Below are 71,469 nucleotides of genomic sequence, written 5' to 3' on the forward strand. Positions count from 1 at the left end.
AGAAAGTATGCAAATGCCTGAAAACCAGTAAGAGCTCAAAATGCTTTGTAGTCTAAAAACAGTCGAGGAGCCCATGCATGCTTTCTCTTACACAGGCACATATGCAAGCCACCTAATCAGCTCTGCAAGAATTGTTAAGACAAATATCCCTTGGTTGCGTTTTCAGTTCTAAACGAACAATTTCATTATTTGCATAATCTGAATTCTCCATTGCTTTAGCAGAAATGTGACTGCTACCATGTGAGGTTAGTGTGAATTGCTGAGGATCTGCCACATTGCATTATGCAGGTTTTTTTGTTGTTTTAATGAATAAATTCCAGAGAAGGCTATTATTAATTAAGCTGCAATATGGCATAGTCAGCTAGCAGTGAGGAGATGCTAACTTGATCTGAAGGACCCATCTGTAGAACTTTCTCTTTCAGAACCACAGCCCAGTTGCCACCATACACTGGAGGGAATTATTGGCAGCATTTCAGTGCGTTACTATGCCAAAAAGATGCCTTTGGAAGACAGAAATAAATTGGAAGAGTGGGGATTCATTGTGATATGCCTGCCACAGGTAGGTAGCACAGGGACAAGAAGCCGTTCAATATATTAGAGTCTTGGGTTTGAATAGATAAAAAAAATTCCAAGCATATGCTAAACTATTCTCCACATGAATAACAGTTTCTAATTTGCTCGACACATCTCTAATAATCCTGGCAGCTTCTCTCTTCATAATTAACATCTTCATTTTGTTGCTTTCTAAAGGTGTAATGTGTATTCCAGCTCAGAGGAATTCAGCCTCTTGGTTTCAGCCGTAGGAAGCAGGGGCGTGCTCTGGAGGTGGGAGGATGCTCCGGGGGACCAAGAGAGCACCCTGCCAGCGGGGTGAGCCGAGCCAGCGGGCAAGCTCAGAGCCTCTGGGGCACTCGCGCTGGGGCGGATAACATCTATGACCTGCTGTGTGCAGGGTGTATGCTTTCACATGTAGTCAGCAATAGAGGGGTAGAATAAATTACGTTTGTTAACTAATATGAAAAATGAAGCTCTGTTTATAAAATGTGTAGATAAATAGAGACTATGCCTTTTATATGTGTGTATTACTGCTTGGGTATATATTAGTTACTGGTTGATGTAGCTTATGAAACTACTCCATCTTCTCACCGCAGCACCACTACCACAAATAGCAGTATTTGGGCTGTTATGGTGAGGTGGGTGAGGGACCAGATATTGTAGCATCTTTGACAGTGAGCAATCCTTCCTTGAGAGAGACATTTGTATGTACAGACCACCTATACATGGTCAGCTTTATGGGGGGGGGGGGGGGGGGCATATGAATGCAAACACATATTTTGTAAAAGCATTTGTAAGTATATCATGATTATCCTGATAAACTAAAATACATGTATTCAGAATTGTTTCTGGGTAATGTATTTTAAATCTCAATTTCAGAAAGCAAAGTGTTCTGAGGTGTCTGTTGTTTGTCCCTGGCAGCTCCGCCAGCCGAGAGGTGAAACCCCGGATTCACGCACTGGTGTGACTGGCCATGTCTGTGGGCAATGAGCAGGTGAGTCCTGCTGGGCTGGACCTGCAGCACTGGCCCAGCGCCCTGGGATGCCAGCCTGGGCCCAGCCCTCCCAGCCTCCCTCGGGCAGCGCACTCTGATGGCCAGGGACCTTCCCCAGCTTTGAGGGTAGTCACACACAATTTCACACACACACCTGTCATGGATGATCTGGAGGCCAATTAGCATACAAATAGTTCAGCAATTAGGAAAGCAACTTGCCTTAGGTGCTCAGGTACCCTGTACTCCACTGGGTAGCAGAGCAATACTTAGGTTTAGGCTGCAGAGCACATCTGCCCCACAGCTCCTCCCAATCGCCTGCCGTTGGAAGCCCGATGGAGCAGACAAGTGGCGCATCCCATGGGAACGTGAGCAGGAGGTGATGCCCTGGTTGGAGCTCCTCTGGCAGCGATTGCTTCCCAATGGGCACAGCCCTGACCCACCTTGTTGGAGACTGTGGCCACCAAGGGCAGAACTAGAGTGATGTGTGGAGGGTGGATGCAGTGCAGGGGGTATTTCTGGGTGGGAGCTGCTCCTCTGAGAGCTGTTGCCTTTGGTGCACAGCAGCCAAGACCCAGGCAGCTGTAGCCAGTGCCTGCTGGCAGCACCTCCCGCAGACGGAGGAACCTTTATGCTCACAGTGTCCCAGCCCCATACTACCTCCCAGCAGAGAAACTGGCTGCATGAATTATCCCTAGAATACAAAAGTTATTTTCCTCCCACGGCTTTTCCTATCTCCGTGACCTAGTTACTGACTCGGAGTACATGCAGAAAGCCATGGGAGTGAAAAACAGGTATCTATTTGAATAAGAAAAGTTGATTGCTATTTTAAGCCCCTTATCATGTAGAAACATTTCAAGCTCAAACACCCTCCTCATCTATAACAGTGAGATAACTATAAAGGCTTCTCCCTCCCTGTCCTACAGTTTGACAGTACTGGAGTTTCAGGCAATTAAAATCCCTTCTCATGTCTATAGCGTACCTGTTGTAGTCGCTGTATTCTCAGGCAAACATGATTCAGACTTGAAACAGCAAATTATCTTGTTTGGAGGAGGTTTTATAGGTTGTTTTACCTAATAGGTGCAAGGTTAATGTTTCAGACGGATTAATTTAATGAAATGACACCTGAGTTACCATATTGCTTTAGGACAGAGGCAAGGAAAAGCCCCTGTGCCAGTAACTGATGCAGATAAAATGCTTGCTCTCTTTTGTGTCCTTTAGGAGAAAGCTGCAACCTTTCCCCCGAACGTTCCCTGAGCAGGTTAAGAATGTGCTGGAGATGCCAGTCCTCAGCTTTGGAGGTTCAGGACGTGCATCTCTTGAACGCTTGGACTCAGGGCGGGTGTGCAGCACTGCTGTGGCCCCGCTGGGATCCCGGTGCTGCCAGGGAGGACGTGGGGGCCCAGCTGCCCACTCTCTGAGGCTGGGCAGCAGCTTTTAGGCTGCTCTGAGGAGTGCAGGGAACAAGCTGAGATATGAGGGCTGGGGTCCTTTAGGACCAACGGACTGAAGTTTTCAGGTCTTGGTTAGGCAGAACTCCTAAACCTGCCCCAATTCTAGCCCTTCTCTGAAAAGCACACAAATTGAGGTTGGGCTTCAATTAAAAGTGAGTACAAAGTTCTTCCTCCCCTGGGACTTCAGCACGTATGTAAAATGTGAGCAATGCTTCAACTCTTCAACTCTTGACTAAAAGGAGTATATTTTATATTTAAGTTCTCTCAGATAGCAATGCCTTTACTGAGCTACATATGTGCTCATGTTTGAGTAAAACTTCAGACCCAGATGTAAGCCTGAGCTTTGTGGTCACCTGTGCAGTACAAACCAATGCCACCAGCTCTGGGGACCTCTGAGAGCAACTCTGATGCTGAGCAGCCCAGGCCTCTCTCCACTGTTACATTAGCATTGTCTTTGAGTGGCATATCAGACCTAGAAGGGAGAAAAGTGCACTTTGTTAAGTTAGATTTTGTTTTTTTTCCTCCCCCCGAGTACTTAATAAAAGGTCCTTGGGCAATGGCTGTATTGCCATGGGACAAACGGAGCGTGTGGTCACTTGGCTCAAAGTTGGTCTCCTCTGAAAGGCAGGTGAGACCGTGCATGCTTGCAGGCTTCAGCTGAGCTCAGCATCCTCCCGAAACGCAGCCCCTCCACGGCACCCCGAGCAGACAGCTGCCAGACACTTGGCAGCAGAGCTGCAGAGCCATGAATCCTGAGTGAGTGGCTCATTCCTTTGGAGAGGCGATGTCACTGCAAGGATGATGGATCTGGCAGCAGCTCGGTGCCCCAGAGATGCTATCTCAAAAAGACAGACTGCAGCCTGTGATTGATAACGCAGGAAACCCAAAAGACAGGCATGATGCAATTTGAAAAAGAGAACCTGTGCAAAGAAAACGGGTGGAAAAAGCCCCTCAGTCCTGTAATGCTACGCTTCTTCAGTTGCCTTCCATTTTTGCCAGAGAAGCAAAGTGATTTTCAGTTGTTCTTGCTTTCCCCAGGGTGCTGCTGGGGATATTTATGACTGAATAAACGTATTCTTCCGTGCAACCTCTATTTGCGTTTTCTTCTATCCAGCAACTGCACATCTGTTTCTGATTGAGCAATCACTTGAGTGGGAAGCAGAAAGCAGTGGAGTGACTTCACTGTGTCCAGCCAAAGCGAGAGATGGGAAGAGCCGGACTCTGGAAATACAAGAAGGTAGACCATGTTTTTTGGCATAGGGATGGCTTGGGAACAAGAACACAATTTACAAAATATGCCAAGGTATGAAATGTTTTTGTTCTTTTTACAGTGTTCCCCACCCCTTTAATCTGGGTGAAATCCCTCCAAACCTCCCCTCCATAAAATGATAGAGGGGGCAACCCTCTTAGCCCTGTCAGCACTCCCCACAGAGGGCTCACTTTTGGGAGCAGGACACGGCAGGAATCTCTGTGGCAGAGCTGAACACGAGGCTCTCCTGTCCTGGACAGCTGGAGTTAAAATCACCTGGTATCTGCCCCATGGACAGCTCATCCTGTGTACGGAGCCGCGCAGCTAGAATCGCAAATCCACCATCTAACACACACAAGCCTGGCGTAACGTGCTGCTGGCATACAAACGCATTTCCATGGGAAAGGGAGGGGTGACTTAACTGGTTCTGAAAACCCTTTTATGTGGGGAAAAACACACCTTCTCTCCAAACCCTCCATCTGGGGTTTTTACATCTCTCTTCTAGTTACTGTTTTTTTGAATCAAAGACCAAAATGGAGCTGTTGGATGATGGCTTTGGGAAGATGCCCCATCTTTTTTGGTGGGTTTCATCAGTCAAGGCATGTCTGATGAGGTGCATATCCAGATACCAAAGGTTAAAGAGGACCAGGGTGTTGCTTGCCCTTCCTCCTCTGCCTGGACGAAAAAGGCAGGCTCTGTTCATCTGATGATGTTTGACACATTCAGCAAGTGATAGCAGGAAAGTTCAGGATGCATTTGGCATTTTTTTTATTTGGCTTTAAAAGCTGTGTAAAGACTTAAAACAGTGAAAACAACAGGCCCAGCTGCATATTACTAATTTTGTGTTGCAATTTCATTTAGATAAATTGCTCCTATGAGTTCCTAATAAAAACAGATGTTGGCTTGTGTCAAAATTAGTGAACAATTCTGATAACAGAGGCAGCTATTTTTAGTTTTATGTTAACCCAGTTCAGCCTTACATCAAGTTGCATTAAACTTAGAAGATACAAATAGGATCCATGCTGGTTATTCATTTGCTTCAAATCATGCCAAAACCATCTCTTCTGCTTCGCATAGTAGGTGGGATAAGGGAGTAGCTGGAAGGCAAGTTATTTGTCAAGTCTCAAGCAGCACTTGTCATCCGGTGTACTCGTAGCTGGTGTGGAAGCATTAATTAGGGGAGTGAGCTCAAGCCAAGTGACGAGCACAGCAAAGGGCCACCAAAGACGTGGACCAAGGAACCTTCCCTACAGAAAACATCTGCAGCTGGAGCAGGTGGGTTGGGTTTGCAGTGCTGCACAGCTGGATGGTCAGCAGCCCCCGGGAGTCCAGGCAGCCCTGGGGATCTGTGAGTGCTTAGCATGGCAAATGCTGTCTCTGTGGAAGGAGGCATGTTCTTCACTGTTTGTCAGCGTTTTCCTTTGAGCATTGCAGGCACTGAAGCTGGAGGAGGAAAGCCCACCCAAGAGGTTAAGTGACCGGTCCTGCATCAGGAGTGATGGATAGCCAGAAGCACATAACCATCTGTCCCTTGTCCTTCCTGGTTGTCTTTGTCCTTCCAATATATTCAACACATATTTGAATTTATTCCTATGCGATTTGAAACCTTGAAGTGTATGGCTAGCCTGTCAAAAGGGGAGTTTTCTTTGGGTGGTAGGTATTAGGTATGCTGCGTGAGAAGCATAGTTTATCTAATGAAGTCTTCAGCTGTTCCAGACTACAGCAGCTTTTTGGAAGCTTCATTTAATCATCTCAACGGTTACCATTTGGAATTATATTATATGAAGTTTCATTTTCTCTCAAAGCAACTTAAGTAAGGAGAAACGCAATGTAAACACAGAAAAATCCAGCCCTGGCTTTTTTTTCCTTAGTTTAGTTTAGCTTAGTTTAGAGCATAGAGAATAATCTTTATAATGATTCTTGAGTTTTGTAAGTTTTTTTTTTTTTTTGTTTTCGCTGACTCTCTTTTCCAAATTTTAGATTTTATAAACTAATAGTTGCTTTGACATTAAGTGCACTGCTAAAAACAATTAGCATGCACAATTAAATCTCTATTTATACCAATATTTCTCTTCATGGGAAAAGTTTTATTTCAGCTCCTCATTATTTTAAAGCAATTTGCAGAAAAACGTACTATTAGGAAAATTAGGCTGATGGCATTTGGGGTGAGCTGAACGCACTGTTAAGCAAATCAGAAATTAGTGTAAATTTCTTTCATTTGACTTCATTTGCTGCAGATCAAGTTTGATACTAATGATAAAAAATAGGTCAAGCTTTTAAAAATATTGAGGTCTTTCTGTGTGATGACACTGAACAGAAGTGGCAAGAGGAAAAAATTGGATTTTTTTTTTTTTTTCTGATCTAAATTGGAATAATTTTAATAATGTTATTATCTCTTGAAACCAAGACGCAGTCTTGTCTCAGAGCACATCACATGCACATGAACAGCCTTTCTGTGTTTTGGAGACAGGACAAGGTGATCTTTGTGTGTCCCAGCAGAAGGCAGGGGCATCTTGGTGTGCATATTCCCCTCTGCCCAGTGCCATGAAGATCAGCTTTTAGCCCACAACATGCAGAACTGCCTACTCTGCTGCTTCAAAAAAGTGGAAAACAAGTGGATGAGTTTAGCCTAGCATGATAACTGATAATATTTGGGATTATTTTTCCCTAATGGTTTGTGTTCTGCTGCTTCACACTGAGCTCAGATATTATTGCATTGAGGGATGCTCATTGAGTCTTTGCTTTAGTAAAACGCCACTCCTGCTGGGGCACGACGGGTCTTGGCCCTTTTCAAGTGCATGGCTTATGTGTATTATAGAAAGGCACAGTACCTGGATTGCATCTTGTAACATGACAAATATATACAGGGTAGGAAAGAAAGGAGATGCAATTAAATGTCCTGATTCTACAGTTACTTATATACTTGCCTAATAGCAGTTGGAGTACCCAAATTAGTAAATTAGATGTAATTAGTACATTTGGCTGAAGTATGGAAATGCAGCTTGTGGATGTTTATAATACCAAGAAATTTGGAGAAGCTGCTGCTGAATAGCAAAATAGTAATCAATAGATAATGCAGAAGGAGAAGGGAAAAAAATAATCAGAAAAATACAAGACCCCCAAGAACATTCCTGAAATGTTGCTATTTGGAGGATCACTTAAAGTGGTTTTTGATTGCAGCAATATCCTCCATCAGAATGTTTTTGCATCAGAAACCAATGTAGTATTTGCAAGGTAAATGATCATTTTATATTTTTTTCAAAAGCCTTTTCTATTCTGCTGTGTTAAGTTGTGAATAAAGCCCTGAAGAGAGAATGCATTGGGCAGTCTGCATTGCCTACTGCTCCTGCTCTCTGCATCTGGAGTCAGCAAAAGCGACAGCAGGTTTACACAAGAGTACCCGAGAGCAGGACTAGGATTTTTTTCTGTGCTTATCTGATGAGGTCCTAAATGTCCCAGATGCTATGGGAAAATACTGGAAGGTTCTGAGGAGCTGCTGAAAAGCCCGGTGGTTTCAGTAGGAGTGTGAGTACTCAGGAGATACATGGATCAAAAGTGCTAAAGCCCCAACTCACTCCTAGGAGTTTGACCTGAGAGAAGGGGATCCCATGCAGGAGGCGAGACAGGAGACAAGATTCCAAAAGGGTTGAAAGTGAAGCAGAAGACAAGTTTCAAGCTCAGTATCTCCTAATCAAAGACAGCCAAATACTGAAAGGTTGCCTCACCTTATTTTCCTTCCTATCCTTTCATCGGATGTGATTGAACAGGAATTCTTCCATCTCCTCCCTCAGTGTAGAACAAAGATGTACTTTGATTTGAGAATGGGATGTAATTTTAACTAGAATAGTAGAAAGCATGTCAGTAGTTTAACAGTTGTAAAATTAGAAGGAAAGAAAACCCCTAAGAGATGAGAAAATAGCTGGTATTAAAGTGATAGAATAATCTTACCCCGTAATAGTATTCTGTGCAGCTTAAAGCAGCTCTCTTCAGCTGGTATCTGTCAAATCCTATCACGAATGTAAGGTGACATTATGAAGTCTCCAGATATATTTTCATGTCATTTAGCTGATTTGTGTCATTTGATAAATTGCATGTTTGTAAAATCAATGTTCTTCACCGTGTGTATTCTGCTTTGCCAGTGTTAAAGTTCTGTGCTAGAGACAACAGCAGCAATTCATAAAAGCTGTTGCTTCACAAGATCTTACCACTTTCTTATTAAATACCTTTATTCATTTTCCAGCAGACTTGGGATAAAAGATTAGTGAGATACATGAAGATACATAAGGTGAGTTTTCATTAATTCTGCTTAATAACATCTCTGTTATTTTTTTAAACATGAAGTAAAAGGGAAAATCAAATCCTAGTGAAAGGTGAAGGTACAGGCTCTTGTTCTCTTGCTCGTGGTGGTTAAGCCCAGGAAAGATCTGTTAATTCCTGGTGTGACTGGTAGCTCAATCCCAGACCACTTGGGTTGAGCAGGCTGCAGGCAGGTGGACCCAGCCCATGCACTTCAGCTCGACCTTTACTTACTCCTTAGTACTCCTCCATCTCCTCCTAAGGCAGAGGACTGATTGTGGTGAACTTGTGGGCCCAAGGAATATTCACCAGTGGTGAGGTGAACCCACTGCTGTTGAGTGCTGGGGTAAGATGTGGACCTGGGTTTGCAGGAGTGACTCTGTGTTTGTTCTGGGTGCTCCAGTGGAATGGTAGATGGGGTGTTCAGACATTGGCAGATGCATGCAATAATTAATCCTGCGAAAGCTTAGAAATCTATGAAAATTGTCAGCTGCTCTCAGAGCCCCTGGCCTGCAGCAGGATGTTGAGTGGGAATGCTTTTAAAATTCCCTTAAAGGTACTGGTGATTTTTAACTGTATTGATTTATTTAGATGGAGCCTTTCAGTCCTTCAAAAGGACCATGGGCAGGAGTGCTGATCTGCTGGAGGGTAGGAAGGCCCTACAGAGGGACCTGGACAGGCTGGATCGATGGGTCCAGGCCAAGTGTACGAGGTTCAACAAGGCTCAGTGCTGGGTCCTGCACTTCGGTCACAACAACCCCATGCAACGCTACAGGCTTGGGGAAGGGTGGCTGGAGAGCTGCCTGGTGGAAAAAGGACCTGGGGATGTTGGTTGACAGCTGGCTGAATATGAGCCAGCAGTGTGCCTGGGTGGCCAAGAAGGCCAATAGCATCCTGGCTTGTATCAGGAATAGTGTGGCCAGCGGGACCAGGGAGGTGATGGTGCCCCTGTGCTGGGCACTGGTGAGGCTGCACCTTGAGTACTGTGCTCAGTTTTGGGCCCCTCACTCCAAAAAGGACATGGAGGTGCTGGAGCGTGACCAACGAAGGGTAACGAGGCTGGTGAAGGGTCTGGAGCACACATCTTACGAGGAGCAGCTGAGGGAGCTGGGGTTGTTTAGTCTGGAGAAGAGGAGGCTGAGGGGAGACCTTATCGCTCTCTACAACTGTCTGGCAGGAGGCTGTAGCAAGGTGGGGGTTGGTCTCGTCTCCCAAGCAGCAAGAGATAGGACAAGAGGAAATGGGCTCAAGTTATGCCAGGGAAGGTTTAGATTGGATATTAGGAAAAATGTCTTCACCGAAAGGGTAGTCAGGCACTGGAACAGGCTGCCCAGGGAAGTGGTTGAGTCCTCATCCCTGGAGGTATTTAAAGGATATGTAGATGTGGTGCTTAGGCACATGGTTTAGTGGTGGACTGGCAGTGCTGGGTTAATAGTTGGACTTGATAATCTTAAAGATCTTTTCCAACCTAAACAGTTCTATGGTTCAAGTTCTACTGCGATAGGAATTACTCCTCTGGTTTGCACAATGGGTGGTAGATCTCCCTTCCTCACCTTACAAGTGTCCTGTTGTAGTTTATGGCTATAGGTAGAACTATTCTGGCAAACACAAGATCAGAAGAAAAGAATCTTAATGAATATTAATATATTGTAACTGGTGACAATGAGTCATTCACAAGTTTAATAATGGCATATAGATCAATGTGCATCACTAGGAAATCTGGTTCAGCATAGTTTTGACCTGATTGTTACCTTGTCCAAGTTCTCCGCACCCTTCTGAAATGCATCTGTCCCCCAACAGCAGTTCTTTGTGAGCACTGCCTTCAAGGCGGGACCACCTTCACACTCAGCTCAGGTTGGTACCCTTCTTTACAGTATTATTAATCTGTTGATTTTTGCTTATGCTGTGAAATCAGAAGTGATGGCTACTCTTGGTACATTTACTTTAATATTAGTATAAATGTAAGTATTGGTAAGTACTAGACTACACCTGGCAAGTCTAACTCACTGACTGTTGGTCTTAATTGAGAAAGACTATCCTGCTTAATTTCCTGGTTGTAAAAGCAAATATTAGTAAATGAATAAAACCTTTTCTTCTGATATTGTTTTCTTTTAGACAAAAGCTATTTCTTGACTTAGTTTTTCTCGCAGCTTATCAGCTTTTTGCATTTTCAGGTTTTCAGCCTTGGGTCTTGTAAGATAAGCTGAGTTTGAGAGGAACATTTATCAGTTCTATTTTAGTTTCAGATGCAAAGTTTAATGGCTTTCCTCATGACCTAACATAATGTCTGACTTGATTAAAAAAAATCCCCATAAATATAGAGCTTAAAAGCAAGCTCCTAAATACTTTTTTTTTTTTTAGCAAAACCATGCCACACAATACTTGTATAAGGTATTGTGTTTGATCACAGATAACAATGAGCTGCTGTATCAATCATACATATTAAGTAATAATACTGTGCAGCTATTGGCTCTATGCTGGCTAATTTTCAACACACCAGTGGTTGGTGTAGGATTTTAATAGCCTCACTTGAGCTGTACTGCATAGTTAAGACCACATCTGCTGAAGAATAAATCAGCCGTTTGAATAGTCCAAATGAATAGCTTTGGTCCTGTATTATAATTTAACTCAAGTTTTCAAATTTGTCTTTGTTATTCTAAAAAGGGAGGAGAACAGAATGAAAAACTCAGGAATGTGACATTGCATAATTAAACATATTTATGGCTGTATCCATCTATCTATCTGTCTATCAAAACCTGCAGCCTTTCCTTCCTCTAGAACAGCATAAGGCTTGTCGGTGCTTTCAACGCCAACGTTTTATAAACTTTGGTTGGTCCCTTGCAATCATAAGCTGGTAGGTGTTAGGAAAGGCACAACAAATTTGGTACCATGACTTTACTGCCAAAGAACTGAAGCAGATGAAGTTTGTCAGCCCACTTTTGGGGAAAGTAACCTGAAGATATTTAGTAGAAGTGAATTAAAATTCATCATCTTGACCTGACTCTTGCAGGGAAGCATTTGCCAACCCTACAGACAAGCTCTCCGATCAGCTGTTTGTCCTCTAAGATGCAAAGAGGGGGAGAGTGCCTCGCAGCTGTTTCCTAGAGCTGAAGCATCGAGGACATAAATCAAATCCATATAATGGAGGAGTGTCACATTGGAAACACAGACTTCAAAAGAGATTTTAATGGTAGGTTAAATTCTAATTCTAAGACTGATAGTTGAATGAAAGTACAACATAATTATGGATTACAGGTATTAAGCTGCAGAGCAATTGCAGTTGTCTCTCAATGTACATCTCTTGTCAGCCTCTGCTGGGGGCTCTGTTCATCGCACCAGGTCTGGGGAGATGGAGATGATTCAAAGAGCAGCTAAAATGATTAAAGCTAGGGTAGGATTTATGAGGAAAGATTAAAGAATTAAATATGTATAGCCTGGCTAAATCATGACTTAAGGGGAAGTATAACTCTTTATGAGTGTTTCAAGGTTACAAATATCAAGGACTGGAAGAACCATTTGGCATGTCACTGGCAGAATTGCTAAGAGTAATGAGATGATACTAAGAAAAAGTAAATTTTCAAATGCTGGCAATACCACATGATCAGGTTTAGGTATAAGGGAGAAACAAAATCTAACTGCATGGAGATGACAGGAATGTCTTTGATCTGTGGAGAGCTCATCAGTTTTGGGTTTTTTTCCAGACTCTTTCCATAAAGTCCCTGCATTACTCACAGAAAGGCAGCCAGCTCTCTGCGCAGTGCACAGCGACACTTCCCACCCGCTGGCAAGGAAAGTTTGTGTTAGATCCACTTGCACAAGAACTCTAGCAAATGGAGACAAGGCTGAATTTTCTGCCTTTCATAGTCCTGGTGTCTCATTAAGAGAACAGTGGGTTGTGGGGTACCACTGGTCTTGAGACATGGTTAAGAATCAGTTTCTAGGGTGGAAAGTTTTCATCGCGTGTGAAAGTGGTAGATGCTGGATGGGAGATGAACAGGATGGAAAAACTAGTCTATCCTTGGATCCAAGTTATAGACCATGGCAGGTTTCCAAGCTGGGGCCTAGATGAGCTAGATCGATTTGCCAGATTAACCAGGGTAGAAATAAAAGGAATTAATGCTAGGAGTTAACTCCAGTCCATACAGTAGCAGGGGCAGTCTGGAAGGCTCCAGGGGACATCCAGAGAAGTACCCGCATGATGGAGTGATTATTGTTGTCACTGTCTTCATATTTATGTACTTCATACTATAATCACAGGAGTTTATTGCCTGCACTAAGGAAAGTGTAGTCCTGCACACTGCTTGCAAGTTGGAGAGACTTTTAGAATATTTGACTGAAAAATATCGTCATAAGTAAAGATAGAAAATATAATTGTTTTGCTAATTGAGACCTGTATCCAAGTATATCATTAAATCAGTTATGGAAAACAGATGTGGGAAATGATAATCCATTCTGCATTGCGTTCTCTCCCGCACTATATGGCTTGGATTTTCTTTTGTTTTCTTTTACTCTTCTTCTTAGATGATCTGAAGGAGAAAAATAGTTTTTTGATATGAGCTTAACCCTCATATTAGGAATCATTTTTATTTCAAAATCCAAATGTTATACTGGCTGAGCACCAAACTTATTTTTCAATTACCTTAGTTCACTTTCTCAAAGTGCTTCTTTTTCTAGGTAATTTGTTTTTATACCTCATCCAGAGCTCTGAAAATGCGAGGAGGCTTTTTTATTGTTAGCCTTGAGCAATGACTCGAAGTTAAACAGCATCAACTGAATGTCTGCAAGTTGGCTGAAAACAAGAAGTTTCTGAAGACTGTTAGGGTGAGTTACAGTGGGACGGAGCACAGTGTCCCGATATGGCTGCTCCAGCCCTTCCTCACCCCTGGGCACAGCAGTTTGTTTTCTTTGGACTGGCACTCTCCCGCTGTGTCCCCGGTGGGGTCTGTCACGCCTGTGCAGAGTGCTAACATCTTCCCATCCTGCATCTCCAGCACAAAGCACAGGGTAGGACCTGGGGTCTGTCCTTTATTTTCCTAAAGGTTTAAACTGAAATGAGAGCCAGCTTTGCCAAATCACCATGTTCAGGTGAAGTTTGGAATCGTAGAGTGCTTTGGGTTGGAAGGGACCTTCAAAGATCATCTAGTCCAACCCCTCTGCTGTGGGCAGGCACATCTTCCACTAGATCAGGTTGCTCAAAGTCCTGTATCCTGAGGTAGAGAATATTTTGTTGGTCTCTATGGGAATTAGGTTCATACATTTAACAAGAAAAATAGGTAGTAGCCTCTAGGAGCTTCTCTAATACATCCTGAAATAAATCCTAAAAAGAATATATGAAAAGCGGAGGAAATATCCTTATTAAATAGGCAGGTTGTAATATGGTTATGTGTTGAGAACATAATAATGGGATACAGGCATTTCAACTAAAAAAAAATCAAATTATTTCCCAAAGATAGGCATCATGGATGAAATTGCCTTCATACTTCACACTAATTAAAGTCTATGAAATACATTGTGACTGTCAGTTGGTATTTACTTTTCTCTTCCACCATCTGATAGCAGCTGCTGAATTAACTGAATGGATGATCTTTTGATTTCTTTGCACATCCATGTCACATGTTATCCACTGTGTGGATATCCACTGACAGATATCCACTGAGCTCTGAAAGGTGGTACTGGATTTAGTCTGATTTTTTTTTTTTTTCTGAAGCCAATGGGATTTTTCCATTGAATTCCAAGGCTCTTGAATTAAACTTGCTCTGAGGGCCTCCCTTAACACAATAGCAGTAGTTTGTGATTTTTTTCCCTCTCTCTTTTCTTAAATCTCTTTTCTGTCCATGGAGGAGCCTTGCTGCAGTTTTCCCATGGACCCTTCTCATATCTTCAGGCCATCACTGGTGCAGAGACCATACTCTGAGCGATGCTGTCCCTCCAGAAATGGCTGCGGGTGTCCTGGAGGATGCGATGCAGGTGTCTGAGCATCGCCCTCCTTGCTGGTAGCAGTCACCAGGTGAGGCAGTGCCCTGGCTGCCTGCGTGAACCAGTGAAATAAATGGACAATAAAAGCAGACTGCACTTTGAGAAATGGGGGCTGGGGAGGGGGGGCAGAAAGATATTTCTGCTGGAAATGGTGGTGTTTCCTCTGCACAGCCAATTTTTAATGTATTTCTGTTCTCTTTAGAAATATGAAACTCCAGGTAGCGGTCCTGCATCTTAACAGAATTGTCAGCAAATGACTTTTGTTCCAATATTTTGGTGCCATTTTTCCTGAGCTGCCTTTATAATGAATCGTGAATCTTTACATGCCCAGTGTGAGTTACTGAGATCCAAATTTGTTCTGGAAATAGTCTGTCTGACAGCCTTTTTATTGGCAAAGAAACTATTTAAATGAGAAACCTGTGCAGGAGATGAACTAACTGCCCCATGTGATGGCAAACGGAAGCTGATGAATTCTGCACGGGCAATCAGGTGACCCCTTTGCTTTCCACTCTAATTACTTTCCTGTCAGATGGTCAATTAGAGTGACAGGGTCCCAAATTCCCAAAGATCTTTGTTTTGCCTTAGAAGATTAAAGGGTGGCAACTATTTTCAATATGATTATCATCATTATCTCTGGGAGATTTTATACTTGAGAAGTGAAAGTCATAATAGCCCAGCTCACTGCAATTATTTACAAATTGCCTTAATGTATTTTCCAGAAGCTCTTTTTGCACTTTGTAATTTATTTATTTTCTCAGCCAATAGCACATTAAAATGCTAAAATATCTCTGAACCTATATGAAGCCAGTCTGGTGGTAACTTGCATGGACTTTGCCAGCATCCCTTTACCCACTGGTAACCCCATCCATTTTTCGTTAAAATACCACTTCTCTGTCTTATCTCTGGTAATATACCTTGAAGGATTAATCCTTTTTTTTTTTTTTTTTTTTTCTTTTTTGTTAAAATTGAAGGAAATTTGTTAACGTTGCAGTAATTCTCTGTGTGGATGGAAATGCTTGTGAAAACATAAACTAATATAGGAAAATATTCAGAGACACAAAGAAATGCTCAGTTTCTCAAAAAATGCATTTTTTCTGGAGGCATGTTTCTAAAGAGGAGGAAGTCTTGACCCATCAAGGGATGGAAATAGCCCTGTATCAGGAAGCAGTGTACGGGTAACTATCTAGTGGGCTCCATTTTCTCTGTTGCAGAAGCCAATCAGCCTTAGGAGAGCGACCACGGTGATTTTGGGCACAGGCGCTGAATGTGGCTGTTTGGATCCTGGCCACATCTCTTCCCTTTCTTCTTATTCTTAATGGTGAGTAGAGAAAGAAGGCACAATATGCCCTGTGAATTAAATTGAAACTAACCCAAATAACTTCTAAAATACGCTCAGCTAATTGTTCAAGAGTAATTTACAGACCAAGAGTTACACTGCAATAATTTTGAATAATGAGTAAACCACAAAAAAAAAAAAGGGTAAATGGCTTGCAGACATTTTGTGAACAGAAAATGAGGCTAAGTTCATTGAATAAATTAATTGCTATGGATTATTCTCTCAGCTTTAATCTGCCGCCTGCTGAAAGAAGTCTGTGCAAATGGAAAAGCTGGTCCACAGCTTTCATTTTGAAATGTGGCTGCTTCACACTGAATAGAAGAGAAAAGAGGCCTGAAAGGATTTTTTGCTGTGTTATAATAATGTATCATGCTTGTAACACAATTTTCACCTTCAGAGTTTTACCTGCCCTTTGGGATGGGGCAGTTTTATAATCCCATTTTATTAGTGAGAAGCAGATGGAGAGCCTGCAGGGAAGAGAGGTGATTTTTCCCAAGGCCACACATTGTCTCTTTGGCAGAATTCAAATTGGAGCTTGGGATTTTGCAGTCCCTGGCTGATGCTTATGATATTTTTCTGTTTGAAGACTTCCCCTTCCTGCAAAAACATGCATACTGGGAGGTGAACAAAACAACTCTAAGCAGATTTGAGGCTTCGCCAATGAAAACGCAGAGAAAAAGAAGGAATGAGAAGACATGTCTTCCAGCCCATTTTAGAAGATCAGTTCTAGTAAAGAGGAATTACATTTTAAGAACCAGACAGATTGTCTCAGATTTACTATCTTAGAGGACAGCAGTGAAGACAAAGCATTTTTCTGTAAGGATTATGATTACCTGACGGGGTCTTACCATTACCAGGAGAAATGACCCTGATTTACAAAAGATCTGTTCATTTATAAGTAGCTGTTGCTTTTTAATAGCACAATTTTTTCTTACTGCTATTAATATTAATAAAAATAAAAATAAGGCCCATGTCTTTACTTGGATGACATTTGCGATTTAAAATGAAATTCAGAGAGCCCCATAGATCAATCCTTGGATTTTATAAGCTGCTAGTGGCAATTTATGTGGATGTGAGACCACAAAATCCTTCCAGGTTCCGCGCACAAGCTGTCTCTCATGCCTTAGCTTCTGGCAGCCTTTTCTCTCCTGACTCAAGCTGCTGTGGCCGGGTGCCTGAACAGGGCGTCCTTGAGCTGGAAGTGTCTGGTGACAGCCCGACAGCTTAGGACAAGCTCTTTGCTATTAATGGGGCTCAGAGTAGTATGACTTGGCTCAGATTTATGCACTGTGCAAGTCATCCCTCTGAGAAAGCTTTAGCGTTCCTCCTTGTGTGGGGACTGATATCCCCTCGCTGACGTTATTTATAGCAGGGCACTCTTACACCCCGCCTGACTCGCTGCATAGTGTTAGTAAACAAATCTATAAGTCCTTTCCCATTTAGCTCCCAGTCTAAAGTGAGCTGTATAGTACAGCAGCCAGTGTAGCTGTAAGGGCAAGCTGCTGCTGAGGAGTTTTGTTGAATGGAGTACAATTACCCCATCTGGCTTGATCATATCCTCTCAGTTTGTCAAAATAGATTTTTTCCCCTCCATTTGATGAAGTTTAATAGAACAGAACAAAAATTGAAATGTTAACATTAACCATAAGGTGAGACAAAGGGAGATGCAGTTACATTAGTCATGGGAAGCTCACCAGAGGTGCCCAAGCTCTGTTTGCACCCCGGTTTGCTGCCCAGCCATGGGAGCAGCACCTGACTGCAAGGGAGGGGGCTCTGCACCAGCTCCCCGCTCCCCTTCACTCTCAGTCCTCGCTATTACAGAGTTTGGTCTCCAGCAGCCCCTACAGAAAAAGCCATCTTTTCTGTTGTGATTAATACTGCTGAAACAGAGTTACAAAATGTTGACCTTAATACAAGGTTAGTTGTTATCTGCTGTTGTTGACTTCTTCAGCATGTACCTTTTGGTGCATCTTTCAGTTCTTGTTTGTTCAAAACACCTTTCTTGTTCTGAGATTGCATTTCTAATAGTTTCTTATCAGAAACGATCTAATCCCGTTGATAGCCCCAGTGCACTCTGAACCTGCCGGTGTGGGAAGCCTGGTATGCAAGGAGTGCATCCCGTGCTCTCTGGACTCATGCAGGGATTTGGATTGCTGTTGGTTTGCTGGTACAGGAGGGTCTTAATTCTCCTTTGCTGTTTCAAACATTAACTGAGAATCAGACTTTCTGCCTTCCCTTGAAATGACACCAACATAAAGAAATTAAAATGTGTCTTTTCCTGATGTGCCTGAAGCCATAAAATGATTTATATACAAAATCAAACTAAATAAATCAGGATCTTTTTCTCCATGTTCGGGAAGGTTAAACCTCCAGCAGCAATGGCAGCAACACATTGCACTCAGAGTTTTGCAGACATAATGTCACTCTCTTATTTTATTACACAATGCAGTTCAGCCTAAATTACATTTTCTTCTTTTAATTTATTTGCATGAAAAAGATGGCACGGCATAAATCATCTTGTGTAGGTTGCTGGGTTATTTGCATTTCAGAGGTTGTTTTTAACTTTGTATTAGAAAGGAATTTGCAATTGAGAAGCTTTGGGAGGCATTAACTTTTAGTGACTGGTGGTTATCAAAAGGTGATGAATGATGTTCATTTTGCTTAGGACAAATATCCCAAAGTTTGGGTCTTTCTAAAAAACTTGTTTGAGGCAAAGACTGAAAGCCAGTGAGCGATGCTTTCATCTAAGATAGTAATTCCTCTTGGAAAAGCAGGATGGAATGGATCAGTTTGGTCTCTGAAACCAGCTTCTCGGCACTGTTCTTGCAACGCAACATCTGCCCCGTGGAGGTCAAGTCGCTTGCTCTCTGCCTTGCCAGAAAGGAGGTGGTCAGAAAAGTTCATCGTGTGGAAGGCGCTTTGAGGAATTCCCTCTGCTCTGGAGAAAGGAGGATCATCACACGGTTCTCGCCAACATTGGCTGCCTGCATCTGTTACTGCTCTTCGTTACGGCTTTTATTTAATGGCATCTGACGTAGGGCAACTAGAAGTCTGGTAGGCTTTAATGAATCTTCAGATGACTATTTCCTGCTAAAAAAAATGTGATGAGAAGCTGTATCTTAAATTCAATACAGCATGTACCACACAGGGAACAAAACAGCAGAGTAAAATGTATTTTATTAGCAATGAACTGAGGCTGCACATGAAAGAACCCTTTAAAGATCTGACATGTTAAATGCATTATATTCCCCTTCAGGAAAGAAGCAGTCAAAGGGACAGGGCTGATGAACTGCGCTTATTAACTTGGCTTGGCGGTGATGAGAATGGTATTGACGAAAAGGCTGTGGTAGACTTCAAACGCATTTACTGCCGTCATGAAGTTAGAGCACTGCTCTGGCAAAAAGTTGGAATTACTTTACACATTGATGCAAGGTCTCCAGCAAAAGGCACATCATCTGAAGGTGAGCACAGTTCAAGAGTTGAAAGCAAAGCAGTGAAGCACATCCACTGCCTCCAGTAGGTGGGAACTGGAGAGCATCAAAGCCAGCCCCACTGCAAGGTACCTGCTGAATCGAGGGATGAAAGGGACTTGCTGGATGAATGAGTCCATCTGCTTGCTAACAGGGCAGTATTCACGGCTCTCTAAAAACGTGGGGAAATTGCTTATCGTTTCATTATGCTCTTTGTTGATTCACCTTGCCATAAACTTTTGAACAGGTTGTTTGCTGCTCCATCCAGCTTACTCTCTAATAGGAGGGATCTACAGTCAAGTGGTCCTTAATGATACACAAACCTCCTAATAACTTTTGTAAATTGAATTCTGGAGTTGACTGGGACTATGTCTAAGTGTCCAGTATGGACAGCATTTCTAGAATTCCAGGTGCCACCAAAACAGCTTTAACGTGCTGAAATGTATAAGTAAATAACTGTTGCTTTCCCTTCTTACATAAGACTGCTCCTCCATAGTTTCCTTCTCAGAAAAGCTCCCTTACCATGAGAGACTATACATTTCAAGTTTTCCTAAGTAAGACTTTGATACCTTTTTCTGTATTTTCTTGCTCTACCTACCTTCACGTCCTGTTTGAAGGTCCCTCTCTGTATATCAGCTGTGCATTAGTACCACAAGAGCTTGTCTTCAGCAAGGAAGCCATTTCACCACATCTCATTGCTGGTTCCCCAAAGACAGAATTGCAGAGGAAATTGGCAGATCTAACTGATCTTTGTTTTGTCAAATGAATACTTAAATGTATGAAGATTTGTCCACTCTCTGCCTGTTATCAAGTTCCTTCAAGTAAAAAGGGACTTTTTTTTTTCTTGGTAAATGAAGGAGAAAGAATTAAGTGAAACATCATTTACATTCAGGAGTAGCTGGAGCTGGGGAAGCATGCTAACCAGGTTAGCAGCCTTAGCAGAAGTGATGTTATAATATAAAGTAGATTTAATAGCCAATAGACAAACTGAGGTCCTCTAAGGCATCAGTTTGCTAAATTGTGCTAATGTCAATACTGTCCTGTAAAAGCACCGAATGCTGGTCTTCTACAGTTGAATAGCCCTTTTTGTGTCTGTTTACCAGCCCGGGACTGTGTATTTCCCAAGTGGGAGCCCAACAAATGCTGCTCTTGGCCAAGTTTTCTGTGCAGTGGGATAACAGAAAGATTCAGGACCCAGTTATCAATTCATTATTATCAGCAGAGTATCTAATCCCATATAGTACTTTAAATGGTGTGAAGCAATTAGTGGTTGTCTGTAACAGCTCTTCTAATAAGCAAGGGATTCACGATGGAGCTGAGTGAAGGTCTGTCTGCTGGCTCCCAGGCTGCCCCACGTCACCCTGGGGACCCGGGAGCTGCTGCAGGTCCAGGCTCATCCCCTGTGGCTCATGTGGTGACATCTGGATTGTCATATAGAGATGGAAACAGCTCATCCAAGAATGTGCCTCTTGGCGCTGTTTATGGATGAAGAACTGACTGCCTGTTTTGTGAGGGCAGTTCTCATAAGCCTTGCCTGTGTGTTGGTTCATGTGAGCAGCTTAGATGTAACATTTTACTCTTAAAAACCTGGTAGTATTTGAAAATATGGCCATCTCTTCTGCAGTGGAAAGCAGCTTGGTCCTGATGCCTTCCCGCTATTCCTTGGTTACTCCTGTTATCCCTCCATGTTACTCCAGTTATCCTTCTGTGTTATTCCTGCTGGAGAATATTGAGGCATTCTGTCAAAAGAGATTGTTATATTTATTGCTTAACGTTATGATTGCTACCGTGGAAAGAAAAGGTGCAAATGTTTAAATCTGCCTTTTGAAGCATGAGAATTAGAGGTAATGCCATTGCCTACTCTAAGCAAGAGCAGATGAATTACTCTGAGGGCTACAGGAACTTACCCAGCAGTATCTGTATACACTAGCCATTTTTTAGACAGAAGCTTAGTATTCTACGTATAAATCGTTGCCAGGAGGACTGGATCTTATATTGAGTTTCTTGGTGACATCCACTTACCCTCAGTGAAGTCTCCAAAAGCTATTCACGAGAATCACACGGGAGAGGATTCAGAAATTTCTGGGAGGCAAACCTTTATATGTTGCTGTGGAGAACACAGGCAGCAAGTACTAATGTTGAAAATGTCTGTCTATACGCTCAGGGAGATGGAGAACAATATAGCTCACCTATAAATTAACGTCCACGTCTATTCTGGCATAGCCATACAATTTATGGGTTGCCTTAAGAGTATTCACAGAGAGATGCAGGTGTTATTTTCCTATTTTTCTAAGTTTTTTTGGGGTAGAATTAGTATTCACTGAATTGACGTATATATATTTTTGTACTTTCTGTTGCCTAGGGCTATTGCACTTCAGTCTTTGATCTTGTCAGATCTTGCAAACTAAGCTGGTTGGAGGTTGGCCAGTACTTGGATGAGAGATTTCATAGGAATTTCATGATGCTGTGAGGAATTGTTTGTGACTGAAGATGGCACTTTCTGTGGTGAGTCAATGCTGAGCAAATACCCCAGCATGGAGCTAGAGTGCTGGAACACCACAGGCTCCATCTGCAGAGGACATGTAAAATGCAGCCATACAATATAGTTTCCTACAAACCACAGAATGGATGTCCTGGCCAAAATCAAATGTACAAAATTAATCATGCATCAGGATCTTTCAGAGAATATATTATTACTTTTCACTCTATCCTAACCTGTTGCTGAGGTTATCTGTGCATGGCTGCAGCATTTCAGAGAAGAATGGAGGAGGAGATCGTGTCTGTGGGCAGAGGTAGCATTGAGATGCCGACAGTTACTTCTGTGCATGTCTGGTGTGTGTGCGTGGTGTAGCCTGCAGGTACAAAACAGATAACCATATAAATGTTTGGCCATTTAGAAATCTCTGTTAACTCCCACTTGAAAAGTAGCATGGGCTGTTTTGTACATACCATATTCTGTGGACTCCTTCCCCTCCTGGGGAGAGAGCTGGATCCACGAGCTGCCTGGGAGAGAGACCCAGGGCATGCATGTCCAGGGGCTCGCAGCACTGCTGGGGGAGCAGCCTTCAGCACTGGGAGATGTCCCTGCATTAAAGTGGAAAACAACTGTGGAAAGCTGGCTGTCATTTTTAAAGCACTGTGGGACTTTTGTAACCGTGTTCTGCAGTGTCTCATTTGCCATTAGCGAGTGACCCCTAAATCACATCGACAAGTAATCACTCACATGAGTAATCCTATTGACATCAGTTGGACTAGAGCTGCATCATTATAGTTGAGCAAATAACTATTCAGTTGTTTAGAGTATAAATGCTTCTAATTTATGTAGAAATGGAAGGCATTTCTATCTCATTCATTAAAGAAAACATGATGTGGATTATCACTTACTTAACATATGCAGAAAAAGGCAGATTTTAAGCAGTCTAACACAATAAAAAGAATGAATCTTTTCCCACCAGTGGTAATATGAGATTCTTGGTTAATGTTTCCCATGTTTTTTTCTTGCCTAACTGGTAAACTCAAGTTGAATCTAATGCTGGCTTCTTTCCAGATAAGACGTCATTGGTCAGGAATATCCTTTGTTTAGAATTTGGTTAACTCTTTAGTTAGTGGTGGGTGACTCCCGTGTGGTCTTGCAGAGCTGCATGGCTTTATGGAGCTTATATCAGCAAAGAGCAAAAAAAAAAAATTTCGGCTAGAGATTTGCTGATACAACTCTGGGGTCATACACAGAGTGTGGACTGGCTGAAATAACCCATTGCTTTTTGTGTTGACTGGGACACAGCTCTGCTTCTTTGGAAGCCACTGAAGTCCACAGTCCTGCCAAATTCCTGTTTGGAAACTGGATCCACCCCCCCTTAAACTTCCCTGCAGTTCCACCCTAATCAAACATGGTCTTTACTGCATGCTGTGCCCCAGGGGAGAGCGAGGATTGTCCCTTTTTTTCTGTGTGTCCTTCAGGCTGAGTACTGAAATAGCCAGCAGCATCACAATGCAAGCTGACAATCTTTGCGCAAGCACGCTAAGTTTCCCTATTTTCAGCTGAACTAAATGCAGGGCTTTAAAATTTCTATTAGGCTTGAAAGTGGTACAGGTTGCCTGAAGGAAAGGTGGGGTTTTTTTATAGCTTTTAAAACAATTTTATACTGTGGTCTGCTGATTTGGCTGTCTTGAATTTCAGCTGGTGTAGAGCTTAGTAAGGTGACAGTGAAACTGTTTCCCTTGGTGTCTCTGGGATCGCACACATGTGAGGGGGTGCTGAGCCCCACAGTCAGGGACAGTGACCTGGGCTGAGACTCTCCTTCGGTGGACGGTGGTCTTGCAGATGAAGTGAGATGGGGAAGAGCCAAGAGGCCGTTTTGGGTTTCTCATTTCCCCTGGTGCAATGGATAGCCCATCCTGTGAAAAAGCAATACCTGGTGCTGGTACCAGCTGAATTACCAAGTGTTGAGTGGGTTAGGGAAACAACAAATATCTTTTAGGATAAAGAGGAAAGAAAGCAATGAAGCACTCAAACAACAACAAAAACTAGACCAAAGTGTTTATAAATACATATGGCAAAGCTTTTCTGAAGCCACACTTTTATTTATTTTGATAGCAGTGCTGGAATGCTATTTTTGTCTGTTTTCCCCCTTTATTCCTACTGGTAAATACATAGTAAGAGCTTTCCTAATTAGGGAAATAGAAGTTTCAAAGAGAAGATTGTTTCCTTGTCAAGGCATTCTCCCACACTTAGGAGATGGATGCCTTTTTTGTAAATCCCAGTTTTTTAGGAAAAATTGTGTTCCAGCTGCAATTCATGAATAATCTCCTGAGTAGCAGGGGTAGACAGTTTAAAAAGAAATCTCTGTAGTAACACAGGGAGAAAAACAAACTGATAACTCTTGACAGATTGATGGCTTCTTCCTTCATCTAAATCTTTATAGATTAGCACGTCTATTTTCTTTTCACGGATATGTTTGTTAGCACTATATCATCTAACCTAGTCTGTATGGGAAGTATATTTATCCTAGAGCTGTGGGGCATTTATACTGCTCACTTGTCACCAAGAATAATGGAGAGGATGGGTAAGATAATTTCAACAGTACTAAGGGTTGAGAGATGACTGTATGTATTTTGGTAATGGGACACTCAAAGTGAATGATCTGAAATGCTTTTGTTGTATATTTGCTAAAAATATACCTTTTTAATGGTCTTTTCCCCTGTTTTTCCTCTGTTCCGCTGTTAAATGAGGACACCTGTGGTTGCCCTAGGACAAGGAGACATCAATAGCCACTTTGGGCTCACCCAAGGGACTACCAGCGGAAAGACGTGAGGGTGCATGAAAGCCTCTGTTTCACAGGGAGTGGTTTGGTTCAAGCAATCCCAATTTGCTGGTTCCCCAGTTCCCACCTCTCTTGTAAACAGAAAACAGTGTTGAGCATGGGGGGACTTCTTTGGGCACAGTCAGCACCGGACACTGATGCAACATTCCCAGTCACAAAGGTACTTCACCCGGGTGACAACCAACCAGGGATTTATTTCCAGACCTATTGAAGCAGCTGGTCTCCAAAAGCCCTCTCCTAGTCTTTATTCCATGGCCAGCCCATTTGTGGGTGAGACTATGCTAGTTAACTGCTATTTTGTATTCAGGCATTAGAGGAGCCTTTCCTGCCATCCTGCTGCTTTGCCAGATGCTCTCCATTTTCTGGCTGTACAGTTGATTCCTCCTTTCTAAGCATAACTCTTTGTAACTACCTTCACAATATTTCATTTTACTTATTTCATAGCACTTCCACCATCGTCAAGAGAATTTTGAATTCTGGTCCTGTCCTCCAGAGCACTTGCAACCACTCCCAGCTTGCTGTTATCCACAAATTATATCAGTGTATTCTTTGCTCCAGCCCAAGTCTAAGCAGGAGCACACTGTGGGTCTCCACTACATCTGTCCTCTCATCTTCACAGGGGATGCTAATAACCACTCTTTGGTTGGTGATTTTCAGCATACTTCATGCTCACATTACATTAATTTTATTTAGACTATGCTTTTTGAGTTTTACTTGTGAGACTGTTTTATGGAACTGTGTATAAAGCCTTGCTCTCTGAGACAGACTGGATCTCGTACTGCCTCAGTGATGAGGTTGTTTGCCCCTCCTGTGCCTTCCCTCCCCGCCATGCCCTCATCTTCCTCTCCCTGACCAAATCCTCCTTAAGTGTAATTTTATTTTTATTATTTATTCTTGAGAAATTTATAAACTTATATTGGCTATGTCTCTTGGGCCACCATCTAATCTTCTAGGTGATGACAACTTGATTGATGAATAATAGATTCCAGTATCTTTGCAGCTGCCAAAGGGAGCTATAATTTCTAAATGCATCCCTTAAGATAGAAGCAGTCTTTGTCCTTCTCCAGGAGTTAGTCTTTAATCAGCCCAGTTGTCTTTACATTATTGAAAACTTCTTTCATTGTAATATACAAAAGAAAGATTTGGAAATAAGCCATTTACATTGTATTAGTGTGTAGATTAGGGGCCCAGTATTTTCGGTGCTGCAGAAATCCTATGAGTGATATTCCCTGCTCTGGAAAACTTTAATATTAAGTAGGCAAGGTAGACAACAGACTGAAAACAAACACACAGGGAAATGAATTGAATTGGTGAGGTATAGATCAGTGGCGCAATGGAGATTAAAAGTCAATTGTTTTGAAATCCAGAATAAAACTTTGTCATCGCTTTGATGCCATTTTTTGATGGACTGTGGAAAATACAGAAAAATGAAACTGGTCCCTTGAAAACATTCCAAATTGAAGAATAACATGAAATGTGATTTTATCATTTCAAAGATGGGGATTTTTAAAATTCACTAAAATCCCAGTAAGAACTCTGAAAACAGATTTTTTTTCGGTTATTCTGTATTTATACTTTCAATGTAGAAAGTGGCTATCGATATATTTGCCTCATAATGTTAGCAAAAAAAATACTTGGAGAAAGCTGAATTTCATCTTCTTCCATTACTGTGGATACAAACAAAATGTGGTTATGAATCACTTTTCATTGATAGAAAGAATTTATTTGTCCATTTATTTTACTGGAGTGTCTGCTGAAATTGAAGTCCTTGATTAATGATCTACAGGAGGTAATGCCGAAGAAATCTGCTTTTGCAACCGCAAAGGAACCCTGCAAGGATGTAGTGGGTTGTATATAATAGCGACCCTAACCAGGACTGGGAATATAAACCATACAAACACACCTGGGCAGAACATCGTGTGGAGACAAGGGTCACTCACTGCTGAGCAAAAACATTGCTCCTGCCACAGATTTATATGGAAATGTGTCAGATAAAGTTGTTCAACAACCCAGTTGTCAGAAATAATCATTAAAGCAATTCTACTAGACATATTAACAGATCCAGGTTATGTGTAGGACATTACTATCATTACTTCTCAGAAACTTTTCTCTCTAACAAAATAATGAAGGTACTACAGTACAAAATTTTAAATAAGGATAATGGAGAGGCAAGAAGGATCTGGCAGCCAATATTAACCATGGCTTTCAGAGCAGACTTACCCAGGGCTGCTGCTGCCCTTGCTCAGGTGGGCTCTCTGGCACTCTCTGCTACCTTTTTATTTCATTTTCTTCCTAGTTCTTTTTTTTTCTTGCACAACTTATCCTTGACCATACAGGGTATAAATTCTCGCTTCTGCTATTTTCTGGCCTGCACCACTTTTATTCTTATTAGCCCCTTATACTTGCAGTTACAAAATGCAAATATGCCAGACAACCACTTTAGTCCTATCTGAGAGCTTTTCTGCCTATAGGTCCATTGTATTCCTTAAATAACACAGTTTTTCCTGCTTGAGCGGGTTTTCTGAAATTAAAAGCCTTTTCAAGAGTGCTGCTATACTTAATAAATCATACATCATACGGACTGTTTATTGTACACAGATTTTAACAAACTCATTTTTCAGCTTGCAAGTGGCTGTTCCCGCAGCCCACACATGGCATATTACTAATGAGGCCATGGGGCCGGGAGGGGATTCGTTCTCAATTACTGCCTCACTCTTTCTCTTTCCCCTTTTTATCAGTTTCAGGATTACCAGTATTAGCAGGCGGTAACAAATTAAGTCTTATATGCGTGGAAGATTTTACTGAAATGGGTGAAGGTATTTTTGTGCGGAAAAGAAAAAGGTAGGTAAATAAATGAAATGTATGTGCTCCTCTTGTAGAAGCACGGCATCTAATGAATCCATATAAATACACGGTTTTATCTGAAAACAGATTGCTACTTGCATGGGTACTTGCTAAATGTGCCCTGATCAAGCCCAATTTGACCTACATGCAAGAAGATGAAGCTCACCTCAGCAAAGAGTGTGTTCCTCAGCCGTGTGCTCCAGCCCACAGCTGTTCACTGCAGCTGGAGGCGAGGGGCTGACCCAGAAAGCAGAGACGTAGCTATGGAAAATTTGCATACTGTGCAAAAAGATTGCATGCTAAAATTTCTCCTCTGAGTAGCCTGAGCTACTCAATCTGCAGTTTGGGCTCCTGGAGGACAAGGCTGGGGAGTCTGAGCTAGAGGCACCAGCACAGGCAGCAGGCAGCCAAACTGTGCTTTCCAAGAGGAATGTCCATAGCAGCATTTCTGGGTCTAAATATTTCACTTCTTGGGTTGCCATCCTACAATAAAGAAGAAAGCATTTTTCCGCAGAAACTGTTTCTGTGGAAAAATGGTGTTCACTTGAAAATCCAATTTGCCATTGAAAAAGTCTTGACCTTAAAAATGTAATTAGTCCTGTTAAGAAGTTTGCTGGAAACTGTGCACTAGGTCCTGGCCCAGCTAAGTCCTTTGGAGTCCTTCATTTGACTTGAGCGGGAATTCAAGCAAATCTTCTGTCACAAAAATACCTGGAATCAATACTTAGACTTAATCCTAGAGAATGGGCAGTGCAATAATGTGTTAACTGCAATTTTGGCTTCTGATATACTTTTTATATCATCAGAACTGATGAAGAATTTTATGGGAGAAAAGAGAAAAAACAACAAATCAGGGAGTATTCCCCTAGGCTGACGAGTACATGCGGTGTGATAAAATACTATTATTAACCTCAGCTGGGGACAAATAATGAATGGATTCAGAGCAGGAAAAAAAGTCCATGCAAACAAATCCCAACCACTTGGAAAAATATCTTGAACATAAAAGCAAAACCATGGAAGCTGTTAAATGAAAATTTTTGTCTAATGGTCCAAAATACTGCCAAGCATTGAACAAAGTTTTGTATGCAATTACTGCTCTATATTAAAAGTGACACAACACACCAAGGCATTACAATGAAAATATTTACAGTATGTAACAAATGGCTTATTTACACGTATGTACTCACTGACTGGCTGTGGTCATTTCTGGAGAGCAGGCAGGTGCAGAAAGACTGTGCAGGAGAGGTGCTTACGGGATGCTACAATAGTTTTTGGCTGAGCATGCATAATAAATTTAATCTTAAGTCAATTTACAGTATCAATAATGAAGCACCTCTTAATGGACTTTTGAACGGTCAAGTGTCAAGGCAGATTGCGCAGCGTGGAGAGAAAGGAGAGGAACAACTTCCCTCGTTGCGTAAGCTCGTTGCAGAGCATGAATAAATCATTCCCTCTTGCTGGCAACTGTTTCATACTGCTCTAAGATTTCTGAAGTTAACTTCCTTCTAATTTAACATATGCCTGCAGTTTAAAAGCAGCCTCATCCTCTTAAGAAAAAGCACCTCATTTATGTGCTGCTTTTAACTTTTAATAAAAGAGCATGCTTATGAACTCTGAAAAAGAGAAATAGCTGAGAATGGAAGTTATACTTTCCGATGAGTCTGAGATGAGCAGCTACCAGGAGAAGCTGTCAGGAGTTAACTGCATCTCCAAAACGCTGAGAGCCCTGCAGTGCTGCTTTGAGCTTTTTATTTAACCGTATGAACTGTTTTCTGTTATAAAGGCACTGGGTAAGTTCTTTCTTTACTACCATTCAAATATTACCTCATATTTTTGGTCTGAATTTCACATACTCTCTTCTGGGAATTTCCATACATTTCTGCTCTGGAATGATGCCATTAGTAATGCTGCTGTGTGCTCTTACCCCTGTTCCCCTGCACTGAATGCTGCGATTCCTAATTTCTGAGGCAACATGCAGAGTTTTAGCACAATTGTATCCATGAAAATCAGCCACAGCTATACTGGTAAAGCTCTGCATAATACTTCAAATCTGAGATTTTCTCATGGGTCTGGATAGCAAGTTTTCTGCGGCTCTAGAATATGGATGACACCAAGATAATCTGTTTAGCAAATTAATTTATATCCTTCATTAGTCTTCCGTGGTGCATGCATCACCATGCTCCACCTTTGAAAGGTGTTGAGGACCTCACTATGAGAAAACGCTGGTAAATTTAGGGACAGCTGAGGATTTCAAAGCTAAATGCTTATTTGCCCCATTCCCACTGGGAAATTCTGCACTGTGCTCGGTGTTTTGGCCAGTTACCTTTGCTGTTTAAACATTTCCCGAAATCTAGCATGAAAAAGATTGGTTTTGATTCCTCCTCAGAAAGCAGCTGCTTATGTTATTAAAAAAAAAACAAACCAAAACAACAAATCACTCTCCCCACTCCCAATTCCCATGTTATTCCACAACAGGAAATACTGTTTTCTGAATAATCAGAATCCCAATTCAGTATCTTTTTAAGCAAATATAGTAGTTCTCGTATGTTCAAATCTACAAGATAGATCAAGGCTGCCTGGAGAGTGAGCATCTCTGTGTGCCAACAACAACTCAGTGGTGCCCTGCTACTGACTTTTTCTTTTTTTTTGTTTCTTTCTCTTCTTGTTTTTCTTAAATGCAGGCAACCTTTCTTATAATGAATGCCTCTGTGCCCAGTCATCCTTTCGTTGCAACATCAGGAAAAAACCAGATAGATATTACCATTTGCCTAGGTAAGATAAATAATGATTAGGTGGTGGGTTTCTCATCTGAAGATGGATTGGGCAATAGAAGCCATTCTCTCTGAAATTTCTCTTTTCAGGTGGCTGAGAAGTAATTTCAAGCAACAGGGCAGCTCTGGCCAAGTAGTGTTCATCACTTTGTTTCTAGTAGAGAAATTAGTCATGATGTAAGTAAATAATGGAGAGAGTGTAAAAGGCAGAGTGATGCAGCATTTTTCTTCATCTTTTGATTGCTGCATTGCAAAAGCTATTGCCACGGAGAAGTGCAATCTGCAGCACGGCAGCTTTCTCTACAAAAAGATGGCAGTGTGATTAGGCAGGAGATCACCTTCTGTGAATGCCTGCCTGGTTTTATAACCAGAATACCCTCCTGATTTTGTAAACAAATCTTTTACCAGCTTCTAAAAGTCTTTCCCCTCCAATCACCCATGCTCCCACACCCCTGCTGAAGGACGTTTTCTTTCCTACTCCTTTCTGGTTTTGTACAGACTGGAAAGTCCAGAAGTGCAAAACTGTGAAATTGGTAGCACACACCACATCTCCAGAACCGAATGGCTGGGAAGGTGTAACTTTATTTCCAACCTAATTTTGCAGGTTAAAGTGATGGATGTGCACCATGTAAGTGTTCGAGGTTCAGGGGCCTCCCTGAATCAAGCTTGTTGTAAACTCAAACTTATTAAACCAGTGCATTGCTCTTATTGAGGGGTCTCCCCCAAGTAGTATGTCCAAAATATCCTGTGCTCTTCTGAGGTACCAATAAATTACCCTTAATATATATTGAGTTGTTCTTCCGTATATGCTATTTGTTGTTTGTATTAATGGAAAGCATGTTTTCTGCTTACTATAACTGCTACCAGCACAGATGTCACAGGAGGAGAGAGCAAAACAACACAAAAATCCTGGACATTTCAGCTTGAGGAGACTGAATTTTATATACGTATGACTTTTTTTTTTGTCTAGATTACAGCTATCACTTTACAAAAGATATATTATAAAGGATATCTTATAAAACTATTTTTTTTGGTCTGTGCACAGACCTAGATGGAGGTTTGTGTCTGTGTCTGAGATCTGTGCCTCATGTATCTTTTCAGTTTAACTTCAATTTCATTTCAAGGCCATGGGAAAATGACTTTTGCTACTCCTTCCATTTCGTATTCATTCATCATTTTCATATGATATCTACGCAGAGTTGTGTCATGTCTTATGCAGCTCAGCCACATGGAAAGCTGCCAACATTAAAAATCAATTTTTTTCTTGAAACCAGAAACTAGGAACTGTTTCTTATCACACTTCAAGAAAGTGAAAAGTAGCACTGGCTCAAAATCTGTGGGTTTTAGTTTTCCCATTCCTCCTATGTCTCTGAGATGTCAGAAAGTTTTCTTGCTCATATTGGATTGAAAGCATGAGCTTTTGAAGATTTCCTTGGAAAAACAAACCAAAAATGGTGTTTGATGTAAAGCCAATGACACATATTCTGAGGTCACGAAAACATGTCTCTGCAAATTGATTCTTTTTTGGTTTAGCGCTAGCCAGCCTGGATATGAGGAGCTGTATGACACTGGGGACCAAATGGTGAAAGTCTGGCCTGGATTGGCTTTTTCATTTTTCTGTCGTGTCCTGGAGTTCAGCAGAACTGACTGCTAGGAGTGACTTCAAGTAACACGTAGGAGGCTTGGGCTCACCGTGGTCTGTAGCTGGTGGCTGCATGGTTGATGTCAAAGGGCTCGATCCCAGAGTTAATAAAGACCCAGACGTTTATTGATTTCTCTCTGCTGTCCTCACTGATAAGCAGGTCTCTTTTTGAGTCGTGTGCACTCCTGCTGAGACAGAAAGTGATTGTGATTGAAAGCACTTGTGACCCCTAAACATGACAGTTTGGGAGATTTTTTTTCAGTTAATGAGTTTGGGTTTTTTTCCAGCTAACTGGCTGTCTGCCAGATAAACCTGATCCTGGGTCCCTCTCCGCTGTCTTGCATGAACTGTAGCATGGTGCTTCCTCCAGAGAGGTGAAAAAAGGAGCAGTCGCTCAGAGAGGAGTTTGGGTATGTGTAGAGCACCATCATCACTGTCTGTGTGTGCCGTTTCCAACTCTTCATTGTGCTGGTTTGGGGATGCACACATGACATTCTCCTCATTTATACAGTATCTGGAGGAGCAAGTCTCCATCCAGCCTTCTGCTTAAGTAGGAAAGTTTAGATAAACAGGTCTCTGAGGTGATTTGTCAGGGTGATGCTTTGGAGACCTGCAATAATTTAAACAGTGTCTTTTCAGAGCTGACACTAAATCTATGGAAATAAATCACTTCAGAAAACTCATTATTTCTTAATTGCAGGACATGCGAGTGCCTAGCTTCAGACAGTCCCCAGTGGGTTATGGGATCGTGCAGCTGGAGGAAAGTTTTCTTTTGACCTGCAGCAGCGGCAGAGTGACTGCCAAAGTGGGGCTGGGACATCTGCCCGGCTCCAGCCACGAGCCCACGCTGGGGGAATGGCGACCCCTCAGATGGTGCTGGTGTCGCAGCGAGACCGACTGCCTCGGTGCTGGGCGTGTTTCCAGGAAAGGGGCCTGCTCCAAAAAAGGGTTGGAGATAAGCCCAGGGATGGCTGCAGAGGGGACAAGCCATGGCACTGTATTTTGCCATCTCAGTAAAGCTTGTAGGCTCACTGGGAGTTTTAAGGGAAAGGCAGTTTTCTTTTTCAGAAGAGGCAAAAGGAATGAAGGTAGGGAGTAGTGACGACAAAAAGTAGGTGGTTAGTGTTTTTCATGAGTTTCCCACAAGCTCAGCTTCTCCTTGCATCGCCCTGCTCTGGGATTCCAGTTCTGCATTTACAGCTGAGATTGCCACCGAGGAGGAGGGGGGTTGTCCTGTGCCAAGAGCGTGGGCTGGCAGCACCCAGGCATTTGCTTTCCAAAACAGAAGATTTCTTACTCTGCCATGTGGGAATTCAGTTCTTCCAGAGCGCTCGCTCTGATGTCTGTTTCTTCCCTGAATTATCTGGTGGTTTTTGAGGCTGGCACCCCATGTGGAGCAGGCTGGATCATACTTACAGATTAGTGCTGCCATAATACCACAGCACGGTGACAAGATGCTCTGCAAAATACAGAGAAGAAAAGACAGAAGATGTAGGGGAAAAAAAGACATTTACATTTTTTACTTGGAGGAGTAAAATAAACATGGGAACATTTCCCAGGAGAAGAGCTTGTTATGGTATATATGTAAAACTGCAGAGGGTTGCATGTATGGTATTTGCAGAAACATGTCACTCTCAGTCATGAGCTAGTCTTCTGTGATGCTGTCTCTCTGTGCAGACTGCATGAAGCACACCAGACTAATTTGTCCAAAATTGGCACAGTACTTAACTTTTTTCTAACATTTTATGGTCAAGAAAAGTCAAAACAGGGGAGAACGTTTTTCAGTTGTTTGATTAATTTTTGCCGATATTTCAGCCACAGATATAACATCTTTGAGTTTACTGAAAAAGCCGTTTATGATGTTTCTACTGAAAAATTTAAGGCAGCTTTACTGAGCAGGAGTGGTTAATGGTTTCTTTAAGGTGTCTGTGTTGCCAAGGCAACACAACGTGGACGGGTGGAGATCTGGTCCATACCTTCCAGGGTAAACTCCTGCGCTGTAAGACTCTGCTCTCAGGCATGTCTTACTGTATTCTTCATTTTATTTTGTTGCAGCTACAATGCTTAAGTACAGTTATTTAATAAAGGTAATGACGAGAATAATAAATTGGGAAAGGTGAAATTTGATGAACTGTGGGACGTTTGCTACTTTTGGTATTGAACAGATGAGCATGCTGCAGATACTTATTGGTAAGAAACTTGAAGATTCAGTGCATTTTAATACAAAGCACATGTCTATCTCTTCACAGCAATTATTTGATTAGCATTGTTTATATTGGATTCAGAACTTGGAGTGGAAATAATCATTTAAACATCGAGTTCAAACAGTTGATGTGGATGAGTGATGCGGAGTTCAGTACCCGGTGTGGGGGGAATTCAAGCCTGTACAGTATTATCGTTTTGTCAAATCATTTCCCAGGTAATGAGTAAGATTCCATAAAGTGGAGATCTTATTGGCCATATGCATAAAGAAAGCCAACAAAGCTATTAGTAGGAACTTAACACATTACTACTGCCTCCTTACTGCAGGCTGAATTGTGAGGCATTTCCACGTGGAAAATAAATCCAGTAGCAGTATTTGATTTTTATTGATTTTTGTTGGATAGCCAGCAAAGGCCCTTATGCCTTCTGTTACTAATTTGTCTGGATGCCCAGGCTCTACTAAAGGTGTTTAAAACAAGTATTTGTAACTTCAAATCAGGAAAAAAAAAACCCACTTGTTTCTAGAATCATCTCAGCATTTATACTGATAAATGCCCACTTCTAAACTGGTGATTACATATTGTTTTTCACACTGTGCTTTCACACACTAGATTTTCTTCACATGAAAATGTAGCTTATGTTGTTCTGATTACACTTCCATAAACATCCCCTTGGAGCTGATTATTGAGCAACTGGGCTTTTCTTTTTACGTATGAGTACAAATGAGGACATAAATTTTTGAAAAAAGAAATCACATTAGCGACCTGATTTCAACTCCTTTGAAACTTTCTGAAATGCTCCAGAGCTGGGTGCTGGCGTACGTGGTGTAGTCATGGCTTTGCATCTGATCAAACGTGTGTTGTCTGCACTGTGCATCCGTCCCAGTCCATTTAGGAGCTCAAAACTGCTGAAGTGCAACAGCCTGGTAATGGTGGTGATATATTTGCTCCATTCTTCAAGGCACAAACATAATGAAGTTGTTGGATTTGACATCCTTTGATACCTACTTGCATGATGTTATTAAAACTGCTGGGACCAGCTCTTGGTAAATGGTGTTCTGTTGGCTGGGATCACAGCTGGGAAGAGCAGCAGTTTTCTCAATGAGGGGTATCTGTCATTGAAACTGTTAAAATGTGCTTGTTGCTGGGAGGTGAGAGAAACACGACTACCCTGCTATGGTCTGGTTATCCCCAAAAGCAATAAAATATGTTGTTAACATGCCCAAAGGGTAATGCTCCCTTGTACACATTCCCGATCTGTTTAATCAGGCAGGCATCATAAAGGCTAATGTTATCGGGAATTGTATCCTTAGGCATATGATGCCATCATAGAAATTTGCTCTGTGTCTTATATTGTTCATAGTTACACTTTTCAACTCTGTGAAGCAGAGCTGTGCTATAGAGGAAAGATGATTTTATGCTAAGAAGAAATATCATTGGTCCCTAGTCTTTTCTTGACCATGCCTAGACTAACTGTGGAATTTAGATTAGTTCTTTCAACTCTTATTTTAAAAGGTGGAATAATAATTCTGCCTTTAGGGGCATGCTGTAAATAGTAATTAATTCCTATTTCCAAAGCATATTTGCTTCTTCAGAGGGCTTTTCCTTAAAACTGTGTATTCTTACTCATTTTTATTGCATAAGCAATGCAGAGAATAATACCAAGTGATATTTATGAATGCTTTTTCATATAAAAAAATGTAAATTCACTTGCACATTTGCAATATTTTTTGTTTGTTTCCCTCAAACCTTCAGACAGATGTTTTTGTTTATAAAAGCTAAAGGCATAAATTTTTCGAGTGTCACTAGAATTATTAAATTTACCTGTACCTGAATGCCAAATAAGTGTTATGACAGAAGTATGAGTTCAGAAAGCAAGTCTCCAACACTTCTGAAAATCAGATTGATATAAGATACTCTAGATGGTAAACAACTAGCAATACCTAGGAAGGCAATGCCTTGTGGTGTTGGCAGCAGCGCATCCCTCCCGGCGGGGCCATGCCTGGGAGCCTCTGGCTGCACATCCTCATCCCGCAGGCAGGAGCGCTGAAGGTTGGGGCAGGCATTACCCAGCCCGTCCCATGTCACAGCACTTATCAGTACGTGATGTATCTGACTCAGGTATTTTCAAACTGTTGAGTACTGTTGAGTAGACAGTAAAATGTTTTGGTAGTCATTAGGCAGGCAGTAAAGTAAAATTTAACATCCAGCTCTGGATAATTAAAGAGCATAAAAGATCAAGTGTACTTAACGTATTTACTTCAAATGACTCTCTCATATCCATTGAAGAATGACTTTTATTCAAACTGTGCCCTAAACTGCTTAGAAATAAAGAGGAGCAAGGTGAAAGAAAGTCAAGAAGTTTAGCCACAAAAAAAAAGCTTCAGAGAGGGAAAAAACTGATGAAGAAGGGAGAACTGCGGACGGTGGGAGAAAATACATCAAAGCGTCAAAGCGTCATCTTTTTTTTTTTTTTCCTTGGTTTGGTTTGCTCTTCTATCTTGAAACAAAAATGTTTTGTCTGTCTTGCCATTTTGGTGCTGTTTCATGGCACTGTAAGCTAAGCTTGAAAGAAATCTTTGAACTAGTTTTGTAGTGAAAATTCAGCAAAGTTAAAACTTACAGTTGTGCTTGGTTCATATTCTCCAACTTGTACTTCGTCTTTGCTTGTTGTCTGAAGTAGCTACAGGCTTGTAAATAAGACACAGAACAGCATGAACAGCATGTATAAAGACTTTTTATCAAGACAACTTTTATTTAATCCTCATGACAATTTCTTGATGGAAAGAAACAAAACGTTTTAAATAATTACTGGAGAAAAGAAAAATTTCAATTAACTCTGAAGTACCCACTTTTTGGGATGCAGTCTTAAGTGCAGTAAACACTATGAGCTCCAATGTGTAAAGCTTAGAAATGGTGGATGTTAAGATTAATCTTGGTGAAAAAAGATTATGGCAGATATCTTCATCCTGTTGCCCCCTCAAACAGGCATAAGTTATTGATGGTGCTCTTTGCTGTATTTTTTATTTTAATAAAAACACATCATTGAAGTCTAAATGAGATAAAGCAGAATCACTCAGCTAAATGACTTTCTTACAGACTAGCTTTTCACTTGGGGTCTGAATGAGAACTGGCCTCTGCCAGGAGGAAATGTTTTTTGTGTGAAGATACAGGGGAAAAATATTGTCATTTATATAACTTCACAGGGAGTTAGTTGGATGTATTTGCAGTACATTATCCTTTTTTAAAAATATATATATTTATATGCAGTCATTAACAGCAACTGAATGAAAAAAGACAGAGTTCCGTATAAGCAAACGGTAAGTCTTTTACCTGGTAATATTTTCCTTTCTTAAAAACTTAATATAGCGTGCAATAAGGTTTCTTTAGCTGACTGCTCATACAATCAGGACATACAAGTCAAAATGAGCACTATGTAAAATCACCGGAGAAACAGCTGCCGGCTCCTTGCTGTGGAAAAGCCTGAATCCCCAGTAATTTCAGTTCAAACCTTTACCCACAGAAGTATTAGGTGAGCAAGTCCCCTGGGTATTTATGGGAATGGGGCAAGGGGACAGAAATCAGGCATTTAAAAATACCTTTGGCCCTTTTGGGACTCAGGTCACTTTTCAGGTTATTTTGTTTAGCCGATCTTAGAGCAGCAGAAGGTCCTCAAGCAGTGATGTCCTAAGGACAAGTGTAGGTCTTCCAAAGAGTAATTTCTCTTTGCAGATCAGACATCTGGATTGTTTGAAAAGGCTTACCATAATAATACCAATGCAGTGTATACCTCAAGCGTACCTTTGAGTAAGTAATTGGCTTTTGATCAATGTATTTAACTAGTTTAGTAGAAAAGCTGAATACTGGACAAACTATGGCTTTTTTTGGAGTACAGTGGTGTCTTTTTGAGTCTCCTCAATAAATTGGATCTGTTGTTCTGTTCTAAATACTACTGACAAAGTCGATATAACCAAGTGTGCTTTGACAGGGAACATTGTCTCATCTCATATATTAACCGTATACTGGAATATGACAGAATACAGCATTCTCTAAACACTGCAATCAGTAAGAGTTCAGGTGGCACAGTGTTTTTGGTACCCAGTGAGAACAGGATATCTTCATCAAGCAGGCTTTCCGAAAGACAGAAATGGAGATGTAAGACAGCACAGTCCTTTCAAGAGATATGCCTATCAATTCATCTCAAGAGAAGTCAAATGTATTAAACACAAAATGTGATCTAGGAGAGACAAAAGACTCAACCCTGATTTCTTTACATATCTTCTTACTCTGACTGAGTGCCAGCAGTGCAATCTCAGCAGCAAGGGGAAGCAACATCATTATACTCACCTTGAAGAACAGAGGTGATTCCATCCCTAGATGGAATAAACTATTACATTAAAAAGTGGTGTTTGTGTGACATTTTCGGGACAGGAGAAGAATAGTAATTAAGAGATTTTTATGGAATAGCACTCCTTATCTGCACATCTCCACGTGCCTTACAGAAGCGTAGAATATATGTCATCACTTTCTGATAGAGAAATGGATTGGCAGAGCTGGGAAGGGCACCGAATACCTTCAGCTGTGTTTTATCTGCCTGCCATGAAACAGCCATACAGCAGCTGCGCAGCAAACTGTGGGGAATTGTCTCCTGCCCAGACTTTTGCTGCCTGTTTTCTCCCAAGCACTGAGGAGGGCTGCGCCTGAGCAGGAACAACAGGGATGCTGGTTGGAGGCAGGGTCATGGCCATACGCACAGTATAAGCAGGACGGTGGTGAAGAGACCCACGAGGTGCTAGAGTATGCTCAGTCCTGTTTTATCAGTGATAGAGGGTCAATGGATAGTTAGTTTTCGTTTTTGTTTCTTTGTTTTTCACTCCTCTCCCCGCCTCTCCCAGTGTATGAGGACTGGTAATAATAAAAGTGGTGACATCTGAGGGACCTTCATCTTTCTACATATCCTTTGTGATGAGAAAACTGGATAAAGGTCTGGGCTGCAAAGAGTATCAAGAGGACACACTCTCCATCTCCTTCCTCCTTCCTCCTTTTTGGAAGGTTCGCATGCTGTAGGTCATATGATATCCTGCTTTATTTATTAAAAGAAGAGCTACATAAGGTCAGGCTGAAGGTCTCTCTCTCGCAGTGTCCTGACTTGGAGAATGGTCATCAGGAAACGTCAACGTTTGAGGATGAGAATAAAGCAGTTCTCACTCAACTTCCACATGTTATATCTACACCTTTGCATTAGGCATCTATTGGCACACTTTTTGCCAGGAGTTTTCCTACTTTTCTGAACGCATTCACACTTTGTGTTTTTTCAAAGCATTCTATGGCAATGAGTTCCAAAGTATAATTACATGTACTTCCTTTTGTTTGTTTCAGAACTGCTGCTAGATAATTTAATTTTATGTTCCTTATTCTTGTATTACGTGAATGATTAGTTTTTTCCTATTCACCCTTAATCTGCCATTCATAATTTTACAAACTTCATTGTAACCTCTGCCACTCTACATATAAAATGATTACGTACTTCTCACATTTCTTCAACATTTGATAAGCCATCAAATGTTAAAATAAGAAAAACATCCCCATAAGGTATAGCATCAAAAAAGTCCACAGCTGAAAAATGGCTGGAGATTTGCACTGACTCCAGCTATTTTGGCCAAATAGAGATCAGCCTCTGGGCAGATTTACACCTGCAATTACAGAAATAGATCTCCCTATGTGCAGGCTGTTTGGAAAAATAAAAAGTAACTCTTGATCTTTCTCAGTAGTCAACCTGCTGTCCTTGCTAAGGTATAGGAGCTAGTAATACTTGTATTTTATTTCCTTTGACACAGACACAGGGCTGTTGAAAGCTGCTATAGGAAGAAATAAGCAGCACAAACCATGGTTAATATGAAATAACTAATTGGACCAAATCTCTGGAGAGAGAAGTAAGGATTAGAGATAAGAAAAACACAAATTTTTCTGTTTGTTCTTTTTAAATGAAAGACTACTACTGTTTAAATTTCTTCTTATTGGTACGCGAGGTAGAGTGTAGCGAGATTTTCTTCCTGCATTTTGTTTGCAAAAGTTTAAAAGGGTGACCTTTCAAGTTGCTTAATGAATATGCCAAATACCTAATTATCAATTGTTTGTTTTAATAAAACGTGATTCTGGTCTGTCTTACCTTATGGAAAGAAGATTTTTCAGCCTGTTTGCTAGGCAGCTACTGGAGGCAATCAGCTGTTTCTAAGACTGTGTCCCTGAATAGCACAGCTGGGCACGTGGCTGCAATGTTGCAGTGTTCAGGAGCTGCTATGTTACTAGAAAAAAGGGATCAACATAAAAATGTTTTCTTTGAAAATTAGGGTTATGGAAACCTGAGTGTGCATTTGTCTGTTCAGATTATAATTTGGATAGGTGGGAAAGTGCTCAGCCACCTGCAGAAGACTTTTAGCTTTAATTTTTCCCCTACTCTACAGTGCAAACCCAAAGACTTTTGAAGTATTTGGAAAAAGGGGAAGAGGAAAGACAACCTCAAAAAGGGTTTATTGCCTGGTAGGCAGGACATTCAAGCCTGTGGTGGGAAGCTTATGCTTTCATCCCTCGTGCAACCTGGACACAGCAGACCGCATTGCTTAGTTTTTCTGAAAGTCTCCCTGGTTTTGATCAATACTTTCATCTAGCGGCCGAGAAAAAATTTCCAGTTGAAAATGTAGTTGAAAATGTAGTTGAAACAGCTTTGTTCTCCTAAGTGTTTCCACTATAATAAATTTTCTTTGCTGGTGCTATTGTAAGTTCCTCAGAGCAGAGACTTCTTTGTTTCCATACAGCCCAGATACAGCAGGGCTCTGGTCCTTCAGCCACTGTGGAGGTGTCTGCCTCTGATCTGCTGCAGGGCAAATTAATAAACCAACAGAAGTTATTTAAATGTGATGTATCTGTATTTTTCCTGTTTTTTTTAAATAATCATGATATTGTAAGCTCCATCCAGCTACAGACAGTACAGGTGACGAATAGCGTTCTCATTGGAAGTTAGTATTTAAGTGCAATAGAAATAAGAAAAAATACACTCAAAATGCCCAGGTTCAGAGCATTTTGGCCCGTCTCACAAACAAGGGGAGCTGGTTGCTCGTTAATTACAGATGGGGAGAGAAACAAATTTTTCAGCCCACTGGAAATTTGGGAGTCCCAGTGTTTGAATGGAGAAACAGTTTTAGACAAGCGTGGTTCAGCAGGTTCTGGCTCTCAAGGTCCTGCGATGGCTGCTGGGCCAATAGGGCAGGCAAATTGCCATAATGCAATTGTGTTTACTTGCACAGATCTAGAACTGTCAGTAAAACTGGAAATGTAGTCAATGCATAAAATAAGAAAACCCAAGCAAAAAAGGTACTTGTTATACTGTTCTTCTCCAGTGGTCACTTCAGGTCTTTGTAACCTCTGAGCCAGAAGATTTGGGAAGAGCTGAAAAGCATTCTGCTGCTTGAGGGCTGCCTGCTCCCGGTTCCGGGAAGTTTTCTCCTTTCTGGAGCCAGTGATGTCCTACTCACAGTCTAATGAAGAGTTATTTCTGCTTACCAACAACAGTATTTTAATGAAGTGAAAATTTGCCCTGGAAAATTGGGGTTCTTCATTCAGGGGAACTTTTGTTCCACTGCAGCTTTGAGTGCATGTTTGGAGACAGCAGAAAAACAAGTGGAGTGTGTTGAAGCTTAGCTTGTTTACAGTATGGCTTTACATAAAGTATAGCTCCATATGCGAGCTGCAGCTATGAATTTACACAGCAAACTGTGCATGCAGACCACACATCCTAACAGCCTCTTAGAGAGGCCACACATGACATTAATAAAATGTATTAGACTTGGGATGCAGTACTTTGATCAACCCCTTTTCCCCACACACAGAGCTGGTCTTGGGATTGTCAGTTTATGGACGTGTTAAATGCACATAAACACACCATCAAAACGCACAAATGCAGATAGTTTTCTATATCCTGGAGTAAATATGATTTGACAGAAAAAGAGAGATTTGTCACGGAGTCTAGACAAGCTTACTCCTGAATTACAGCTTTGTATAGAATGTGAAATGCGGAAATGCACTAATTCACATCGGCAGTCCTGGCTACCCTCTGAGCTACTGCTGGGAAGAATATTAACAGATTGCTGAAGTACTTCAACTTCAGAGGATAAAACGGTTGAACCCCCCTGATCACACAGAGTATATCTCTAGTTACCAACCAGGGAAACATACTTCAAACAAAAATGTATGTTGCTTCTGAAGGGAAAAAAGCCTGGGTGGTAGACGAGTGAAAGCTATTCTTTACTTATTTCTGAAAAATAAAATAGCCTATTTGTACATTGATTTATCAAGCTTATCCCAACCATCTTCCAGCCAGGATTCACAATCCTCTTTTTTTGTTTCTCTACATGCTACAGCACACAGATGTGGCTTTCATAGTGGAAATCAATACAACTGCAGGATGCCTCCGGTGCTAGTATAGTCCACAGCTTCTTTGATTAAACTCTACTGAAGCTTAATTATCTGGAATGCCTTGCTATTTTCTTGGCAATGCTCACACAGCTTTCCAACCAGGAAGCATTTTATCAGGGCATTAGAGCCCCACACAACACATGCTGGAGAGAGAATATCACCATCCTCGGGACAAGAAAACATTTGTATAACATCCAGCTTTAGTAGCCGAAAGGAAAGTAGCCATGTATTTGTTTCTGCACCTAGCTTTGAGGGCAGGTGTTGGCTTCGTTTGGGTTTGGGTGTTCCTACCAGATACCACATTTATGGGTTTTTCTGGTGATTCTGTGCAGCCCCATGGGGATGGTAGCAAGGGGTGACATGAACCGCTACAAAAACCCCATTTCTTTTAAGGAAAGGAGCTGCTGGCAATGTGCAGGGGCAAGCTGCACCTGCCTCAGTCGGAGATGCTGTGGTCCTGGCCTGGGTGCTGAGCATCCCCTCCTCAGCCCTGCCCTGCCGATCCCGGGTGCAGGCGGGTGCTGCTGCCCCCAGAGCAGGGCAGCTCGGTACCCCGGCGCCTGGTCCTTTTTGTCACTCCGATTCATGCAATATGGTCATAGTAACAAAACAATTTTCAATGTGACATTATCCTCTGGCAATCCGTGGCTCAGGCGTTCTCCAAACAGGGAACAGAAGGAGAACTGTCATGTTAACATTTTAGCTGACTCCAACCTCCTCCTTTTTTCTTTTTTTTCCAAGCCTGGGTATAAAATCCGCCTCTTCTTCCCTACACTGCCAGATGAAACTGCTGTACGACACTTCTCGTAGTATGTGAAAACCCCTGCTTTTCACAGGCAGGGTTTGAGTCACCAAATGTCAGTGTAAAACCCAAGACAACTGTGGGCTTCAAAAGAGGTGTTTTAATCCTACGATGCTGCGCCAAATGAAAATTGTTATTTTGAAAGATTTCTGTCTCTGCAAAGTGGGCCTATGCTGGCCAGATGCCAGCAACTGTATTTCAACCCCTTTTTCCTTTTTTGATGATAGGTACGATTGGAGCTTAAGATGTAACTTTTTCTGTGACAAAGGAATAAAGCTTTATTAGTGGATACAGGAGGAAAAATTTCCATACGGGCAAATTTCTGCAGTTACAGAGAGCAGGAAGCAGGATTTTCTGTTACACTATTTTATACTGGTTTTATCCAGAATATGCAATGCCCATGTCCTCTGCTCTTAAAGGTTTCTCAGACCTGTCTTGGAGGGGCACTGGAGGAGGGATCCCCTCCTTGGCCCCTTGCCGGACAGCGGTGCCACACGCTCGACTGAACATCTGGGTGGTCACATAGACCGTGGCCATGGCCAGATGCTTCTCTGGTGCTGGCACCAACTCCTATCTCCATATTGTCTGTTCCAATAAGTGATTCTCCAGAGATCAGGGTATTTTTCTACCACAAAGCTCTTTTGTTGTTTTTTTTGTTTTGTTTTGTTTTGTTTTTTCTTGGATGAACTTCCCAGCCATCAATGGCCACCTGATGAATGCCTGAATGTTGTGGTGTCTCTAATCACTTGGGGTCACTTGGGAGAAAGAGAAGATAGCTGCCAGCTCTTCTCCAGAGGCCAGTAATGCCTCATTGAAAGCTAAGATGGGAGAATCTGATAGACAAGCTCAAAACCACTCTGTTTCCAAGCAATGAAGATATTCTTAGGCTCACTCGTATTGCCAATTAAAGAAAGGAAAATAAAAGAGCTGTCCTTTGGACTAGCAATCAGCCAGCACAATTCTGGTAAAAATAATCTGAAGCAGCTTGCAGCAGAGGATGAGGCTCAACACTCAGCTAGAGAAAGGCGGGAGCCTGTGGTTTCCCAGCTGGAGCACTGGGGTGAGATCCTGCAACCCAGTGTTCGGGCTCCCTCCCAAAGAGCTGCTGCCCGGCAGCAGCACTGGCCGTGCAGAGCGGCTCTTGCTGGGCTCAGGGGGATGTGGTCCCCGCTCTGCTCCCCACCGCCTTCAGCAGGGCAGAATCTCAAAAAGGAGATGGAGCAAAGGAATTCACGTTTTGTTGGTTTGTTGAATACACACTCTTTCCTTGTCTCTGACCAACCTGGGAGCACGCACGTCAGAGCATTGCATCAGCCCTGGTCCTGTGGCCATCAGCCTTTCTCCATCGTTTCCTCAGTAGCCGAGGAAACTCTGCTTCACTCTCATGCAGATGGCAGACACTGATGGAAGATGTGGCTTTATTCTTCAACTTCTGCTGTGTGCTTGCAGTGTTTCTTCAGAGTTTTGGGAAAATATATTGCTTTGATTTTATTCTGTGAAGCTTTAAAGCAATTCAGCACTCTAGTTCAGTACCTACACTGCAGCTTCTGAAGCCTGGACCTGCCCAAATATGATTAATGAGAAATCCTCATGATGAGCCATACCAGCTTGCTTGTTGTTTAAGCTTTACTGAAAAAGGATATAAACAATTCTCTAACCAGCAAAATGAAATAGCGGCCTTTTGCAGCAGCATCTTACTGTACAAGATGTGCAGGGATTTCTTTCCTGCTGAGGTTCACTTGTTTATTGTGGACACTTGCTAAGTTAGGCTTTCCAAAATTGTAGTGTTCTGGGTGAGACAGGGACCTAAAGCCAAGAACCAAACCTTGTTGGCTCACTTAAGGATACTGGAAGAGAATTTGTAGTGCTGATTTTGCCTTTGTGTTTTTGGTTTTTTTTTTTTTTTCAGATGGCCAACAATGGTGGAAATAATAAATAACTAATATATAATGAAATACTGGTTTGCTAAGGATTTGGCTTTTGCAATCTGCAATGGACCGATGATTAAAGTGCTAATAATAGCATATGAAGTTTGAGGTTTACTTGAGTTACGCCTCTTTCTTTTTGATCACACAAGCAATTGCACATGGACAATTTCGGCAACATAGATTTATTGTCTAACAAGGCCATAGCCTCCCTTGGGGGCCGTGCATAGCCTCCTGTGATGGATTAAATACTCCAGGCATTTTACTCCTCAGTTTGATCAGCATGTTGCACCTTCCTCAGTTCCTTACAGTTGAAGAAAGCAAAACCAGCCAAGCACTGCAAAAAAAGCACAGAGAAGTACTTTGCATCCTAACTGGTTGCCAATGCAGTCATGTTTGTGTCCTTTGCTAGTTGTGTTTGCAAATATTTCCCAGGGCTTTTTTTAATTTTTTTTTTTAAGTTGTTTTTCACACAAGTGTTTTGGGAGTAGCTTTCTTTGTACCAGGAGCTGTATTTGTATATGAATGCTGGAATTTGTACACAAATAAGGCTGCCTCTAATCCATCTGTTATGAAACACACCATAAGAACAGTAAATAGAGAATACTGTGCAATTTATACTATGGACACATCTCCTCCCTGGCTACAGCTGTGCTGGGGGTGAGCTTTCTGCCCATTCCCAGCTGCTGATCATCATTTCAATCTGCTGGCAGAGCTGTGTGTGATCACTCTCTAATCCCTTTCAGCCAGAATGAACCTGTTAAGCAAAGATCTACCCTTTAAATGGCTTGAAGCAACCAGGTTTCTTTTGTTTGCTGCCTAGTCTGTGCCTGGTGCCTGAGCAGCTCTGTGGATAGATCTGGGCAAGCAACTGCAAAGAAGATAAGCAGGTAGGATTGCACTGAGGCTGGTTGTCTCCTCAGCTAGTGTGATTGCAACTATAAAAGAAAGTTTGTCTATATGCTAGGTGATGCTTGCACATCCAAAACAGTCAAAGAGAAAGACCAGAGATCTGATGGCAAACTCTTCAGCAACCTATAAAGAAAGTACATGTAGGCAGCCAAGGTGAATCCGTAAGAACTACTTATGAAAAGTGCGAAGTTAATACAATGTGTGATGTTGGAAGATATAACTGATCCAATTCAATAATCCATAAATTTTGTTTTGGAGGATGTTCATATGTTGTAGGAGATAACTAAGCAAGATCTAAATAGGAACTGTAGTTAATTAACCAAGGTAAAACTGGCCATTCCAGTGTTTCTATGCTGCTGCCAGGGTTTGAGTGACCCCACTTGTTCAACTAAGGCAGGTGGAGTAAGTCCTCTGCGTGTGTTGTTGTGCAGTGTGGGTGCACCAGAACCTGTTGCTGATGCTGAGGACAGTGCCCCATCAGTGGGCGACAGCACTTCTGGCTACAAACTGCCCAAGCAGATCTGTCAGTGCTCCTCTGTTTTTCCTTGTTTGGCTCAGGCTCTTTACGCCACATCAGTACTGTGCCTTTGGTGGTGTTCAGGAGTGTTTCTGTAGTGCTGGGGAGAGCTACTGCTGCAGATGTTCTCATTTTCTTTCATACCCACAAGCTTTATTAACACTTGAATTGTTACTCTGGGTTAGGAAAGCATGATCTGCTGATGGCATGTGTGTGCAAGAGTTTGGTTAGGTCAGTCCTGTCAAGCTGTGACCAAGGCTGCATGTTAGCTTACCCAGAATTTAATAACTGCCAGTGGCATTGGTGCTGCTGTCTGCACCGATTTGTGGAGGAAGGATCACCAGAAGGCAGCGTGGCCAGGGAGGTTAAAATCATGATGTTTCTTGTGTGCAGTTGCAGGTGCATTTGTGTTAAACAGTTTCCTGTAGTGCTGCTTGAGAGTGCTTAGACACTGCAGCACACCACTTGCATTAGGCTCTTGAGCTGAGTAGAGCAGCAGCTGGTTGGCTTCCCTGTACCAATACAGGGGTGGGGGGGATCCCCAACAGGGTATCCAGCTCACATACTACAGCACTGGCTAGTAAGTAAACTATCTTCCTTATCACACTGTTAGTTCTCCTGAAATTCAGATATTTTTTTTTCCTTAAGTTATTTGTAATTGATCGATATATGATACATAGATGGTGTAGTCAGCACCCTGATGATGCTGTGCCCCTCAGGAGTTCTGCTCTCCAAACACAACCCAAACACATTGCAACAGGGTTACTGCCTTTCTCCAGAATGTGCGTTTTAGAAGCTGCTTCTGTTCTCTTTCCTTGACCTCAATGCTCACCGTAGCATCATTTTAGGGAACATCAGGTTCTATTTGGGGTATTCAATTCTTGAGTAGCTTCCTTCTTGACTTTTTTCAACCCTTTTCTCTTGGGTAAGTGTTACAAAAGGAGAAATTGCCATTCCTCTTTTCCCAATTTCTCCATCTATAAACACAATAAATGGCAACAAGCTCTCAGTTATTCTCTTTATAAGCCATGAGTACTAAAGTGAGCCCACGGATAACAGATTGAAAAGGCAACAATGAGGAGAGAAGAGAAACAAAAGGAATGTAAACAAGTCAGTGCTGTGACAGCGAAAGCACTAAGTAAATGCATTAGGCAGACAGACACAGTAAGCACTAAGGCAATAGATGCTGGAGATTTTCTGATGTTTTTGGAATATAAGCTTAATAAACATCAGAAATCATCTTTAGCTACAAAGCTATAAGCCAGGTTTCTCCACTCCCAATGTTAGTTTTTTGGCACTGGAGCTTGATCCAGCTCCTTCATTCACAGCAAGACAAACTCTCTTAATCCTTGCTTACAGCTTGGGAAAGAGAGTACTTTGCAGTATTTATATGTGTGAGGGATTACTTGTTTTGGTCTACATGCTTTCAAATACTGTTGTTTGCTCATTATAGATGGCCAGAGACAATTAAAGGAATGAGACTTTTCACAGCAGCTAATTCCAATGTTGTTTCAGTTATCACTGGTTAACTTTCATATGGCCAAGTAAAAATCTTTGAAGTAGAACAGAGTAGTGTTTTACAGCTCCATGCAGTGGAAAAAAAACGTAGGTACCTGAAGTTTAAACAGAAATGTTAATTTTCTTAGGGCAGTGCCCCTAAGAGCATCTGCTGACACCTGCAAGTGTTCCTTGGGACTGCTAATGCCTGTAAGGTGAAGTTTTAGGTCTCCCTGAACAGCAGCTGTTTCTAGTAGCCCAGTGACCTGAGCATTATGCTTGCCCTGCTTCAAATACTGCATCTACTTCAGCTTGCTTATCTGGGTAATATCCACATACCATAAACAAATTTTGGAAAAATATGGTACTTGTGAACAAGTGGTGGGAGGGGGTGTGAGGACCACATGACTGATCTGCTCTTCCCCTCAGTATTTGTAAAGCTCTGCTTGTGCTACTGAGGCTCAACAAACAGATATTGCAAAAGAATTATGTGGTTTTGGAAACAAAGGGAAACCATTTCTGTTCTTAGAAACACCTTTTCACTGGCAAAGTGTTAAGAGTTCATGAACTCAGACCACTAGATCAGAATAGACTTGGAGAAGGAGGGGACAGAGCCTGGTTTATTATGGCAAAAATATACTTTTTTCAGAGGTGAAATACTACACTACGGAAAGTCTTGGAAGTCTGTTTTTGCCACTTGTGTTGAAAGAGGCTTTGGGCATTCTAAAGGCTTACGCGGGCAGCCTTCCAGGGGGTGGAAAAACAGCAGTACTGCAAAATGTCACACAGAGTTCTGGATACAGGCTTTGTAAACCCAGTGTTTAGTTCAGAAGGCTTTGAGATACTAATTGGAATTGTTGCCCTAAGCAGCAAAGCGAAGAATTAGTTGCTCAAGAGAGGTTCCTTCATTAATTTTACAGAAGTACTAATGTTCAGGGGCCAGCCTCTGGAAGCTGGGTGTGGAGTCTCAAACCTGCACTGTGAGCATAATGTACTGTATGGGGTAGGAATGAACTGTGGATCTCACACAGCCATAGCTGGTAGCATGAAATTATACATGAACAGGGTGCAGAGGACACATGGTGAAGTGTGAACTGCTGATGTCTTGGAGGCTGCAAACTTCTTATCTAAGTTAAAGTAAAATTTCTCCCGAGTGAAACTCGAGCAGCATATGTGAATCTTGCTCTGCAAAAGAGCTACTGTCTGTCTTGACCATTTAAGTTAAACACTAAAAAGTCATTAAATTTTAATCTGTTCTCTCCTCTGCCCCCCCCCCCCCCCCCCTTGTGCTCACCCTGCTTTGTGCTTTCTGTTCTGTGATCAACAGAGATTGTAAGATATGCTTGGAGCCAATACTGATTAACATCTTGATTATTGACCTGGATGATGGGACAGAGGGTACTCTTAGCGAGCTTGCAGATAACAGGAGTAGCTGATAGATGAGATGGCTGTGCTGCTCTGTGGGGAACACGGACAGGGTGGAGAAATGGGCAAACAGAGACTTTGTGAAATACTGAGTTCTGCACCTGAGGAAGAATAACCCTGTGCACCAGTACATGTTGGGGGCCAACCAGCTGGAAAGCTGCTTTGCAGAAAGATCTGGGCATCCTGGTGGACACCAAGTTGAACATGAGGCAGCAATGTGCTCTTGCTGCAAAAAGGGCAACAGCATCCTGGGCTGCATTAGCAATAGTGCTGCCAGCTGGTCGAGGAAGGTGGTTATTCTGTCTGAAAGACCTATTTTTGTTGTCAGGGTGTTGAACACTTGAATGAGTTGCCCAGAGAGGGGTTGGACTAGATGATCTCCAGAGCTCCTTGCCAACCTTGGCCGTTTTCTGGCTCCTGTGAGCTGCTAATGATGTTGGTGACCAACAAAGCAGAGGAGGATGTGGCTTGAATTCCTCCACATTGAGCTCAGTGGTTCAGGGGTGCCTTTAGCTTGTGGGCAATGACAGTGCATGTGCTGTGACTCTATATATGAGGAGAACTGAAGGCAACAAAGCATAACTGAGAATAGATATGGAAAAAGTGAAACGAAATACTACTGTCTTACCCCTGGTTATCTGTTTGTTGTGTCATCCAGCTGAAAGCAAAGATAGAGCCAAGAGTCCAGTGGAAATCCTTTTATGCAAGGACAGTTTTTTTTTTTTTTTATTTTGTGAAGCACCAGTTAATATATGAATAATGGGCACGTGATTATTCTAAAAAGAGACAGACTGTTCTGCCAGAAAGACAAGGATTCGTAACAGCCTTGAGATATTTTTCTCATTTTCTTCACAATATAAATGATACTTGAATTAATATTCATGTTGAAATAAAATCTGAGGGGGCTTTAGTAGTAAACCAGTAAACAATACAAGAAAAAAGGGCTTTTTATGGTAGCATAAAGATGCAAAATGAAGGGGAGATTGGGAACGTGTTTTCTTTGGTTGCATCTCCCCCCCAAAAAAAGAATTAGCATTACACATTTGTGTTTTATTTTGCCTTTGTCTGGGGACATTAATTATCCTCAAACAGCACAAATGGGTGAGAGAGCAGTGAGTTACCATGTGGAACACAGGACAGTTAAAGCATCATAATGAAACCTATTAAAGTGAAAGCCATTTAAAAAGTGATCAAAGGACTGGTTAGGCTGTGTAAATGCCTTACCAGGTACCAGAGCATAGTTAGACATTTACCGTATGGGACTAATGGAGCACAGGCTGTGTAATGTTGGAATGTGTTCAGATAATCCATTTACCGAAATGGGGAATATACACTGTACTGTCTGGGGATGTTTTATGCTGCGGAATAATGACATGGCCTTTGTTTTCACATGTTTGATGTCTTCCTCTCTCTGTTTTCCTCCTGAATTAGCAATATCACACCAGGAAGCAAAGCTTTCTTGTGCAGTAAGCGTTGCTGGTTTATTTGAGCCACCTTGAGAATTACTGGGAAGTTACACCAACTGGCAAGCACTCCATACGTATGAACTAAGTTGATGAGCACTACCCCTCTCGTTCCTTTGTCTGTGTGAAAATAAGGGATGCACACAGATTAATTACGACTGAGCTCTCTTTGTACAGAGCAAACACAGCTCTGAGTAGCTTTGCATATGTTGTCAAAGCAATAATGGTTAGCAAGGAATGCATTTTTACAGCAATTAATACAATCCGAACAAGGATTATCCTTCCAGCTGGTCAGTAACTATCACAAAATACTATGTGAAAGGTAATTACCACTATTAAGAATGTGGATTTTGCAGATAAGCATTTGTTTATTGTCTCATCTTTAGACTTGAATGCCCAGTGCACCACCTAATTGTTGTTGCAGCAGAGATGCTTATTTATCCTGTTTTCTTCAGGTAGTTATGATGCGCTCCTTCCTGTGGTATCTGACCACCTTCTGGATGTGCAATAATTGAGCAACTGGCTTAAAGCTATCCTTTCCTTCAGTTGCCCAGAGAAGAAGTAAACTCATGAATTTAAGTATTACTGCTTGTGTTCTGAGATTATACTAATGGAAGCAAGGACAGAAGGAAAAAAAAATGTGATGGAGAAGGTTTGTCCTGCAGAAGATGATCCTATTTATGCTATACACTTATTTGGTTTAGCAGAGATGACCATATGCACTTTTAGATTGGGAAAGATGACCTGGAGGACTGGGAGGAATAGGTGATTCCTTGTTCTACCATCCCTACTTTTTTTACTCTTAAGGACCTCTTTATGATGGGGCACTGGACTAGGAACAAGTGTCCTGGGTTATGAAGTCTGTGCACAACTCTCATGAGGATTCAGGTTACTTTGCTCATTCACAGAGTTAAGAAACCACCCTAAAAACTGACTTCTTGCTTCTGCATTGAAGTATTGCCCCAGTGCCTTGTTCTTTTGTTCCTCCATTTGGGAGCCAATTAACACACCCTCGGGGGGGAAAAAAAGAAGAAATAAAAATTGCAGTCTGGATGAATCTACCCATACAGGTAATAAAAGATCTGGTTGCTGCTTTTCAACTTGATTAAAAAAAAGAAGAAAAAATTGATAGATACTAAAAGAGTTTGTCATGTGGCCACATGAGAAATCTACCGAGCCCTTATGTAGGGGAAGAAAGAGCAAAGCAAATGAAGATGCTGTACTTGTACTATGCACTAATAGATACTTGACTGGGGGCAAGGCTTAGGACAGTACAATTTCTGCTCTACAGAAAAATGACTATAGGTTTCATGGGTACACTAAGCAGGCTTAGCCAAAAGCCACACTTGCCATTAATTCCAGCTCATAAACTCCAGCATTGCAGAAGACTGCTAGAGACAAATAGCAATGAAACAAAATGACTGTCGGAGTTTTCAAGAAAAGTGGCAATGGCAAGAAAAGCAGAAAACAGTTGTGACTGCCAGCAAATGATAAAGCATCAACATCAAGATGCATCACAGCACAAAAGTCAGTTACTCAATAACTTTTCTGGCACATGCAGCAAGTGGCTAAATAGCTGGAGGAGTGCCACTCAAACGCCATTCGTATGAATAACTGTTAGCAGTTCAGTGAACGTCAATTTGTTCATTTAATTAAATTTAAAATGCTTAGCACACTTTTGGGTACTACTAGAATGGCAGTTATTTGATGCTGTGCTTTTGGACTGAGGCAGGCGTTAGCTGCGCTGGTGCTGTGGCAGGGCGGGCTGCACGGCACAGGGCTGTGGCAGGGTGGCTGCCGGGGCCCTGGCTGCGTCGGGGGAAGCTGCAAGCTGGTCTCAAGCTGGTCTGATGGGTGATGGGGTGCCAAGTTCTGTAGAAGGCCAGGGCACCCCGAGACTGGAGGTGCCATGGAGTGGGGCAGACACATCGTCTGTGACGCTGCCTGTACCTCTGTCATTGAAGCACTTGGTGCCTGAGCCCGTCTTGTCGATGCACGATCAGTTTGGTCTTCAACTGCACTAGAGATGAGTGGGGCTGCAGGTCAGTGTCTAACCTTGCTGAAAAAGAGACATTTTCCACTAGCTTTAATGCAAAACTTCTGTTTAAAAGTTCCTGAGTTTTATGGATATTACTGATCATGCTCTGCTGTAATATCTTGGTGAGTCGACACAGCTGGGATCAACCCGTGTGCTAGAAGAAGCATAGTGTGTTAGGATGGCTCTCCAGTGTGCACATAGATACCCAAAGCAGCTCCTTCAGCACTGCAGAGTCCAGCACAGCCTATGCTCTCGTGCATAGGCATAATCCATAACCCAAGTCTTGGTTTCCAGGTCTTGGCTTCCAGACCAGGAGGCAAAAACTTAGTGCCTCAGAAGTGATGCTGACAGACTTCTGTAGTACACAAGCTTAAGCTGCCAAACAAAACTGTGCCGTAATGGACAGCAAGCACTTCTCTGCAATACCAATGCCTCATTCACACCTCAGCAGACACGGTCTCTGGCAGTTTGCTTTAGCAGTGACTCCTTTGCATGATTGTGGCAGAATATTCTCGCTGTTACCAGATGAGCGGGGAGTGTAACTCCCTTTGAAGCCTGCTGCTTTTTAATACCTTGGTGTAATTTTATTGTAGCTAAATAGGGTAAGGAAAGGGTTGCTTCAGGAAGCTTAGTGCTTCCTTTCTAGGAAAGATAACTGACACAAGACAGCTGTTTGAAAGTCCTTTATTCACTGGCAATATTGCTATTGATCATGGATTAAGTAAATATGATCATTGAGAAACCCTTTGCCTTCTGTTGATTAATCTTGCCAAGAACTATAATTTTTCTGATGTTCAACATTACTCCTTTTTTGCATCTGTCAGTGTTATTTGTTCCTCACACCTTTCTTTATTTCTGAGTTAAAGGGGAGATGTGATTTAGTCATACCTAGTAGGAGTCATAGAATATCTTGAGTTGGAAGGGGCCCGCTAAGGATCATTGAGAAGAACAAGATGGTGCATGGGTGAGGTATTAGAGATTCATCTCAACGGGAGAGTGACAGCTCAGGACTTCTGTAAGGAGACTTGAACCACTGATAATACAAGAGGCAGATGGAAACAAACGGACTTTCCTACCCAAAGTGGAAGGGGGAAAAGAATCCCTGGGTTTTGGGGTGGGTGCAGCCAAAACCAGTATTTCCTTCATGGCAGATGTCCAACCAACTGCTCTGAAATCTACTTAATTTTTATCTTATGTGATTTCCAATTTCAGAATTGATTCCCCAGTGTGCCTACTTGATTGTCAGAACTTGGGGTGGAAGAAAAAAATGATAGGAGATCTGACAGGGGAAAAAACCCCACTGACTACTGAAATACTGACTACCTATCGTGCCAATGATGTCTAGTTTGTTCACAGTTAATATTTTTTCACCTTATTTCCTTAGAAATATGGCTGCTATTTTTTTTTCCCCCAGTTTCATGAAACCAATTTGCATGTGAGATGCATTTTCTGGGATCTCGGTAGGGATGAGACTGGCATTGCTTCTCTAAACAGAGCACCATGGGCTCCCTTTTGTGTTTGTTTGCTGCCTCCAAAATGCTCCCAGATAATCTCACTGGCTGAGTACGTGTTAGTACACAAATGCTGACAACCTTACAAAAAAGGAAAAGTGATAAATGCTTTACTGTATAAAGAAAAGGTAAGGCTGCATTTTGGGAACCAAATTGACAGTTGCAGTACCTGCTCACATTTTTATCTTAAGATCAAGAATGTAAGGAAAGGTAGATAGTCTATCATTAAATCTTCTTTTTTTTTTTTTTAAAACCAAACACTGCATCTGACTTTCAAAGTGTCTCTTATCAGAGATGCAAAGGAATTGTAGTGGGGTTTTCAAAAGAATCTGAAAATTTAGGTACCTTATTTCCTTTCACATAGAGTTAGCAAGAGTTGGTCCCAGATCAGGTATGCAAAACCTAGGGCTTTTCACTTTAGAAGTGGATATTGTGTTTTTCAGTTAAGTAAATAACAACAGAATTTCAGAGAATAGACATTATTCTGCCATGCTGGGAAAAAACAAAACACATCTGAGAAATGGTTTAGTAACTAAAATGTCGTTTTCCAGAAAACGTGCCTGGTGCTGTGTTGTTCCTGATTCTTCTATGGTTTTTAGGACTATCTGTCTTATTTGGGGGTGCTGTGTGAATTTGGTGATGCTTGCCTGGATTTCCTGCCTGCCAACACCAGCTGGAAACATGATGTAAATAAACGTTTTGATCAGCTTTGGTTTAAATTGAACAGACACTGCAGCAACAGCTTTTCCCGCAGTACCCGGCCACTCTGCTCTCAGCCCAGGACAGAGACAACTTGTCCATCTGACATTGAGGACTCTGGCATTGGTCCACTGACTCGGGCACGTTTTTCCCAGACTCCTTGGATGAGGCTATCATAGATACACGTGTAAGTGTGCAAACAGTGTGCTTGAAGAGTGATCTTGCAGTTGCAAGCCCATCTCCTGCATCTCACAGCTTCATCTACCTCTGGCCTCCATGCTACCCAGGAAGGTTTGAGGGACTGCTGAACAACAGGAATATTGCTCAATGCATCAACATTACAGAAGCAAATTATGATAAATTACCTTTTGTGCACCCACTGGGGAGGTTTCACAATGATCATTAGCCCTCAAAGTCTTCTGCTTCCTGTGGTGGTCTAATGATTGCACTCTGAGCTCCCAGATAAATCACGGGTTGAACAACAGGAGGGTCCTGTCACCGGCAGCATGTAGAAAGATTCCTCACAGGTATTGTTGGTATTTTGTTAAATCCTGCAAAAGGAATAAATATCACTTGAATCCTGAAGAACTACCATGAAGTACTCTTTGGTGCTAATCGCCATTGACAGCAGGTAGGACTGCTTAGTGTGTTGTTGCTTTTCTTCTAGATGGTCAGTCCTTTGCTAATTATCAAAGCACAGAGATTTACCTCCTTTGTTTCATTCTGTTCAGCTTCTCCCCATCAGTATCATTTATCTCTTATAGGGTTACTTTCTGCACCTGTTAAGAGCAAGTACCATAGTTTTACATTTGTAATCTGTGGGCTATCTCTTCCAATTTGCCTCCTGCTGCAATTCATTACTGCTGGTTGTGTGTTTATATGAGTAATACAAGGTAAAAGCTGCCCTCCAGCTCTTCCCTCAGAGCCTGTCAGCCTCTTATTCCTAATAACCTGTTTCTGTAGTGTCCATCGTCATCCCTCTTCCAAGCTGCTCTTGTCTCTATTTCTGACTTGCTGTGGATTATCTGAGGACACGGGTGTCTGAAGGATGTTGTCCGTCTATATGTGCATGTGGTCACTGATGGGTTAACCCTGGTAACGCTGCCTCTGGCTGCCCGGTGCTGGCTGGAGAACAAGAACAGCTTTACCCTCTGCACAAAGCTGCCTGCAGCCTGGGAGGTAAAATTGCCACAAAGGCAAACTTATGCGCTGCACACAGTGTTCTGGTGGGCAGAGGAAAAAGCTATCCATGTAAAAACCAAAAACAAAACCTGTGGAACATACCATTTAAAATTACTCATGTGACGACTCCGTCTTGAAAACAGCATGTTTCATCTCTTTTACTCTTGCCAGCAGCCCTGTGCAGGCAGCACTTCCTAAGTGGCTGTTATCCCTGTTCTTTGCAAATCTGCTCATAGCAATGAGGACATTAATGGTTTTTTGTATTTCTGTAACAGGAAAATCATAGCTGTGAGTAGAGAAACAGCGATGTAGGAATAGTCACAATCTTAGAAGTAGATAATTATTTTGGAGGCTCCTGTTTTCCATAACATAGGCTCAATTTAGCCAGGAGCTTTAAAACTTCTTGAGTTTAGAAGTTTGCTTCATTAAAGAAACTCAGCTAAGTGGCCTCTGATGTGCAGTGCCAACATGGGGTAGCAGTAAAGCATCTGCTGCTTCTGTAGTGTGGAGTGTTGTGTGCCTTCAGCTGAGCAGGTCTCATCTCCCAGGAGTCCTGCAGAGCTCTCCTCCCAGGCACTGGCTGGCCTCAGAAGTAAAACTGGCTACAAAAATCTCAGGGCCAGAACTGGGTGCAGAGATTTTGGATGCAAATTTCAGTACTTCTGTTACTTAGAACACATAAGCCTCCAGAAACTGAAAAGCTGGGAAGGGAAAAAGGTTTGTCTGCTAGCCTTAAACCTTGCAGAGCTTTTTTTCGCCTTACTTATGTGCCACACGGTGGTGGTGAGTAAATAGCCTGACAAAGCAATAAGTTCTGTATAATGCACTGGCTGCCCAAATGGATCAGAGCCTCTAATGTGGTCTCTTCCCTGCAGGGTACCACTGAGCCAGAGTGCCTGGTGAAAGGACCATGTATTCATGCTGCAAGCTAATGGCTCTTGCTCTGCCTTCACAAGAACTGCTGTTATGTGAGCACAGTCTGCTTGGTCAGTCCCACCTTCCACCCGAGCCCTCAACATGAGAACAGACAGCCCACTGACTGCAGGCAGCCGTGAGGCCACCCGAAGTATTTGTATCAATGGGTTGTGGAAGGAAAATGTTCTGTATGTCATTCTGCTATGAATGGGCATCAGAATAAATCATGATATGGGATCCTATGTTCTTGCCATCAGTTTCCATGCTGGCAAACATCTGGTTTTGTCCTTTCTACCTGCCTGCCCTGCTGACTCGGTCTGTGCTGAGATGCAGAGTTCTCCTCTTTCAAATTATCAAGCTATGTCCTCAGTTACATCCATGTGACATAGATGTACAGGTGAAGAATTGTAAAATTCCTCTGTTTTCAACTTATTCCCTGTCATGGCACTTGTGCAGCCCTTCTGTGTTTGGGGGCTGGTGCAGGTATAAGCTTTTGGGACTGAACAAATAATTGTGTTGCAGTTGGAGGATCCAACACCCAGCGTGTTCTCTCTGAAGGTCCAACAGGAATGAAAGCGGTGGCAATGTGCTGCTGAAGTTGGTGGACCTGGGTTTGAATGACTGGGGAGAGATACTGTTGATGAGATGCTGCTGGTGCTGTATGGCTGTAGTCGTCTTGCAGAGCACAATCTTGCTCTGTTTTGAGAAGTTTCTTATTGCAATGCATTTCCCATCTTGGCTAAAGCTAAATGGAGCAGTTGCTGGGTATGACAAGTACAACAGTGACTCAGCCCTGGAGGTACCTCTGCATGTCTGCCAGAAAGGTTTCAGCTTGTGCGACTGCTCCTTGACTAGCCAGCAAATACATTATTGAGAGATCACCCAGAGTCTTTACAGAGTAATGCAATTATTCCTTTCCTGTACCATGTACAAATGTCCTCTTGAGAAGTACACAAAGATGGGATAGCATTTGGTAGCTTTTTCAGGCCTTTTTTTAAAGGGAGATAACCTGAAGAGATGTGTACAATTTCAGTCTTTGTAATTCAAGTTTCTATAACTTTCAAATTGTAGTGTTTTATTCCTATGAGGTCTGTATTGTGGGGCAAGTGGTATTGCGTGTAGTTCAACAACAACCTCCTTTCTCCTGCTGAATTATCAGGTAAGAGTGGACAGGCTGCAAGCGCACTTCTGCCTGCTCTCAGCTGTAAAACTGCAAGAGGCAGGGAGGTTTATTTTAGAAGACATGATTAGGAATTTGCAGTGTTCATCAAAAACATGGATGGACAACCATGGAAGGAAAATATGTTGAAGTGCAGAACGAGCTTTGTTTCTGCCATCAGCACATTTCATTTTGTCTCTGCCTTCTGACATGCTCTGTCTCATGGAATGTGTCTGGGGGAGGCAGAACTGCTTGAGAGAAGCTGATCTCATGGGCTCTGAGAACTTTGCTTCCACCAAGCTGTTTACTGGGGGTGGAAGAAGAGTTTTGTTTCAGCCCTCAATAGATATGAGGATTTGTGAAATGTTTGCCAACAGAGAATGATATTTAGCTGGTACGGTATGTCGTAACTCCGTAGATTTTTATGTAGCTGTGGCAATTTACATGAGCCAAGGATGAGCCCCCATATGTTGGCAAACACTTCATATACCGCAGGTTGAAATGATGCTCTTCCCCTACTCTTACACATGTCAGATTTCTTTGTTATTTCTGGGTTTTCAGCAGTTCTGTAAATGGGGAAGGTGAAGGTGCTCTCTGACCATCCCACTGAAGAAAGGTCTTGGTTCTATCTGGCCAACTCCTACCTGGCTCGCCACTCAGCTCAATGTTTTTCACCATTTAGATAACTGCACCACTTACAATCTCAGCCGTCTTCTGAGGACTGTCACCTAGGTGCTAAGGTCAAGGTAAAGCACTCCAGGACATTACAGTATTAAGCCACTTACTTTTTGCTTTCTTGCACCTGTTTAAAAGGGGCAAAAACTGAGGCAGGAGAACTGCAGCCATGAGATATTTGAAATACAGATGAGAACCCGAGTGTTTCAGAATGGACCATTAATTGTTAGCAAAAACATAGATACGTTTTCAATAGGATCATAGTATTACTATATCCCATTAATTTCTCATTTGTCGTCTTTTTTTTCCTGCACTGACAGTAATGCACGCAGTTCTCTTGGAAATCTATTTTAAAAAGTATCACTTGGTTTGTGTTTCAGCACTGCACTGCCATAGGAGTAACTGAAACTTGACTGCAGGGCTAAGGAGCTCTGCGAGGTACTTGGGGTGACCTGCCTGGTGGTGTCCCCTCAGCCCACAGTCATCCATGTCTTCTCTGTTTGGCAGCCCTGATGCACCCTGTGTTTGCTATTGGTTTGCCACTGCTGCGGCTATAAAGTGAGCTGATTTTAATGGTGGGATTTATTTGAATCATTATCTAGGGTGTCATTTTCAGTCCTATGTAAAAAATTTTTCTTCATCGGCCTGCTTTCTGGCCCAAACTAAATGTTCACTATCTTCATATATAAAGAATGCATGGGTGTTAGTGAAAGGTCTTGCTTCAACTCACGGAGTTTAATCTGGTTGTCATAAGCTTCTGGAAACCAACTCTCTTCCACTAACACATCTCCCCTGGGCAGGGCTGGAAAGGCGCTCTCCAGCTGAGATGTTCTTTTCCACTTGAAGCTCATTTTCCTTTGCTTTTTCTTTTCCATTTTTCACTCCTGCTACCTTTCTGCTATATGTTAGTCTTATAAATTCCAGTTCCTTCACACAGCTTGTCTTCCTGGTCAGGAAAAAACTTGTTGTGCTGTAGATGCCATCTTTATTTTTGGACCACATTTCAGCTTATATGCCCTTCTATAGTCCTGAATTTTTAGGGTATTTTTAGGTTATTTTTTCCTGTTCTGATCAATACAGTCACTTTCCTAAAATGTTTACATTTCTTCATACATCTTGTATGAGGCTCCCTAATTAATGCCTAGCATGTTCATAAATAGCAATCATTTTCTACTCAGTTCAGTTTGTTTCAAAATGTGTGTTTATATCTTAGCATGTTTTAGACCTCCACACAGAAACTAAGAAGGTAAGAGGACTAAGTGGTGGGTAAAAAACAAAGTAAAAAAAAAAAAAGGCTAAAACATCACTTTTCTCCAGTGTAGCGGAGTTTTAGCATCTACTCCCAATGCTGCAACAAATGCTGATGGCTGCTGGGCAAGCAGCACTGTGCATTTCTCGCTCTATCCCAGGCACGTGCCAGGCTGTCAGGATGCTGAGATGTCCTGCTAATTAAAACCCCTCCAGGTATGGAGGTGGATGGTAAGCAGTGAGATGGGGTATAATGAGGACCCCAATGATGGCTTTTTCTGTCCTAGTTTTGAGTTGCTTACAGCTGCTATCAGGTTCAACTCTTCCTTAAAATCTGACCTTTCTACTCCAGATTTCTCCACGCTTTTTCCCTGTGAGAATCTTGTCCGATTGAGCTGTTACTAATGCCAGTAGAAGAAACAGAAAACTATTTTAAGGACTTCAATGTTTTGCCTGCTTGAAACTCTTGAAAATACTGCTGAGTATATCTATTTTATTATGATGTTTACTTTAAATATAAGGGTTGGGGTTTTTCCAAGGATATATTTTGCTCAGTGTCCTCAATTTTACTAATGAATGAAATGCTTTTGCTCGGTCATTGTGCCGATTTCGGGATGCTGTTGGAGGCACAGGGAGTCATCTTTGGGAGTGTGCAGGGCTCCACTGAGATGTGCTTGGGGTGGTGGTGTCAAAAACGCCCCCTCGATGCAGCTTCCGCAGGGCTGTAGCCCCTCGGTCCTCAGAGCAGTTCATCCAAGGACAGACACGAGTCGCTTCCTCTTGGCACAAGGACATTCAAGAAGATAATAGGTGGGAAAAATAACAGTTGATCCTGAGGCTGAAACTGGAAGCTGTTTCTGAATATAAATTAGCATGTGACCTCAATCTGTCCTGTTTTCTGTCTGCTTGTCAGCATGTCTCCTTGCCTAAGTCTAGCCTTTGTTTTTCTTTTGTCCCTCTTTCACTTTCATATTGGTACCCTTTTGTTTGTCCTGATACTGGCACAAACCTGTGTTGACAAGTGCAAGACAATGAAGCTTGTCTAAAAACAGGTGCTCTTCATTCTGCTCTGTAGCGCTATAAAAACCCCATTTTAATTCTGCATGGGTTGGTTCCAGGCTTCCCTCAGTTTCCACTGAGTAGGGACAGTCTGTTTTCTTTAAATTAATCCTATGCTCTGAACCAGGGTGCTGGCTTGCAAGTTGCAGTAGAGTCAGGTTTTCAAACTTGCTTCTCGTATTAATTTCACAAATGACTCTCGTTGGCATTTTCCAAGGTCAGTAGTCCCAGATCTCCAGAGAGACACAAGCATGTGGAGGTGTGGAAACTAGTCCCTGTGTTAGGGGATCACAGTTCATCTCCCCTTCCTTACATCTTCATAGTTGCCTGTCAAAGCTTTCATAGATTACATCACATATGCCCCTTAAAAACCAAAATACCAGCTGTGAAGTCACCAGCTGAGAAGTCTGACAGCTTAAATAAAAAATAAAAATGGTTTAATTGATTTCGTTACTAGCTTTAAATTACTTTGATTTCTGATTTTAAAAAAGCAGTAGCCACTCTTACTGGTCCAACTGCAATGAGTTACAAAAGAAATCTTTTGGGGGGAAGCAGCACTTGTTGAACATGTCTGTGCTACATGTTAAGAGAAAACCCAGGCACCTTGCTTGCAGTGATGACTCCTGTACTGTTGGATGGCATTGAAGTACAGGCAGTTCTTAAATCCTCAGCAGGGCCAGAACCCTTCTCCCTACGTGCTATGGAAGAAGACCAAAACCATTTTCCCTACTTGGTATAAAAGATGACTCTTACAGGTGTGATATGGGGCCTCAAAGAGGTGGGTGAGATTAAACTGACAAGTTAAGGGAGAGGAGAAAACACCACTGAAAATGGACCAGCACCATGGCATGTTCTCCTGCAAGCCTGATACCTGCAGGACTCTGAGAGGGCTCACACTTTGGGAAGCAGTTGTTTGCAACATCTTGGAGAAATTCTATTCCCTGAAATCTCTCACAAGCCAGAGAAAACCGAACTTTTCATCTGTGAACATCAAATGCTGTCAGAACTGGAAATTTTGAAGCATCCATATCAGATACCTCATCTGTTTATGGAATAGATTACTTGGTGTTGCTAGCTGCTCTGAGCATAGGGAGAACTTTTGTGCTGTTATGACAGTGTGTTTTCTTCTGTTCTGTCAGATTTGTAAGGTCCTATGTGCTGCTGTCTCAGAGCCTCGGCGACACTGGCTGTACGAGGTGGGCAATCCACACAGCACATCGTGCTGCATTTCTCCCTTAATTGCCCTTCTCTGTTATGGCTAGCACCCATACACTACATGAAGTGTACTGGAGGAACTGTAGTGCAATACACCAATTTTCACCTATTCATCTATGCCAGGAGGAGTAGGATTTCTGACTTATCAATGTTTATTTTAACAGTTTCTTCAGGAAATGCTGTTTGTTCCTGAGCTCTGCCTTGGAGAGCACTCAGCTGTTGTGGAATTGTGAAATTGTTAAGGTTGGAAAAGACCCTTAAGATCATCAAGTCCAACCACTAACCTGGCACGGCCAAGGCCACCACTAAACCATGTCCCTGAGCACCACATCTAGCCGTCTTTTAAGTGCCTCCAGGGATGGGGACTCAACCACTGCCCTGGGCAGCCTGTGCCAGTGCCTGACCACCCTTTCGGTGAAGAAGTTTTTCCTAATATCCAATCTAAACCTTCCCTGGCTCAACCTGAGGCCGTTTCCTCTTGTCCTATCACTTGTTACTTGGGAGAAGAGACCGACCCCCACCTCGCTACAGCCTCCTTTCAGGCAGTTGTAGAGAGCAATAAAGGCTCCCCTCAGCCTCTTCTTCTCCAGGCTAAACAACCCTGGCTCCCTCAGCTGCTCCTCATAAGACTTGTGCTCCAGACCCTTCACCAGCTTTGTTTCCCTTCTTTGGACATGCTCTAGTACCTCGATGTCCTTCTTGTAGTGAGGGGTTGAACACAGCGTGTTTTTCAGAGATTATTCTGTTGAGCACACAGGATCATTTAATTGTTCATGTGGTTTAGATCAGAGACACTTTTCTATCTGAAGAGGGACCTTTGAAAACTCTCTGCAGTCCAGCAGGCAGTCCTGTAGTCCGCTTGCAGCTGGAGCTGCACTGGGAACAGCAGGAGGAAGGTGCCTTCATGCTGCAGAGCCTCTTATCTCCTCAAGGTGTTGTAGCAGTGAGAGTTGTGCAGTCAAGAATAAAGGGGATTGCTTCTGAACCTCGATAATACAACCCACCCTCCCCATTTGATAAAGAGAAAATAGCTGGCAAATTAACAGTGATCTTGTTCTATCAAGTCAGAAGCAGTTACATTGGGGTTGATAATTGACATTTAAAAAAAAAATATACAGTGCCTCGAGAGTTGAAATTAGCTTCACAGAAATCGGCTATTTATAAAGACTGCCATTATTGACAATAAAACTGACACTAGTAAACATGCACTTACTCGCAGTCTCTATTTTCTCTTGGCATCTCTAAGCTCCCCTGTTTCAGCCCCCTCTCCCCTGCTCCCCTTGCAGGGGTTTTTGACAGGCTCTGGAGGAGGTGCCGCTGATGTGCCGCCTCAAGCTGGGAAATTGCCATCTCTGCATTGGACTGGCGTGTAGTCATCAGCTAAAAGCCAGTGGGACTTTGGCTGTTCGGTGTCAGATGATTTGTTACAACAAGAATTAATATGTAGTTTCTTTGTTCCTGTGGATTTTTTTTTTTACTTATGCAAGCAAATAACACAGTAATTTTTGTCCTTTCTGCTCCAGTAAAGGGGAAATAAAATAATAATCTATTGTGTGTTATTGTGTGCTATGGATGTCAAGAAACAGAAGAAAAATTTAAGTAAAATATTCTCTGTAAAATTAATTTTAAGTTTTTTCTTGACTAGAACAACCATATCTATTTTCTGGTGCTGTTTTAAAGCTAGATTTAGTTTACTGCCCCGTGAATATCAATGTTTTACTGACCCGTAATTTGTCACAGCCATGGCTTGGAGCCAGTTGGGATCACTGGCGCTGCTGGGCTGCTCTGCCCTTGGCTCAGCAGCCTCTAGACAAAGCGTCAACATTGGTGTGACCGCTCCTGTGACTAATGGGGCTCAGGTCTGTCACTTAAACTGGTTCATCACCACCACACAGCTCCCAACTCTTGATCTCTGTGAGAAGGTTGCCCCAGGGATGACCCAACCCACCAGCAGCTATAACCACCAGTGGCGTGCACCTTCCTGAGCATCATTTCACCTGTGATGAATGTGTACTGGAAAGCACTGGCTCTTCTCCCTCCTGCAGCTAAGTGGAAGCTGTCTGCTATGGCTCTGCTCACAACGTAGACAGACGTGCACCCAGTTCACACAGGTAACACATGAAAAGACTCAACACTTATCTTCTAGTGCTAGTAAATGAATAACCAGAAGAAGCCAGGATCAGCTGAAGACCCTCTGGTCCCATCTCTAACCAATATTCATAAACATCTCAGGATAAGAAAGGAAAAAAGCTTTGAGAAAAAGCCTTTTGAAAAAGGCTGCTTATTCTGTAGCTAAGGTATGCCTTGTAGCTTTTAATATATAAATATATATCTATCAATACATATACATTCTGTACTGGTAACCTGCTTGGGATGACTCTGTGAGTGGTAAGAACTCAACCAGCAAATTTCATGCTTCAGTCTCAATCTAAAGCTTAGTGGCTTTTTACCCCTCTTCCCCTAGCGCCCAGGAAGAGCTGTCGGGAGATTCAAAGGCAAAGCGCAGGCACTCACCAGGGCAAACGCCAAGAGGAAAAGGCAGGGTTTAGCCTTTCCTTCAAAGACACCTTGTGGGAGCTGGTGTGGCCCAGGGAGCCTCCGCTGTGCAGGCAGGGAAGTGCAGCAGAGCCGATCTGTTTGACCTCCCTGTTTCTAGATCCTGTCTCTTAGTGGGAGTCACCACTGTGTGCTGTGTCTGAACTCCTGCATCCTTCGGGATGAGGGGGTGGGTAGAGGAGGGGGGAAGACTAGTATGAGGAAAAGGAGGAGAAACATGGATTTTTCTTCATTTTCTCTCCTAGGTGTTTTTTAGGTTGTTCTGTTTCCTTAATCATATGCTGATGGCAACATCTAACAGTCATAAATTATATTTTTGTGGAAAACATGAGCAGAGGCACAAAAGCTATTCAGATTTCTCAGTCTGAGAACTTCAAAGCATTCCGGAAAATCCCTTGAAACCACCCTGCACGTAAATATTTAGCCACTTGTTACTCTGCTTTTACTTGACCTGTACTGACTCTTCAAGCACAGTAAACTGGCAGATCTCTAAGATGTCATTGCTTTTCCAGTGCTGCTGTTCAGGTCTGAAAAATTAATTGGGCAACTTCCCCAGTACCAGTTGCGAAAAGCTTATTTTCCACGTAGTGGTGACAGCTGCAGAGTGCTTATTGTCTTTGGGATGTTCCAATTATGAAGTCTGGAAGGCTGAGGATCAGAATTGCTTTTAGGTCAGGACTACAGAAGGTAAAATTGAAAGATGTTAAGAGTGGGCAGAGCAGACGTTAAATATTTCACTGTGAGTTACAAACACTTTTAAGGAAAGTATTATGTTTCTTTAGCTGTTGTGCACTCATATTTCAATTCAGAGGTTCACAATGAGTGTTTTGAATATTCCATTTCTATTAATGGGCTTTTATATAGCTCTTGTAGTGCTACGATAAGAACATCTTATCTTATAAAAATTGGGTGGTTCTAACTACGACTCCTAAAGGGAGAGAACCTCCCTCCAAATCCATTTGTGAGCTGTGCTTTGTGGACTCGTCTGTATTGGGATGTGAATCTATCTCCAGATAATGAATATAATAAAATCAGTAACTGGATCTGCGTGTTGCACAGATCTCTCTCCTTTCTCATTGGGCCAAATGCATTTGAGTGTTTGGCTTTACTTCTCTCTCTCTCTCTCTCTCTCTCTTTTTAGCTCTTTCATCTTGTTATTGTCTGATGCTGACCATCTCCATTAATTTCATTTTTTTCCTGACTGATCCTGATTTCTCTAGATACAACCATATGAAGACCGCTTCAGACGAGCCATTTTTTTAATAAGTTTAATAGGCTGACATGTCTTGTTTGTGCCAGGCTTTTTCCTGGTGCTCCCGCAGCACAGCACACCAGGCTTTCAGCCTGGGTGGATGAAAAGAACATTATTTCATTCAGACCTTGCCAAGAGCCGCTGCACCAGCCAGTGGACGCCTTTTTTGTATCGACACCCAACTATTCGCTTCCTCTGTGCTCCTTGCAGCACACACAGAGCATGCAAGAGTCTTGTTTGCTGCAGAAAACTGAAGCCTTGGCTGAAAAGCCTTGGTGGGTTGTGAGTGAAAGGGCTCGGCGGCACTTGTGCTTGCAGTCACTGACTTCTTATGCTGTACATAAATGGGAAGTTTTTGTTTTATATGAACAAATTACTTGAGAAGGTACTATAAAAATAAAGAAAAAATGCATGATTGTCTAATGACATTTGATGAGGCATGGTATTTTCTAAGTTTGCTGGAGTGCAGCTGAGGGGTTGATTTAAACAGCAGCATCATTGTAAATGGATCTGGACATTCGTTGTCAATTCATAACGTCGCTGACTGTTTAATAGCAGGAGCCCAGCTCCCCCTTCTCCTGTCACTGGGGATCAGGAGGAATTTCTATAAAGCTGTTGCACTGATGCGGTACAAGCATGGTGTCAGTGCAATCAAACAGTCACAACGGCTTCACTTAATAGGAGTGTACAGTTTATTTTTTACATAGTAAATTTGCTATGATCTAGGTCAGTGCTTGTGACACCAAATTCTCCTTCCAGAGTTGTTTAGTAAGCTTTAAAAAAAACCCACAAAGTCAAAACTTGCAAGGGTTTTCAAATTTCCAGGTTGCAGAATGTTCTTAGCCAGGTTTTGGCGCTCAGCTTTCTGGAGGAAAAAGATTTGGATTTATTTTTCTGGCTTATGCTCATTGTCCTTTGCTTTGCAAAGTTGAGAGTAATGAATGATGCTTTTTTCCCCTCAAATTTCATTATTTGTGAACTGCATTTTGCAAATAAGAAAGCTGCAAGGATAGCTGTGGTCAATAAGCACAGGCCAAAGGAGTAACTAGGAATATTGATTTGAAATGAAGGCTTGATATAATAAACTTGCTGTCTGGAAGGGAGGCTAAATACAAAAGGAGCGGGGGTCCTTTTCTGTTATTCCAGCAGGTTTTCAGAGCTGAGTAAGAAATAATTTTTTCCTTTTTTTTTGTATTGAATCAGTTTGTGGTAATAAATTACCAAATTTTATGTCATTGCAATGCTCCAGCCTCTAAAAGTAGGACTTTGCATTTCTTTTTCCACCCTAGGTCTTGGTTCAGAGCATCAGTCTGGTGTGCTTATGCTCTGGCGTTTGTCCTCACCTTCTTTCAAATTAATCCAATGTGACATGATAAAACTGGGGTGACTAAATAGTTTCAATACTTGGCAAACTATATTTAATGGTGGTTGGTGAGGAAAGCAAGTAGTAAAATTTGCTTTCTCCAGCAAGACTTACTGTGGCCACTAGTTTGTCAGGTTGTATTTCTCAGTGCCGTGTCACATTAAGTTATGCTGAGGGATGGTGCTGAACTGTAGTTGCACAGCATCACATCAGAGCTTCAAATGAGAGTATTACAAGCTATTTTTAACAAAATTCGAAGTATGGTGAAAAGCCTTTGTGGTTACACAGGTGCATTTGATGTGAGGCTGATGATTGTTATAACTTTTGAATACACATTTAGGTTTCCTCTGCAACAGGTTCCTGCTCTTTCTAATGACTTGCAGGATGTGCAATCCTGGCTGAGGTGACTCGTTAGCCAAAGACATTTGTTTGCAGTAGACAGATGCTGGAGTTGGTGGTGCAGCTCCTGGCGGGTACAACTGAGCGCCGTGCTACTGTATGGGAAATAGGTAATGAAAAAGTCAGTTTGTTTTTTGCTCCTATGACCAAAATGTTGAAACTAAGTTACGTTGATATGAAGAAAAGGCAGGACCCTTTCCCTAGGAGTTTTGTGTCCCGGTGCTGGTCAGAATTGCATCTTGCTGCTGTTGGCAGGTGACTTGTGGCTGGCCACGCTTCAGGGCTGGGGCAGAGAGCAGCAAGAGGAGCAGAGCTGCAGCATCCCCGCAAAGCTGCAATGGGGTCCTGGGGCAGTTCTCCAGTGTGGGCACCAGATCCGTACCCTGTCCTGAAATAGCTCATGGCCAACAGAGATGGGATTGGGTTTTAATTTTTTATTATTAGTTTTGTGCATATTTGCTCAATGTTTCCAAAAAGGTTTAATGACAGTGAGCTACAGTCTCTAATTTCTTAAAGACTGCTATTTTTCTGCAAAAACATATGGTACCTTATTTGCTAATAAGTGTTATGAATAATTAAAATTAAATTATAACTCTCAAAAGAAGGGACCATAGCAGAGGTAATGATGTTTTGTCCTTGCTTTCTTTAAATGAGAGTGCTGAATCTTCACCGTCTATCTCACCGCTCTTCTGCATGGAAAGATTTTAAAGAATTGTGAACAGAGTTTTAGGAGACAACAGAATCAGGGCACTGGGTGCCTGCATTGCTATTGTGTTTTCACAGCTGATCTATCATTACAGCAGCTTGCACTTTGTGCAAGCCAATTAAAATGAATAAGTGCACTCTGATCTAATATTCAAGTCATTTTTGGCATGCAATCATTCATCATAAATGCACATAAAACTGAAATTCAATTAATCAGCTCATACAATGAGTCTGTCTCTTGCTATTTTTTCCTAATACATTTTTTTCTTTGAATAAAAATGTAATTGTCAGTGCAAAATATCAAACTAGAGCCACATAACAAATAGCTATGGATTTGTAATTAAACCCAATAAAGCCTAAGATGAAGTATAAAAGGCAGAGAGCTAAAATCCAATTAAAACTTATTATGAGAAATACAACACCATTTTTTTTTTTTTTCAGGCAGAGCGCAACATATTCTGGTTTGTAACAAAACACAGTTATTGGTTTTGATAATGAAATCCAAGGTATGATTCAATGAGTGTGGAGTAAATAGCTAACGGCAAGAAGAGACAGTGACATATGAGGAAGGCCCAGGAGCAGCCCCATTATCTCCTGTTGTAATCAGAGGCAGGTTACAGTTATTTCCCCTCCAGTCTATGGGATGCATTTGACTCTGAAGAAACAAGTTATTAATTCTTGTTACCCAGGATGGCATCTGATATTACTTGCATTTATTTTTAGGAGAGGAGAGAGATTCATTTTAGAAGAGCTTTGGCTATTAGTACAAGACACTAAGTGTGATGAGTACACACAGCGGCTCAGAAATCGCTCGTTTGAAGAAAGCAAGGGAGGAACTGCCGAACCAGGTTTGCAGAAGACAACGAAGGAGGGAGAAGATGGTGACTCCCCATGATCTGGGCCATATTTCCAGCTGCAGCGGAGCCCACCTTGCAGCCTTCCTTGCATGCTGCAGCTCCACTGCCCAGGATCCCAGCTTGGGAAGAAGGGAGCCCCATGGGTGCTTTGGTGTGGCGATGCCGAGCGCTGCCAGCAGCTCTGCGCTGGGTGCCTGGAGAGGGAGGAGTGGCGATGGGGGCTGCTCAGGGACCCGAACCCTCTCCCAAAACTCAGTGCTCAGCCTCCTTTGGGGGGCACAGATGGACTTCTGCAGCAGATGGAAGAGCAGGAGAGCCTAGGCTGAGTCCTGCTCCCTTCAGAGCAGCCAAATCATCCCATGGAGCTGATGCTCCAACCACCTTCCTGGTAGAAGTGCTGTGGCTGGGAATTTTAGCTGTTCTTGTCCCAGCTGCTCCAGTTCTTAGTGCAATAAACATCCACCTGGCCAGAAAGAAGGAGGGAAACAGTATTTCCTGGTCATTAGAGCCGAGCAGAGAGGGGAAAGCCCTATGTTTTGGGTAGTACCCCAAAGAATATTGTATGTTTTTGAAAAGGACCTGAAGCCTCTGCCAATTGCTTTATCACTCCTCACCCAGCAGGTTGATGCTTTGGTGTTTCACCTGCTATTTGTACTCACTTTCTCCTGAGCCTAAGAAACATTTCAAAGACCAAATCCATTTGACTGGGTCACCAGTGGGGACAAGTGAGCAGACGGTACGCACCTGAGTGCTTTCTGGGGCAGGTCCATCCCTCCTGAAGATGCCAAAGTGCCTTCCAGGAGCAGCCAGTGCCCTGAGGACTCCCCGCTGCCATGCAAACCATGTGAATTGATGTGGTATGTATGGGTGGGTTGATCTTTGGTGCTATTTGCCACTTGAGGTTATTTATAGGGCTTGGAAACATCAGAGAGTTTTGACCTTCCAGTCCTCATTCCCGTAAACTTTATCCTCCTGGTGTGTGTCTGGCCAGGGAAATCGGTGCCGAAAAGGGATCAGCACCATCTGCCAAGGGAGAATCTTAAACTGCAGTGAACAACTTGCAGTCTGCAGGGGGATAGAAGTGGCTGCTGTTTCTGGGGAACACGGAAAATAAGAAAGCTTCAACCTTGTTTAAGAGTAACTTCATGCACTAGTCTGACTGCATGTAATAGTTATTTCTTAAACAGAAATGCCTTACAAATATAAATAGGTTTTTTTTTTCCTTCACTTTGTTGCCAGTCAGAAAATAAATGTTTGAAGTTAACCTAGACTGAAAACAACTGGACTTTGTGCTTAAAATGGAGAAAAAAAATCAGATTTCTCTTCCCAGATTTCTCATTGTTCCAAAATAACTAATTATTCCCTGCTTTTTTGTTACTGAGTTCTTCCATTGTGTAACATGTAATTCTCTTAACTAGCAGAGAGAATCAAATATGTCTGGCCTTTCATTTCATCCTGACCCTAATCTTTTTTAAGATTTTGATTATAGGCATGACTCCCTAGTGCCTATTTTGCGT

At 42.2% G+C, this 71,469-nt stretch overlaps 1 protein-coding gene and 2 long non-coding RNA genes across 4 annotated transcripts; 2 read left to right on the forward strand and 1 right to left on the reverse strand.

Annotated features, from left to right (window-relative positions):
- Positions 1 to 431: 431 nt before the first annotated feature.
- Positions 432 to 5,175, forward strand: LOC148056151 (uncharacterized). Its single transcript, XR_015703974.1, has 5 exons — positions 432 to 559; positions 751 to 870; positions 1,477 to 1,549; positions 4,115 to 4,237; positions 4,332 to 5,175. It is a non-coding gene; the product is annotated as an uncharacterized LOC148056151 (long non-coding RNA).
- A 9,779-nt stretch (positions 5,176 to 14,954) lies between these two features.
- LOC148056152 (uncharacterized) lies at positions 14,955 to 57,706 on the forward strand. 2 transcript variants are annotated; one of them, XM_087754188.1, is made up of 7 exons: positions 14,955 to 15,010; positions 15,733 to 15,839; positions 19,114 to 19,318; positions 27,387 to 27,489; positions 30,174 to 30,264; positions 55,268 to 55,998; positions 57,425 to 57,706. In XM_087754188.1, the coding sequence occupies exons 2-5, from the start codon at positions 15,786 to 15,788 to the stop codon at positions 30,187 to 30,189; spliced, it is 378 nt and encodes a 125-aa protein (XP_087610314.1). In that variant the 5' UTR covers positions 14,955 to 15,010; positions 15,733 to 15,785; the 3' UTR covers positions 30,190 to 30,264; positions 55,268 to 55,998; positions 57,425 to 57,706. The 2 variants fall into 2 exon arrangements, 1 of the variants encoding a protein (XP_087610314.1); XR_015703976.1 differs by lacking the exons at positions 14,955 to 15,010; positions 15,733 to 15,839; positions 19,114 to 19,318; positions 27,387 to 27,489; positions 30,174 to 30,264 and adding an exon at positions 46,118 to 46,195.
- On the reverse strand, positions 20,878 to 29,280 carry LOC148056153 (uncharacterized). Its single transcript, XR_015703977.1, has 3 exons — positions 28,680 to 29,280; positions 22,277 to 22,411; positions 20,878 to 21,066 (listed from the first exon to the last, which is right to left on the reverse strand). It is a non-coding gene; the product is annotated as an uncharacterized LOC148056153 (long non-coding RNA).
- Positions 57,707 to 71,469: the final 13,763 nt, after the last annotated feature.

This window comes from Nipponia nippon, unplaced genomic scaffold (genome assembly GCF_047370975.1).
Source record: "Nipponia nippon isolate SJK-2023a ecotype South Korea unplaced genomic scaffold, ASM4737097v1 scaffold_17, whole genome shotgun sequence".
Lineage (NCBI taxonomy): Eukaryota > Metazoa > Chordata > Aves > Pelecaniformes > Threskiornithidae > Nipponia > Nipponia nippon.

Bases quoted from the DNA above. Each gene is read 5' to 3' on its own strand.
- LOC148056152 (XM_087754188.1), top strand. From the start codon at position 15,786: ATGTGGCTGTTTGGATCCTGGCCACATCTCTTCCCTTTCTTCTTATTC. The intron at 15,840-19,113 runs GTGAGTAGAGAA...ATTCCCCTTCAG, and splicing joins CTTTCTTCTTATTCTTAATG to GAAAGAAGCAGTCAAAGGGA. The intron at 19,319-27,386 runs GTGAGCACAGTT...CCTTTTTATCAG, and splicing joins AAAAGGCACATCATCTGAAG to TTTCAGGATTACCAGTATTA.